Raw genomic sequence first — 72089 nt, forward strand, 5'->3', positions numbered from 1 at the left:
GATCTATATTGATTCAAACATTGGGTGTTTCATGAAATTAAGACCTTGCATCTTAAGAAGAGAACTTCCTTAGCTAAAATGGAAAGGATTGAAGGGGTTGTGGAGGAAGAGGGTCAAGCGAGAACAAAGGAACAGGGCAAAGGAAGTGTTTCTGAAAGAAATGAGTGTGCCTTGTGCAAAGAAGATGAAAAAAGAATGATGTTGGATTTCCTTCAGAAAAATGGTGAGGCTATAGAGCTTTTTAAGTACAAATATGATGAAAAGTTTGGGGAGATCAGCCTTAAAATGCAGTAAATTATGACTACCCTCAAGAAGATCATGGAGAATAGTGTGGCTATGTTGAAAGTGTCTGCTACTAATATGTTGAATATGGTGGCTAGATTGGAGAAAATGCACAATGACAGGAGCTTCATGAATTTGGAGATGGATGCTAAGGTCTCTAGCTCCAAGGATATCCCTCGCACCAAGGCTGTGGAGGTACCTATGCCTCAAGATCTTCTCGACCTCAAGGAAGCTACAAAGACCATGTTAACATTGGAGAAAGAGGCTATTGATAGTCTCTATATTTTCATGTAGCTGGCTAGTTGTTTTTTGTTGCTTCTTTTTGCCAGTATCTTGCTGGTTTTTTGGCTGTCTTTCTGGTTGTTGTGTTTATGTTGTTGTTAATTCTGGTCTAGATACTTTATTGATCTATCTTTGGATTTGATGTACGAGGTTTCGGGTCCCCTCAAAACCTATTTTTGCTTAATCAAAAACATTGAAGATCATTTCATTGAATAAATATTAATGTAAGATAATACAAAACATATTTATCGGGAAGGTAACTCTATAGCTGACAAGTTAGCAAATCTAGGGGCAGATGGTAATTCGTCTGTCTTTAGGAAGGATACTCCATCGGATTAAAGCTTTGGCGCTGGCCATGTCAACATCTCACTTCACTCCTCTCCAAGTCCTCTCCTTGGCCCTCTTGTATATATTCTAGGATTTGTGGCCTTGGTTTCCTTAGTTCAGCATTTTGGTAGTCTAAGTTTCAGATAATATATATAGATATATATACAGATATATATATATATATATGATCACATATATATATATGTATATATTTGTAGATTACCCCTTATGGATTCGTTATATGGTGTACTCATTTAAATACAAATATATACATAAATATATATTCATATATATAGATATATGCATATATATACAATCTTATTAAAAGACATATATATATATACTCATATATATATATATATGTGTATGTATGTGGGTGTAAATAGATACTCATACACTTACACACTCACATATATACATATATAAAAATACAGATATTATATATATATGAGTTTGTGTATACATGTACAAAAACTATCTCATAGATAACCTTATTCAAACCTTCATATATGCTTGTACCATTCTATCCCCACCTGAAAAGGGGTGTTTCGGGAGTGGTGCAAGGTGTTCGGATGTTGTCGGTTATTCATGTTCTGGCACATGCTGGTCTCCCCTCCAATGCATGTTATCTGTGTTTCGAATGCCCTGGGCAGCGTGGGTATAGTCTTCAATGACAGATTTGATGTCTTTTATGACATATTTGAGTCTGCCGTGCTATGTGTATTCAAGCTAAGGTTTTCTAGTTTTTTGTTGTCTGATATTCTTGATTCATTGCATCGATTGATAGCCCTGTGTTATTTTGGGGACAGTTAGAACTGGTTTCTGTAGCATTTATAGTGGTAAAGCAATGGTATTGGACTTTTCTTGGTTTTAGTTTACAGTGGTGTTGCATATATGAATATATATACAAGCTAACAAATATACATATATATATATATATATTCATATATATATATATATATATATATATATATATATATATATATATATGTGTGTGTGTGTGTGTGTGTGTGTGTGTGTGTGTGTGTGTATGTGTGTGGGTGTAAGTAGATATTCATACAATTACAATTGGGGATAGGAATATGCAGGTCTCCCCTCCAATGCATGTTATCTGAGTTTAGAATGCCCTGGGCAACGTGGGTATAGTCTTCAATGGCAGATTGGATGTCTTTTATGACAAATTTGAGTCTGTCGTGCTTTGTGTATTCCAGCTAAGGTTTTCTGGTTTTTTGTTGTCAGATATTCTTGATTCATTGGATCGATTGATAGCCCTGTGTTATATTGGGGACAGTTAGAACTGGTTTCTGTAGCATTTATAGAGGTAAAGCAGTGGTATTGGACTTTTCTTGGTTTTAGTTTACAGTGGTGTTGCATATATATGAATATACATACAACCTAACAAATATACATATATATATATATATATATATATTCATATATATATATATATGTATATGTGTGTGGGTGTAAGCAGATATTCATACAATTACAATTGGGGATAGGAATATGCAGGTCTCCCCTCCAATGCATGTTATCTGTGTATAGAAAGCCCTGGGCAGCGTGGGTATAGTCTTCAATGGCAGATTTGATGTCTTTTATGACAAATTTGAGTCTGCCGTGCTATGTGTATTCAAGCTAAGGATTTCTGGTTTTTTGTTGTCTGATATTCTTGATTCATTGCATCGATTGATAGCCTTGAGTTATATTGGAGACTGTTAGAAATGGTTTCTGCTACATTTATAGTGGTTATGCAGTGGTATTGGACTTTCCTTGGTTTTAGATAACAGTGGTGTTGCATATATATGAATATATATACAATCTAACAAATATACATATATATATATATTCATATTCATATATATATATATATATGTGTGTGTGTGTGTGTGTGTGTGTGTGTGTGTGTATGTGTGTGGGTGTAAGTAGATATTCATAAAATTACATACACACATATATACATATATATAAATACAGAGACTATATATATATGAGTATGTGTATATATGTTCAAAAATTAACTCATAGATATCCTTATTCAAACCTTCACATATTCTTGTATCATCCTCTCATCTCCTGACCCTGTTTGTGGGTAAAGGGGTGTTTCAGGAGTGTTGCAAGGAGATTGGTTGATGCCGGTTATTCATGTTTTGGCACATATAGGTTTCCACTCCATTGCATGATATCTGTGTTTAGTATGCCCTAGGCAGCACGGGTGTAGTCTTCAATATGGCAGATATGATGTCTTCTTATGAGAATTTGTGTCTGCCAGGCTATGTGTATTCATGCTAAGGTTTCTGGCTTTGTTTTCTGTTAATCTTGATTCATTGCATTGGATGTGATTGAATTTAGCCCTGTTTTATATAGGGGACAGATTGCACTGGTTTCTGTTGCAGTTATAGTGGTATAAGCTGTGGTATTGGACTTTTCTCTATTGAGTGGGGTTCATTCGGGTTATTACTATCTTTTGCGAAATAATGGAATGTTTTTTTTAGTGGTTTTGTGGAGGGAAGTTGAGATCAGCCCAGACTTAATCATTGTTTCAGATCTGTAGTAGGTCCTATTGAATTAGCCTCTGTACAGGTCCTTTGCTCTTTTGTTGTTTTACTCCTATATCCAGACATATATTTTACTATGGATATTTGTTTATATTCATGACCCTGGCAGACTCTATGATATTCTCGCATATTGACATTTTAATGTGCATACATAGACATATGAATTCATTTATGCTATGGAGTATCAAATGCTTGCTGAGTTAAAAGTGATTAAGGAACTGTTAGAAATTGATCCTTCCCATTAGTGTAGGCAGAATTGTAGCCTGGATAATCTCTTAAATTGAAGCCTAAAAGGTTAAAATTGGTTTCAAGCTAAGGGATATCCAGGCTACAATCCTCTTACATAAAACAGGAAAGATGTTATTATTCATTGAATGGTTTTTTTTTACAAATTATCATGTTTACTATGCTACTAACAGTTTGGCAATGTAAGTTGCATTAAGGTTTTTGCAGATGAGGGATACAGGTCTTAAAGTTAAAGCTCGGAGTATTAATGGATTCTCCATTTTTGTGAAGATGGGTCCATCCAGAAATTGGTGCAAGCTTTTATGTACAAAAAGAAACTAAAATGTCTTATTAAGACAGTCATCTCCCTCAGATGAGGAATTGTAAAAAATTTTCAGTTGTTTGTTATCTGATCCTTTAAGGGATCTGGGCTAGACCGGAGGTTTTCTTATCTCCATTCTTTCCTACCGGTGCCCACACTGAATGGAGATGTAAAAAATTTACAAAAGAAATAAAATTTGGCTTCGGCCTTTTATTGATCAAAAAAAAAAATAATGTTTAAAAAAATAACACAATGAATATTGGTGAAAAAATAATATAATTAATATTAATACAATGTAATATAAATAAAAAGTGTTATCACTTTCGTCTACAGTAAATATTTAGATTTTCTTTATTTATTTAAATTTTCTTTATTACTATTTAAGTATAATTTATGATTTGTTTGCTAATCACATTCTCAAATAAATATTAAATTACTAAGTCTCTCATTTATTTACTACATTTATATGTACTAGTTTGATTGAGTTCTGATTAGGAGATAGGGTGAAGGATCAATTAGCCTTATAGGCAAAACTTTTGATTTAGGGTTAAGGTTAAATTATGGTTAAAATTCAAAGAGGTTATGAATACAATTCAGTTATAGTTAGGGTTCAAATAAGATTACAATTTAATGTTAAGATTCAATTAAAGTTACCATTACAAAATTATTAATCTCTTCTATTTGTTATAAAATACAAGTGTTAGCCACTACGTGGTACTTGTTTCAATATATAAATAAATTTTTAGTACTTTCATTTATCACCATTTAATGAATAAAGAGAAATTTTAATAAGACTAAAAAAGAGGTAAATCATTTTGACATCTAGTGGAGTAGTAATTTTTTTTATATGTATTTCCCTTTCTTCCTTTCTTCTCCTCTCTTTCTATTTTTAATATATATTCTATTCTTAAATATTTTGTAAAAGATGGTAGAAAGATTTTCTTAAGCCTATGTGTATTAAATTTTTTCTTGTAAATATATTTTATATTTAATTTTATTAATATTTTGATTTAGTCTAAGGGGTTGTGTTCTATTGGTTAAATCATTGAGTTCTCATTTGTAGATATCAAACTTGAAATCCAAAGGGACATCTCATATGGAATTCAAGGTTGTGAGAATTTGTGACTCTTGGTCTTCCATGTTGTTCAAAATGAGCTAAGATTCTAGTGTCATGTAATGGTGGTGGATTCTAATTTGTGGTGGATTCTAATTTGTGACTCTTGGTCAGGTTGATTCTAGCGTCATAAAAATCTATATTTATTTTTTGTTCTATCTTTTAACTTATTTTTTTCAAAAATTATTGTTTAAATTTTATATTATATAACTATATCAAATCTAGTGAATTATAATGAAGTTTTGATAGATAATTTTTTTTCCTCTCAATCCTAAATGTTGTTTCATCAATCATATCCTATTTTCATTAAGCTTCCCATGTCAGATGTCCATGGCATTTGTTTATTTGGTGAGAGAAAATAATGATATAAATATAAGAAAATGTATCCCTTAGCATTTGAGTTATGTTCATAATATTCTTTTTATCCATTGTAGCATGTTGATATTTGTGTATAGTTATGTTCTACTATCCCCAAAATTTACACTTTCATTGTAATATTTGATGTAGCAATAAGGTGCTACTGACAAACACCTTTGTGAGTTTGTTGTGTAAAGATCTTATGCTTTAAATTTTTTTTTTAAAAAAAAGCACTTTTATTGTGATATTTCACATGACAATAAAATAATATTGACAAACACCTTTGGGAGATTCTTGTATAAATATTAAAATATGAATTTCCTTCCCAAAAATATAATAATGAATTCTTAGAGAGTTTTATCCTCCATTTTGAAGAAATGCTTCTCAAAAGTCTTTTTTGGCTACTGCATTTTACTCACAAACCCTAAAATGGACGACCTCAATCGTCATTGAAAATTGTCACATTGAATTTAGTACGCTCTCAAAAGTCTTTTTTGGCTGCCGCATTTTATTCACAAACCCTAAACTGGACGACTGCAATCGTTAGTGAAAATTGTCACATTGAATTTAACTACGGTTGGTGGTGGGTTGTAATCACAATAAGTTGAATTTAGTAGGTACGGCCGCATTGAAATGTAAGCAAAATGTAGTATTCCATGTGTTCATACATGGATTCCAAAATCTGGTTAACCTAAAAACTTTTTTTGAATGATTGAATATTAAGAAATTAGAAAGAGAAATAATTTTAATAGTTTGACACGTTTTCAGTGTGAATTGAAATAATAATACATGGATTCCTAAGTCTAGTAAACCTAAAAAAATTGTTTTGCTTCTTTATAATCTGAATTGGATTTAGTAAGAATGATTTAATATTAAAAAAAATAAGATGAGATAACAAATTTTAATAGTTAGGTGCGTTTCTAAGGCTAATTGAAATAATAATATAAATTTTAGAAAGAAATATTAGATTTTATAAGTTTATATATTTTATTTATTGTTTAATATAATCATTACAAAACTTAATTTCAATTCTACATTTATAATGCTAATGGATAAATAGTATCTATACATGTTATAATGAAATCATTTTTATTGTTAATACATATTTTTTTAAACTATTATAAATAAAAATATCATTAAAATTATTTTTTAAAGACTTTATTTATGATAATGAAAGACTAACCTTTCTTTTATAATTATCAAGAAAATTTATACAATAATAATAATAATTTATTAATCAAATTATGACTTCTTTTTTAAATTTCAATATAAATCACCAAATTGAAAACCAATAAACACTATCTAATCGATAAAATAAATACACATTTAATCTTAACTAATAATTAACTGAAATTTAAAAATGTGTTAAATTTTAAAATATTTAATCAATTTTTGTCCCATTCAAATGTAATAAGTTTTCAAATTGAGCTTATTTCTAAGCTTTCAAAAAAGCTGAAAGGTCACTACATTTATGTCCTCATTAGAAATTGAAGAGACAATACAATATTGAAAAGTTATTACATTTGAATGGGACAAAAATTGATTAAAAATTAAAATATTTCATTTAATTAAATACTCTTACTTATTTCTGATCATATCTTCTCTTGTTGCATCAATATTATGATGAAATCAAACCTCCATAATAGAAAATTGCACACAGAAATGTGGCACAAATTCATAAACATGTTAAAGGTGTGCATAGTTGCAGAATAAACAATGCCTCGTAATACACATTTAATCTTAACTAATAATTAACTGAAATTTAAAAACGTGTTAAATTTTAAAATATTTAATCAATTTTTGTCCCATTCAAATCTAATAAGTTTTCAAATTGAGCTTATTTCTAAGCTTTCAAAAAAGCTGAAAGGTCACTACATTTATGTCCTCATTAGAAATTGAAGAGACAATACAATATTGAAAAGTTATTACATTTGAATGGGACAAAAATTGATTAAAAATTAAAATATTTCATTTAATTAAATACTCTTACTTATTTCTGATCATATGTTCTCTTGTTGTGTCAATATTATGATGAAATCAAACCTCCATAATAGAAATTGCACACAGAAATGTGACACAAATTCATAAACATGTTAAAGGTGTGCATAGTTGCAGAATAAACAATGCCTGGTAATACACATTTAATCTTAACTAATAATTAACTGAAATTTAAAAACGTGTTAAATTTTAAAATATTTAATCAATTTTTGTCCCATTCAAATGTAATAAGTTTTCAAATTTAGCTTATTTCTAAGCTTTCAAGAAAGCTGAAAGGTCACTACATTTATGTCCTCATTAGAAATTGAAGAGACAATACAATATTGAAAAGTTATTACATTTGAATGGGACAAAAATTGATTAAAAATTAAAATATTTCATTTAATTAAATACTCTTACTTATTTCTGATCATATCTTCTCTTGTTGGGTCAATATTATGATGAAATCAAACCTCCATAATAGAAAATTGCACACAGAAATGTGACACAAATTCATAAACATGTTAAAGGTGTGCATAGTTGCAGAATAAACAATGCCTCGTAATTTCTCGCTTGGAATATAAAAAAACATAGAATGGTTAAACTGACCATCAATCTTTGAAGGACGAAAATAACGAGTCTTTTGTTATGGCAGGAGGGGGCAATGCAGATTTTCGTTCCTTAGAACAAACGCCCACCTGGGCTGTGGCCATTGTTTGCTTGGGCTTTGTACTCATTTCTATACTCATCGAAAAAGCTATTCATTTCCTGTCAAGGGTATTCTAGCAATCTATGTATCTTCCATTATAGTTTATCTTGTTTTTGCATATGTTGCATGCAAATTGTTTCATGTTTGGATTGAATTGCAATGTTTTTGTGTGTGTTTTTGGAATGCAGTGGCTCAAGAAACGCCAAAAGAAATCACTGGGAAAAGCACTAGAAAAGATCAAAGAAGGTGAATAATTTGAATGTCATAATCAATTTCAGTCTCAGTTACCTGAAAAAATACTTATATTGGTTCTTCTGATGGGTATGCAGAATTGATGCTGTTGGGATTCATCTCCCTTCTGCTTACTGTTGGGCAGAAGCCAATTTCAGAGATTTGTATATCTGAGGGCTTAGGTGATTCTTTCCTTCCCTGTTCAAAGGAGGAGGTTTCAGCAGAGAGTGTTTCTGACAAGATTGAAAAGTTGGCATTACTTGGGCACCATCGTAAGCTCCTGTTCTTAGCTTCAGAAATACCATTAAGGCGTACCTTGGCAAGAGATGAGACTGAGGATGGTCACTGTGCTAAAAAAGTGAGTATTTACGCTTAGTATTCATAGTATTTCTAAAGGAAATGGATTTTTTTAGTGTCTTTTTCTGTGTTATTTTGATGTAGGGGAAGGTCCCTCTGATATCACAAGATGGACTCCATCAACTGCACATCTTCATTTTTGTGTTGGCTGTTTTTCATGTCTTGTCATGTATTGTAATCATGACGCTCGGATGGGCAAAGGTATGAGTTGCTAAACCTCATTCTGTGAGTTCTATGCAAAAGAAATTTGTTATAACCTGGCATGTGCAGATGAAGAAATGGAAAGCATGGGAGGAAGAGACTAAAACATTGGATTATCAATATTCTACAGGTTAGTTTAAGATTTTCCATTTCCTTTATTTCCTCATGAAGCAATTTAAGTTTTTGATTTCTTCAAAAATTTAATTGTTAAATTGACAATTGATTTGTTGTTTTTGATTATCCTTGGAGTTGGAAACGTAAGTAGACATATAATTGTCATGTTGTAGATCCTTTTCTTTAAAGATTTATTTGTTATCTAATTTCTTGTTTTTATTATCCTTCGAGTATACGTATAATTGTGAGGTTGTATAATTGTGAGGTTGTAGATGTTTCAAGGTTTAGATATACTCGTGAAACTACTTTTGGAAGGAGGCATATGAGCTTTTGGTCCAAAACACCAATCCTCACTTGGATTGTAAGTAAACTTAGCAATTCAAATAGTCATTCTTTATTCCAAGTTTAACCTCGATATAATTTCGATGTACTAAAGCCCCAACTCTTGGCTTTGTAGGTATGTTTTCTTAGACAATTCGTCCTATCTATGTCCAAAGTGGATTACTTAACATTGCGTCATGGATTTATACTTGTAAGCATTCTAAGGCCACACTTTTAAGGTTTTTAATTGTATACTTAACAAGAGGCATGTTTATCGTTGTAGGCTCATTTTGCTCCTCATAGTAATTTTGATTTTCAAAGATATATAAAGAGATCTTTGCGGGATGACTTTAGCGATGTTGTATCAATTAGGTATGTTTCATAATTGTATTTTAATAATGATATCAACATATTTTACATCAATGTCCATCTCTTTCATTCAAAAACTAATTAATTAAATAATTTATATCATTGTGTGCAGTCCACCTCTATGGTTTTTCGCAATCTTATTTCTACTTCTCAAGAGGAATGGTAAATATACTAGGCATTCTATTTATTTGTGTTCATCATTTCTAATAGCATAAGGACATGTCTGACATGTAAATTAATGTGTTGTAGGATGGTTCACATTCTTTTGGCTATCATTCATTCCATTAATTGTAAGTAACACAATACTTCTACTTCATTTAATTGGTTTGATTTAATTAAGTAATTCTAGAAGACATAAAATATAATTTGTTTTGAACTAAGCATGTGATATTCTTATGGTTGTTCTCACCATAATATAAATCTTATTTATAAAATTATGATTGTTCCTTTTTTTTTTTTTTCAATCATTAGATTGCCAATAGTGGGATGTTGTGATGGTTAAGTTGTTGTGTTGTTAAGTTGTTGTGTTGTTGTTCTTGCCATCAAGGTTCAAGCCCTACCAGTTCATAGCTCCGGGTTAAAAAGTAATTAAAAAACAAAAATTTCAATCATTATATTTAACTCATATGGTTTCTTTTTAGAATTAAAAAAATAAAATAATCTTACATATTTGTTAAGTATGACAAACATCAGAGTTGGAATCCAACAAAGAATTAGAAACTAAAATTATAAGGAAAAAGATTAGGGAAAAAAGAGTTTGTCTATTTTGATATTTGATCCAAATTAGAAGTTAGTAGAAGACTAGAGAATGAAGCAAGCGGTTCTTTGGGTTTGTATTAGATCTCAAAATAGTATGACAAGTAACCTAATTAGAGTATTCATGATAAATATGATTCTAGTAACCCTCTCTAACTATTTCTTCCGATAGGTACACTGGTGAACTTGTTTAGGAATCGGTCTTTAATAGAGTGGTTGGAGTTTGATTATGAGATGGTGACCCTTTGTAAACAACTATATCCTTTACTCATGTGGTCATACAAATTTTGAGATTTTTTTTCTAAAAAAAATGCTTACATGTGGTACTTGTAAAATATAGATACATGCTAGAAGGTGAGTAGAATAACCTACCAAATTTGGGCTGGATAAAATTTGGGACTAGAGATTGGAAGATAGCCTTAGTGAAACCCATTGTTAGTAAGTTTTAACCTTAGATTTGACAATGGATTGGGTGTATGGAAACCACAAAGTGGGTGTGATAATAATTTTTACAAATGATGTAAGTTAAAAACCCTAAAAGCTTTACTAGGGTGATAGTGGTGTGTGTATTGCAATAGAAGGGATATGTGGGTAATGACTTCATAAGATATACCAATAGGAGGATGTTGAAGTAGTTGAAAATATAGGTTCCTAGAAAAGGACAAAAAGTTGTAGCAAACAACATTTAAGTAGTGTAGAGATGTGTTCTATCTATATGATAGATATTGCCAAGAAAGTAGAAGCACAAGAATAACTAAAAGAAGACCAATACATATTTTAATAGGAAAATATTTAATTATAAAGTTTTTTGGAAAAGATAGAAATTATGAAAAAAAATCAATTGAAATTAGGATTTTTTTATGTTATTTGTAAGTGATTTGATTTCAAACTAATTGGAGCCACTAGCGTATGAGTGCTAGTATCTATAATCATGAGTGGAAGCACTAGTTTATAGAGAGATACAAAACTATATCTAGAAAGGAAAAATAATTTCGATAGTAGGGAGATTATAGGTTGAATGATAGGAAAAAGATATGAGGGGTTGTGATATTATAAAATGATTCAAATGAGACATAACCATACACAAGGGTGATAGACACCCAAATGACTTGTAATAAAAAGTATGTGCGTGAAGATAGAGGACCAAAATATAGTATTAATGAATTTAAGTTATCATACATGATTATTCAACTTGATTGTATGGCAATGATATCCTAGGCCTATGGATGCAAGCTATAATCTAAAATCTCCATGGCATGTCATTAGTATCATAAATGGGATCGGATATAGTCCTTATAAGAGAGCTAAAAACTTGAACTTCTTATTCATTTTGATACAACAAAATTTGGATTATCATATGGTCTAGGGCTAATGATTATAAAATGATAATTCTTTGTAATAATAATAAATTAAAGACTAGAAAGTAAACATAACAAGACAAAAAAAAAAAAAGATATATAGAGGAATCTAGATATGAAAACTAGAGCTTAATATGCTAAACATGGGTTTTAGGCCCCCTAGTTTTAAGGTAGCTATGACAAACATAAAGGAGTAGAAATGTAGTTAGTACGTCCTATAGGTGTTTCTCTCAAAAATCTAGTCAAGAACAATCGAACAAGGATGCTAGTGTCTGAGTCCAAGTGTTATCAGGATCACAACTTGTGATAGTCTTCTTTGTGCTCGTATAACACTTTCACTGTTGTTAGCATCCCCTCCATTTTCAAACTTAAAATCCTCGCTTTCCTTTATTTATTGGTTATGCCTTTATTGGTGAAACCTTAAAAGTCCTCAAGTTTTATGTTGACCTGATTCTGTGATTCCAAGGAGGAGACATTACCTATTGGGTGGCTAGGCGACAACAAAAAATTTGTGCTACTCAAAATGCCTAACCCTTCCCGATGACTGATAATCTCTTACAGGCCAATGTCAGAGTATCGAAGACTTCAAAATAGAAATTTCATACTCTGCCGACTCCCAAGTCAGGCAATAGTCATACATTACACAACTACCAAGAAACAAATTAAATGAAGATTTGCACGTACCAGCTTTATTGGTTGATTAAATGGATAATGGAATGTAAAGGTTGTGGCATGAGTCATAGAATTTGATATTGTCACCTTTCCAGATGAAATTTAATGCACCACCCTTTGAGCTAACCGAAGTAACACACACTATCATTGATAATGATTTTACTTTGTCAGAATGGTTTTTCCTTACGATAACTAGTTGCCGGTTGTTGAGCCTAGTCTAAATTGGCCAATAGAGAACAAGGGAATATTATTCAAGGGCTGCATGCCCTTGTGTGGAAACAACAAACTGATTTTGCGAAATATAAAAAGGCCATCTCCTTATTCGGTAAAATTGCAAAACAGGTTGAAAATCACGAACAATGGTTGCAAGAAGAAACCCTAGTAATTATTTTTCTGACGATAATAAGGTGGTGCTCAAAGGGAAAGCTACAGTGATACAAATTGATGTCGAATCTATGCACGAGGACATCCTCTTCAATTTAATCATTTTTTCTTGAGAGTGCATACAAAATAAAGAGGAATTTGCTGTGGTTCTCTAGGTGCTGATTGAAGAAGAAACAAAGGGAGTGATGATTGAAAATCAAATTTCAGGAAGGAATCTAGTACCTGTTGAAGAAGTAGAAAATTAGGATTATCTATTGTATGGATTTAGTATTTAAGAAGTTTATGATGAGTTTTTCTTTTCTTATGGTAATTTTTGAAATGTTCATTTTCAAGACTGTTACCTTCCCTAAAACTGTTGGTTTGACACTACAAATAGATGTTAGTTATAAAAAGGGGTTTTATATAATAGTAAAAGGTGGGGAAAATGGGGAAAGGAGCTTATCTTTTGATACAGTCTTGTTGTACAAAGGGATAAGTCTATGAACTCATTTTCTAACAGTGAAGAATAAAATAAGATATTTTTAAATATTTGAAGTTTTTAATATTTTCTTTAAATTGCAGTGAACATTGTTTCTTTGTAGATACCCTTGAATGTTATTAGGCTTTAATGAATTGAATATGTGTTTAATTCTGGAGCTTTAATTCAGATTAAATCATGTTTTGAATAAATAAACTTTGTATTATTTGTATTATTTATCTATATTCACTTCATTTTAAGTCCAATCTTCGCATCTAATTTTATGGTTACGAGTAGGTGTCAGTTTACCTTTTCTTCTTTATGGTGCAAAACATAGCATGTCTTCATTCATTGCATATCTTTTGAAGGTAGTTGCACCTTGTAAAATAAGCAAAGAGCATTTGCAAATACCATTGCATGTGACTCAGCTATTGGTTATATTGTCATTGATATGGGCAAGAGAGTATAAAACTAAAGTGACAAATTTGTTAACCAACAATTGTCAGATCTAAGCTTGCACACATATAAAATGGGGAAGAAGGATTATGATTAAAGCTAAACCACTAGAAAAGGATTATGATGTTCAAAGGCTTACCAAAGTAAAACTTCATGTTAGTGTTTCCACATAAACAATAGTTATGATGATAAAATAGAGTGTATGCCCTAGGGAGGATAGATGCAAAAAATAATGAAATACTGAAATAAAATAATTATACCTTAGGTATGAAACCCTCTCATAGAAATTCACATAAAGGTTGTGATGTGATTCTCTTTATGGAAGTTGTGCAAATTTTAATATGACAACATGATGATATGTATGGAAATGAGATCCTAGGCCCATGAGTGCAAAATAAGATCTTAAATATCCATAGCCTAACATTAGAATAGAGACTCACATGGAAGCCTTATTCTTGGCTATGTGGCAAAATTTAGATTCCAAACTTTGAGAGTGGCTAAAGTGGCAATGGTCTATTACATGCCAATTGTGGCTAGGGAAAAGGGGCTTAGATCCATCATTATTCAAGGCAATTCTCATAACATAATTATGATTCTTAAATGGGTGGCTAAACCAAACTAGAAAAATAACTCTTTCATCACCAAGTATCATGCTCTCCTTCCTACCCTTGGTGACATTAGGTTCTGTCACATATGGTGGGAGGGCAATTGTGTGTTGGATAGGTTGCCTAGGTTAGGTGCATATGTTAATAATTTTGAAATCTAGATTCACTTGCATTGAATCCTGGTTGAGGCTCATGCCATGATTTTAAAGGACTTTTCTATGAAAGATGAATAATCCCAAGGTTACCTTTTTTGTACTTACATTTCTCGCCTTTTCCTTTCCTTTTTGGTTAAGGCGATGATATATAAATTTTGGTTGTACCACCTACCACTGTATCCCTTAGGATGGTCTCTTTCTCAACCTAGTTTTCTTTTCTATGGATATGAGTGACGATTTAAATCAAACCAAACTCAATGAATGCTTAGAATTTAAGAATAATGGGGAGATTTGGAATAAGGTGATTCAAGGCAATCCAGATACTTATGTGGAGGAGATGACTAACCACGACACTAAGCTCTCTATCATATTTGTTTAAGCCTCTGATAATGGTGTGCTTATATTAACAGTGTCACCTTTCTGGTTTCTACAGAGACCATTGTAAAGGTGACTCGGCTGACCCTTGATGGCATTTATTTTCCTAAAAAAACCAAAGGAAATAATGAAGAGGACTTTGATCATTTCTTTGAACCTAGGTAAGCAGTTTCCAGGCTTGAAAGTGGTTATAATAGAAACGAACTACAAGGAATTTGGAAGGAGGTGGCCCTATTGTTCTTGAAATACTTCACCTTGAAGGGAAGGAAAATGAGGCTCCATATGCAGATCTTTCCCATGTTAAATCATATATGCCACAAGGTAAGAATAAATTTTCCCTTCTGGGATATATCCTCTTTATCTTAGTCTATTTCTAAAGCCATTATTAAGGGTAAAACCCCTCTCCATCAAGGCCTAGTTCATAGATTTCCACTTGGCTTTATCCCCCTCTGGTGGGGTCCTTTCTAATGAGATTGGGTTCACCTATGAGTGCAATTTATATGTGGATCTTAGTGTTACTCCCTCTAATTCTAGAGAAGTACCTCTTTTGGGTTCTAAAATTTCCAATAGGAAAAAATCTACTAGAATGGCCAAAGGTAAGGCCATTGCCGCCACCGAAAAGGACCAAGAAGTGGATATTGTTAAAGACTTTGGCTTTAAATATCTTTCCTCAGATGATATAGACTCCTTAGACACGATGAGGTCCGAAAGGTCCCTTGATAAAACTAGTGCTAACCTTAGATCTTCTGCCATAAACCCTCCTTCCTCTACCTTTACCAAACCTCTGACATCTATCTTGGTTCTTACCAAAATTGTGAAGGTCCTACATGAAGACATGAAAAGAAAAGATGGCCTATTGAAATGGCTCTTTTCTCAGATGATTGTGGCCATCAAAAAGATCAATCAGTCGGAGGTGGTGGCTCAGACACATGCTAGGGATAACACTTGGGCTACCAATGATCTTGTGGGCATCATGAGGCAGTGGGATAAGGTGGGTAGAAAGATCAATGATATGGACTCCAAGATCAAGATGGAAGGGACTAAAATTGAGCTAGAAGAGGTTAAGAAAACCCAAGAGGCCCTTAGAAAGAAAATTGAGGAGGTCAACCTTGGTTGTAGGATCAGAGTTGGTAAGCACAATGCCTCCCTACAAGCTATACTAGATGAGATGGAAAGAAAAAGGGTGAAGAAAACAAAATGCATGGAGTCCTTGGCCATGGGCTCTGGCCCCACCATGTCTTTTGTTAAAGACACCCCTGATTTTGTATTGGTCTCCTCTAGCTCTATGTTTGGGTCGAGTAAAAAAGTGTCTTTTTCTGATAAATTGCCAAGATTGGCTAGAAAAGGGTACCCCCAAGTAGTAGACCATCTCTTTGTTTCTATGATGGGTGGTTGTTCTATCTGTTAGTGTACAACTATTGGATCTTTTAATGCTATGAGATTTCCACAATCCATGTTGTATTCTTTTGAATTTTTTTTGGATTCGATTATGTGTGTATTTTTTTCCCATCAATGTTTTGAATCACACTTCATGATTCATCATCAGGATGAAAAATAATTCCAAGGATATTTTTCATCTACTTCGAATTATTTTTCATCCTGATGATGAATCACAGAGTGTGATTCAAAATGTTGATGGAAAAAAAAATACACACATAATCAAATCCAAAAAAATTCAAAATAATTTTGGCTCTTTATTCGCCTTGTTGGGTTTTGCTATGTTTTGGTGGGTTTTTTTTTGTTGTTTGTGCATCCCTCATGTGCTCTTGGTGTCACTCTATGGTTATGTAATAGTACATTCCTATCTCTCTTTTATTAATCAAAACTTTGGAACACAAATAGATTTACCTATAGTCCTAATAGGAGAGTTGATCACATTCATTACGTTCCTTTACTAAATGGCATTGAGATTGTGAAGTGTGTATATATAATTAGGTTTAATGATATGAAAATGATGACTTTCAATAGTAATAGTAAATTACAAAATAAAAAACCAACAAAGTAGGTAATATTTGGAAAGAGGATACAAAAATGACTCTAGATTTGCATATTGAGCCTGAAATGTTGGAATGGTGTGCTAAGAACCCTAGTTTGAGGATCTTTGAACTTATAGAATGAAATAAATTTATAATTAGGGGGTCTAGTAGGTTTTTCTTTCCAATATTTAGCCAAAATTATCTGGACATGGATGATGGGCACAGAAGTCCAAGGGTTTTCTCCTATTCAAAATTTGGGAATGTCTAACATAGTCTACTCTAGACTCATATAGCACTCTTGGATATTGGATTTGAACTTGAACATATATAAATAGAAAATGAACGGTTGTGTTGTATAGGGGCTTTCCTAAGTTAAACCCCGTGTAGGTGTTCCCACCTCCACAACAACTATGACTGATTAAAAAAACTTGTCCTAGGAAGGACAAGACTAAAAAATAATGAAAAATATTAAAATATAATTATTATACCTTAGGTATGAAACCCTTTCATGGAGTTTTATATAAACACGATGATGAAATACTCTAAGTTAGACAAGTCTTGCAAGTTGTGATGTGAAAAAAGGTGATGAGGAGATCAAGTGGAAAGATTTACCCTCCTCAAGAAAGGGGTGAACGTTTCACAAAGGATTATCTTCAACCTCTCACACACATTACATTTAAAAGAAGGGGTTGAATTCACTAGATCAAATCTCAATGGAAAGAGATTGAATGCTAAGTGAATTGAAAATGAATTTGAAAAGTAAAGTAACCTCTCTTTTAGAATGGACAAGTTGAATTAAGAAATTTGAGGCTAAGTCTAAAGATGACAAATAAATAATTATAACTTGAGATAGAAATGTGGGGTGAAGTTGTGCACTTGGAATTAGCAGAAAAATGCCGAGATGAAACTCCCTTTTAAATTTTAGTGAAAGTTGCCAAGACCAGGTTGAAAGTGTATTTGGTCCTTTCAAAAATCCTCACACCAAAAAGGGTTTTTCCGTCTCTAAAAATGAAGTCTAAACCTGCAAATACAACTGCGCACCTGCAACCTACATATAGAAAAGAGGAAATGTTCTTGGGATTCAGGGTTTGCCTTTAGGTCAAACCCCATTTTGGAATTAACCAAATGATGAAAAATACTTGCAAGTAAATGAAAGGAAATGTTTGAAGGAGAATTAACCTAAAGAGAGGATGCAATTGAAATGTAGATAGAATTGTTTGAAAGGATATATGAAGTTGAATGCTTTTAATGTTGATAGGGATCTCGTCTTCAATGGTTGAATCCTTGACTTGAATGCAACACCTAGCCTTGAGAGGAGACTTGAGATGCTCAATGGATGCTTGAATGCTTGATTTCACCTATTGAACGCATTGAAGTTTTGTATATATTTGTACGAATAAGAGGGAAAATGTGTCTTATATACTTGTCAATTAGGGTTTGTAACTGATTTTTCATCTTAGGCCGACATAGGGAAACTTTTCCCGCTTCACAATTGACAAGTCAAATGCAAGCATTAAGTGAAGGGGGTCCCAAAATAGGGCAAGGACAAGGGCTCCATGCCCTTGTCCTAGGAAATGCATGTTTCAGGTGGTATGAGCATGTATCGGGTCTCCAATAAAACTTAGGGATCCGTTTGGCAATGTGAAGAGAAAAATGCAGTCGAAAATGCAAGGTCACAATTTTATGATGCTACATTTAGCCCCCACCTTTAGCAAGAGTATAAGCGTATGCCAATACGACCGATAAAGTACAAGGAAACAAGATTGAAAGACTTTTACCATGTCAAGGAGGCAAGATACACCAATTCCCTAGTGGAATAAGGAACTTACAACTTCAATTGACAAAGTAAAAGGGAAGATCAAGAGGGAGGAACCATGACTACCAGTAGCAAGGTTCACCTAACTATGAGTCATGAAAATAAAGGATACCAAGAATTATAAAGTAAAGCCAAGTTCACTAAGTAACTGTGAAGCGATCGCACACACCTTATCGGGAGCGATTTATTTAAGGTAGGATATACAAAAGAGAGAGAAAGAGAGGGAGCATGTTATCGCAAGGATTTAGCGCCCAATCGAGGAATAAACCCAAGGATAATGAACACAAAAAGCAAAGAACAAGGTAGTTTTTCTTTCCTCTAGGTCAGTATGCTTGTATGATAACTCATGTATATCATGTATATATATACATATAATAGTCCTGATTCCCCAAAGAAAGGAAACTACCTTGGAAGAAATGGAACACAGTTGTCTTTTGAGTCAACATGAAAGAGACCAAAAGAGACCTCAATCCTTTGCATCATCCTCAAGTAGACATTACTAGGGAACATAGAAGAGTAGGGATGTAGATAGAAGAATGGTCACAAAAGAAAAGAAAAGAGAGAGAGGTAGAGAATCTACGGTGCTAATGTATCTAGTCCAGCATGACATCCACCTCTTGATCTTGCTGATTATTATTTCGGGAAGGCTGGAAACACCCCAGAGGAGCAACATCGAGCACAAAAGATGGAGCTATCACAAGATCCAGAAAAGGACTATTCTCATGTGCTAAGTAACTTTGTTTGATTCTAGGAGATAGGATTAAGGCTTTTGAAAATTCTGTAGATAAATATTTGTCAACATCAATGTATTCATATTCACCATCAGAAGAATTAGGAGTTGTATTGCCATCATGAATAATATTTTCACCTATTTCTTCATAAAGATTTATAGAAAGAGGAGCTCGAACATGAATAGAAGTAAAACCATCACATGTTTTTTGCAAATTATGATTTGTATATTTAGGTTCAACATCTTGCTTAGGAGAAAATGGAATCATGTCAATTGTTGGTGTTTTTGGAGATTGAATATTTTGAGGAACAACTTCACGAGCTCGAGAATGACATTTTCATTAGCGTTCTCTTGCAAAATGATTTCGTTGAGTCTTAGTAGAAGGTTGAGAAGAAGGAAGAATATTTGTTGAAGGAGGAATATTTGTGGGAGAAGGAATATTCTCATCTTTGGTAGTTGGAGGTTTAGGTTGAGGTCTTTTAGGTTGAACAAGAGGAGAGGTGGGTCTCTTCTCTCTATAAGAGCAAGGAGGTGTAACTGCACCATACAAAGGAGGAATGTTTGGTGTAGGAAGGAGACCAAGTCCATCATAAGGAGGTACAGGTCTAACCTTAGGAGGAACATTATTGTTCTTCTTAGGAGAAGGCATAGTTTCAACTTTCATCCATAGGAATAGGTTACGAATCTTCCATAGGAGGAAGATTAGTTCTATCCATAAAGGGACAAACTTCATCCTCAAGAATGTCGGGAATATCAAATTTTGGAGTGCGAGGTTGGCTCAAGGATAGGATCATATCTTTCTTCCATTTTTATAAGATTGAAAGAGAGCATCTCTTCTCGATAGAAGAGATTAAAATTGTTGAGGCCAAAAGTAATCAATAGGAATGTCTGGGCTTCTTACGGTTGATCGAAATAAGCTATGGTTAATAGTTATGATTTCTCCATTGTGGGGAAATTTCAAACACTTATGTATTGGAGAAGCAATAGTCTTCATGGAAGATAGCCAAGGATAGCCTTACTTCACATAAAATTATTCAGATGAAGGAATAATAACAAAGTTGACATCCATATATTTAGTGTGAACCTCAATAGGGAGTGTGATAGAACCAATGGTAGGACAAGAAAATTCATCAAATAACTTAACGACCACATTTGTATCATCATAGATTGGTTTATGCAAATGTAAAGTATAAAGATATTCCCCAGTAATGATATTAACCATGCAAGAGGGATAAATAAGCACACCACGATAAGTTTGTCTTGAATCTTCACAAATATGTATAAAGGGCCATCGGGTGCTACCTAATGGTCTCACTAGGGTCAAATGTGATACATTAATCCTTACGTATTTCTTGCTTCTCTGCCATATTAACCAAATCTAGAGTCATGGTAATAAGATCAGAGGGAGAGAAAGAGGTATGTTCAGTCTCAATCACATTAGAGGTATGCGAGGGTAAATGATCAGTGAAATTCTAAAGATTTTGATTAGGAGGAGCTAATGATTTCTTTCCCTTATCATAAACACTTGCCACATATATAGTACTATTATCAATCAGGTCTTGAATCTTTTTTTTTAATGCAAAATTTTTCTCAGTATCATGACCAGGTTGACAATGAAATTGATAAAAAGAATTATTATCAAAGTAACGTGAGGCTACCTTAGAAGAGTCAACTAGTTTTATTGGAGGAATTTTGATAACATTTCTTTGTAATAACTAAGACATAATGGTATCTAAAGATTCATTCAAAGGAGTAAATTGTTTTTCTCTTTTGAAAAATTTAGAAATAGGAGGCACACCTATTGTAGCATTCACATTGTTGTTATTGATGGTGTCATTGAATCTAATAAATCCTTTTCTTGGATTGAACTTCGCAAAAGGTTGTTGAGCACTATCACCCTTATCACTTGGAGCTATAGGAGTGGATTTCTCCAATTGACTTATAGTCATTTTGATGTTGTAGCATCCCTAGTCAATGAGTAATCTTGCATCAACCAAAACATTTCCCTTTCTCATTTAGTTCTTTATGCAGTTTCAGTATTCTTACCAATATGTACCGACAGTTGCTTGTTCTTCATGAAAGATCTTGTTTGCAGTTTCCTACGGTTTCATGTGGTTGATTCCATATTTCTCATTCACTTGGGTTCTTCTCCGGTCAGTCATCGCTTCCAGTTGGCTATTTTTGGGTTCTCAAGATAGTTCATTTGCTTACTGGTTGGTTTTCCTTCATTACTGACGCGATTCTTGACATGTGGACCCATCTTGGGTCTTGTCCGATGTTACTTGGCATGTGGCCGACCTTCCTACTTATTTGCATCACTTGGTTTTTATTTTCTAGAAAGATTTCTGAAATCTTAGGGCTGACCTAATTACACATTTCATTTTCCTGCATTGGTAAATTTAATCTTTTGAGGTTGACCCGGATAGGTTCGAGTGCGTATAAATATGATTTTATGTAATTATTTGTAAGGGAATATGAAGTAGCACTAAGAGTAAGGATTGAGATTCACATGTTGTGATCCGATTGATTCTTAGAGTCTCGGTTGGATTGTATCTCTCTTGAGCCTTGCATGTAACCGGTTAACTATTAAATGTTCTTTGATGATAATTTGATGATTGCCAGAAGTTCTATGAGTTGAATATGATCTGATATGAATTTGTTGTGTTTTCTTACTGCTTTTGTTGTGTCTCTCTTGCTGCATAAGTCAGTTGACTCTTTTTCAGGGTTCTTATTGGTTATGGCTGCATCAATTGGTATTAGAGCTGGTTATGGACCAGCTGGTGGAAGAACCATTTGTGAACATTGAGGCATTCCTTTAGGTGGATAGATCGTCGATTAGAGTCAGGCTACGTGTGTGTTCAATAGATCGCCGAGGGGAGGCAATTGAAACTGGTAGTAAGATCTCTGAGTTGAGGCAGTTTTCCAGAGTGGAAGGAGAGATGCCGACGAGGATAACAAACCCCCAGAGGGTAGAGAAGAATATGGAAGACTTGAAGAATGAAGTGAGGAATGAAATCCAGAATGGTCTGGCTAGTTTGTGAAGAAACCCTGACTTTGAGGATGAGTATGAGGAAGTTGGTGAAGAGCTTGAGGAAGCTGAAGGACCAAAAGATGAGAGAGAGGAAATATTCCTAAGAGCAGTAGTGCAAGCAAGTAAAGTTCATAAAGTTGAGGTTTCTAACTTTTTTGAAAAGTTGAACCTAGAGTATTTGAGCGATTGGATCAAAGAGTTGGAGGACTACTATGAGTTTGAGGATGTCAAGGACTCATAGAGAGTCTAGTTGGCATAGACCAAGTTGAAAGGGCATGCTGCCTTGTGGTGGAAAGAGTTGTAGAAAGATAAATTGGAGAATGGTGAATTGAAGATCACTCGATGGAGACAAATGGTTGCAAGGTTGAAGGCCAAGTTCATACTAGGAGACTATGAATTGGAGTTGTTCAAGAAGTTGCAGAACCTGAAATAGAGAACAATGACTGTGAAGGAATATACTGAGGAATTCTACAAGGAGGTAATCAGATCTAGACATAGAGAGATCGACAAAGAAAAGGTGGTGAGGTACATCAATGGACTTGATTTTAACATTCAAGATGAAATGAACATGTTGAAGGTTTCAATAGCTGAAGAAGCTTACCAGTGTGCTTTGGAGGCTGAGGAGAAGGTGAGAAGAAGACAATCAAATAAGGGAAAGGAGAAATTCAAGATGAATGATAGTATGAAGATACTAGTTGAAGAAGAGGAGTCAAAACTTAAGTGGAGTAAAGAACCGGAACAAAAGACACCAAGGGTAGCAGTAGTACCAGTGGAGAATTCCCTGGCAAATGCTTCAAATGTGGAAAAAATGGAAATAGGTTCTATGAATGTAAGCAAGGAATGGGAAGAAGTTGTGTGGCGAGTGAAGAACCAGATGGTACTAGATCTGATTGTGCACCGAAACAAGGAGAATCCCTTATGTTCAGAAGAAAGTGTATCAGATCTACTCAAAGGAGGAGTCTTTTCTAGACTGTATGCAAATCAGGTGGTAAGTGTTACAAGGTCATTGCAGATAGTGGAAGTATTGATAATTTAGTATCTAAGGAGATGGTTGAGAAGATTGGGTTAAACAGGCTTGAGCATCCTTGTCCTTATGAGGTAAATTGGTTACAAGATGATTAGAAGGTAGAGATAAAGGAGCAATGTTGGGTGAGTTTTAATATTGGGCCTTTCAGAGATGAAGTTTTATGTGATATTGTGTCAATAAATGTTTGTGAATCTTGTTGGGAAAACCTTAGCAATATGATAAAGGAGCTATTTATGACTCTAGAAGAAACCTAGTTACTATTGAAAAGGATGGACAGAAGTTCACATTGATTTCTTTGAAGGAGAAAGAGGAGGTGAAGAATATGAGTCTTGAGAAAAGTTGCAAGAAACCAGTAGTAGAGGTTATACCGGAAGGTTTGGCAGAGCTGGTTACAGAGTTTATATTGGAGGATTTGAAGAAAGATCTGATAGAAGCAGTTGCAGAGATTATACTGGGAGGTGACATGAGTTGGCAGAAGGATCTGACAGATGAGTCTAATAGACAGATGCAATCGATTGACAAAGGGCTAATGGTAATAAACCGGATGAAGTCTTGTGGTAGAAGAAATCCCGAGTTGTAGAAGAAAGAAGGTAGTACACAGGGAGAATGTCCAAATCTAAAGAGAAGAAAGAAAACCAAAGGGGGTCAAAGGTTAGAGAAGTTGGTTGAAGCACCAAGAGAGAAAGAGCAAAGATTGGGAGATAAAGAAGATATTTGGATTAAAAATGAGCATGAGATCTTCATCCCAAATCCTTTTAGATGTTCATGAGTTGCCTCTCATGGAACATATTTTTCTACCTGGGTTGTCTGATGCAGGAGCATGCTCGGTTGATGAGCAATCTTGTATCAACCAAAAACATTTCCCTTTCTTCTTTAGTTCTTTGTGCAGTTTCAGTATTCTTACCAATATGTACCGGTAGTTGCTTGTTCTTCGTGGAAGATCTTTTTTACAGTTTCTTGGTGGTTTCATGTGGTTGATTCTACATTTCTTGTTCACTTGGGTTCTTCTTCAGTCAGTCATCACTTCCAGTTGGCTTTTTTAGGGTTCCCAGAATAGTTCTTGTACTTACCGGTTGGTTTTCCTTCATTACTGACATGATTCTTGGCATGTAGATTCATCTTGGGTCTTATCCGATGTTCCTTGGTGTGTGGCTGACCTTCTTGCTGATCTGCATCTCTTGGTTGTTATTTTCCGGAAAGATTTCTTAAATCTTAGGGCTGACCTAAATACACATTTCGTTTTCCTGCATTGGTGAATGTAATCTTTTGAGGCAAACCCAGATAGGTTCCAATGGGTATAAATATGATGTTATGTAATCATTTGTATGGGCAGAGGAATTATAACTAAGAATAAGGATTGAGATTCGCATGTTGTGATCCAGTTGATTCTTAGAGTCCCAATTGGATTGTATCTGGCTTGAGGCCTGCATGTAACTGATTAACTACTAGATGTTCTTTGATGATAATCTGATGATTGCCGAATAATTGCCAAAAGTTATATTACTTGAATATGATATGTTTATATGAATTTTTTCTTTTTTCTTACTGCTTTCATTGTGTCTCTCTTGTTTCATAAGCTAGCCAACTCTTTTAAGGGTTCTTACTAGTTATGGTTGCATCATAGTTAATAATTATGAAGTGTTGTTCACAACTACAGAAAGGAAGTAACTCAGAAAGGATAATTTTATCTCTAATATTTTTTTGTAAATTAGAAATGAAAATTCTTTGAATATCATTATCAGGAACTGGAAAAGAAACTTGAGAACACAAATTCTTATATCTACCAATGAAATAAGTCACTTTTTCTTTAATACATTGTTTACAATTTATTAAATCAACCAAAGTAACTTTAGGACCTATGTTATTTTGAAATTGTTGAATAAAATCATTTGCTAACTATTGGAAAGAAGTAATCGAATAGGAAGGAAAAGAGCAATACCATTGTAAAGCCTTCTCTCTTAATGTTCTAGTAAACAATTTGGCAAGCAATCTTTGATCATAAGCAAAGTCAGTACAGAAAGTTTGGAATGTCTTGACATGTGTTAAAGGATCACCTTTTCTATTATAAAGTTTCAATTGAGGGTCTTCAACTATTTAGGAGGCACAACTCTAACAATATCAAGAAAAAGTGGGCTCACAACATCAAATCTGGGCACACTAAACCTGGATTGACTCATATAAGTGATTTGTTGTTGCAATGATGACACAATTTTTGCAAGATTATTAATGGTTGCTTCGGTTGAGGAATTCATGTTAGAAATGTTTGATTCAGAAGGTGGTGTGATGTTGTTGCAAGAAGGCATTGATTGAGAATAAGGTGGAGAAACACTATGGTAAGCAAGCATTGGTGATGATTGAGTAGGAAATGGGACACTAAAAGGAGGGATAGAATGATTAGATGAATTGCCTCCTTGTGTCACATTGATTGATTGAGAAACAATAGGAATACTTATTGAAGGCATAGATAAAAATGGAGTGTTTATTTAGGAAGAGGGGTTGCCCCCATGACTAATGTTTGTAGGTATAATATTTTGAGTTGATGTAGCCATGATGTTTGAAGTGAAAGTAGGGATGCCCATCATTGAAGTGGTCAAAGGAATATAATGATTGATTTGTGTAGAAGGTTGTGAATAACCTAAGGTCTCATCACAACTCTTTATAGGCATGATATTAGAATTGACAATATGGGCAATGCCACACAGTAATCAATTCCATTCTTATCACTTTGAATCATGCACTTTAGACCTTCAATTAATGGAAGAGCTTCACTATTAGGGTATTGTTTGGACATCCATTGCTGAAAGTTGTCAAATTGATTGTGCAATTTTGAAAGTTGATCTATGGAAACTCAAGTCAAAGCTTCCTCTTCATCATAAGAATCATCAATCGGGTAGATAGGAATGTTGTTAGGATAGGAAGAATTAGTATTATCCTCATTAAACAAGTCACCCAAATTAGGCTCCATCTCTTCGGGAATTAAACCTTGGGAAGCCTTAATTATAATGCTTTGTCCAATGGGGATAATATAAGTAGGACTAATAGAGGTAAAAATCATGCACTAGATGCAAATTTTGAATTTTGAATTTGAATTTTGAACTTTGATAACAAAATTTTTAAAATTGAATAATGCAAAAGTCAAGGAAATGATGATTTACAATTTGAACTTTGTGGAAAGAAGAAAAATGACACAATTTTTAAGAAAAAATATGAGAAAGAGAAATTGAAATTTTTAAAATTAGAGGCAACAGGATACCACTTAATTTTAAAATTAAAATTGACAAAATTAGGATTTTAAAATCAGGGCAGATTATAATTAACAACTTAATTTTTTAAATGTTTCTTTGAAAGTTGTGATGTTGAAATTGGGAAGTATTTTTTATTTTAAAGGGATCAAAATTGGACAAAATCAGCCAATTTTCTAGATTTAAGCAATCAAATACAGTCATAACAATCTCTCAAAATTTTGGGAAAAAAGTCGAGGACCAAGTTGAAGTGCACCTAGTCAGCCCAACTTTTTCAGAAATTTTCAAGGATGAAAGTTACGATGATTTTAGAGCTAACCCCAAAAAATTAGTTGATTTTACAAAGTTTAGATACGCGAATTTGAGGTTTGAATGTGAAAATAGGACCCTATTAGGGTTTTGAAAAAGACAAGAAATTGAATTGCAAATTTGAAAAAGGTCAAACCTACTGGATAGGGCCACCTTGAATAATGTTTAGAAAACTAAAATTGGTTGAAATTGATTGAAATTTACACAAAATCCAAGTAAATTTGAAAATTAGGGTTTTAAGACCTAACCACTAAATTTTTTTAAATTTTGAATTTTGGAAAAAGGAAGAAAAATGAAAATTTGAATTTTAGGCAAGAAAAAAAATCTGAAAATAGTCCTAAATCTGAAAATTAAATGTGAATCCAATTTTTTGCAGAAGTTCAAGTTGATTTTTCAAAATTAGTGTTATGACAATTAACCACTTAATTTTGTAAATTTGATTTGCAAATTGAACAAAACAATGAAGAAATTGAATTTGTCAAACAATGCAATTTTCAGATCTAAAACAATAGATAGCAACTTTTGCAAAATATAAGTTCAATTTTAATTTTAACGACTAGGCTTTGATTGAATTAACCATTAAGTTTTGCAAGAAAATTAAACTTGTAAATGAAAAATATGCAATAATTTTGAATGTAGAGCATGTAAGACGTTGGGTTCACCAAAATGTGATATGGAAAAAGGTGATGAGGAGATCAAGTGGAAAGCTTTACCCTCCTCAAGAAAGGAGTGAAAGTTTCACAAAGGATTCTCTTCAATCTCTCACACACATTACATTTAAAAGAGGGGATTGAACTCACTAGATCCAATCTCAATGGAAAGAGATTGAATGCTAAGTGAATTGACAATAAATTTGAAAAGTTAAGTAACCCCACTTTTAGAATGGACAAGTTGAATTAACCAAATTGAGGCTAAGTATAAAGATGACAAAGAAATTATTATAGCTTGAGATTGAAATGCGGGATGAAGCTGTGCACCTGGAATTAGCAGTAAAATGCTGAGATGAAGCTCCCCTGTAAATTTGAGTGAAAGTTGCCAGGACTAAGTTGAAAGTGTACTTAGTCATTCGAAAAATTTGCATGCTGAAAAGGGATTTTGCATCTCTGAAAATGAAGTCTAAACCTGCAAATACAGCTATGCACCTGCAACCTACATACATAAAAGAGAGGAAATTTTGTTGGGATTGGGGGTTTGCCTTTAGGTCAAACCTCATTTTGGAATTAACCAAATGATGAAAAATACTTACAAGTAAAGGAAAGGAAATGTTTGAACTAGAATTAACCTCAAGAGAGGATGCAATTGAATTGTAGATAGAGTTGTTTGAAAGGATATATGAAGTTGAATTCTTTGTATGTTGATAGCGATCTCCTCTTTAATGGTTGAATCCTTGACTTAAATGCAACACCTAGCCTTGAGAGGAGACTTGAGATTCTCAATGGATGCTTGAATGCTTGAATGCTTGAATGCTTTATTTTGCCTATTGAACTTATTGAACTCATGTATATATGTGTATGAATAGGAGGGGGAAAATATGTCTTATATACTTGCCAATTAGGGTTGGTAACTGATTTTTCGTCTTAGGCCAACATATGGAAACTTTTCCCACTTCACAATTGACAAGTCCAATGCAAGGTTTAAGGAAAGGAGGGCCCAAAATAGGGCAAGGACAAGGGCACCATGCCCCTATCCTAGGGGGGACAGGGGTGTTACGCCCATGTCCTACCCTAATCTAGGATAGAAAGCAAGAACATGCAGTGCGCGATGCAAGGAAATGCATGTTTCAGGTGGTATGAGCATGTCTCAGGTATCCAATTAGGCTTAGGGATTTGTTCACTAATGTGAAGACCCAAATGCGGTCGAAAATTTCAAGGTTGCAATTTTATGATGCTACACAAATGTTAATGCAATAACATGATAAACAAGAATGGAAAACATGAAATCATACTGGAATTTAAAGTGTTGTGGTCTACTGCTCAATGTGTTAATACTCAGATTTGAAATGTTTGAATTATCTTAGAATCAATTAGCCCTATGAATGATAGAAGTTATTTATATATCTTCACTAGGCATTTTAGAGTTCAAGCTAACACAAAATGGTCTTGAGTACCAAAATCAAGACTAGATTTGAAAATGTGATGGCTGACACTTGCACTAGATACAATTTTAGGAGATTTTGGTAGTGCTATGGAGCTGGGCACCTTGGTCTCACCAAAATATGGCCTCCAAAAGGGAGTCACAAGTGTTGATGTGTGTAATGTTAGGTCTAGCCTTAATTTAACTATTTTATGAAGTTCCGATTGATTAAAGTGGGATAGGTCTAAATATTTTACATAACCGCTAAAAAGGAACTACTCGGGGCACATGAGGGGTGCATGCCTAGCCAAAAACTAAAACCAACACACACAAAAAATTGACAGACAACGAGACTAGAACTACTACATAGAAAAATATTAGAAAAAGAAAACAACCAACCACCCACCATAGACACAAAGGAACGGCCTAATGACTAGGGGCATTATCATCTTGCCAATCATGGCATAACATTTTAAGTGTAGAATAGGGTCCAAATAAGCTTAATATGATCTAGGAAAAAGAAAACTAAAATACGTGTGCCAAATAGAATGTGAAATTGTAAATGGATTTAATTTACTACACTACACATGATAACAAAACATGAAATCATACTTGAATGTTGAATGCTGTAATCTACGGTTGATTACTCAAATCTGTAGTGCTTGCTCAATAATAATGCCACTTATAAATTTTTTTTGGAAGTAATGGAGAGGATGAGGAGCGACACGGGTAGATGTGATACGCATTATAGGCATTTTTGAAATCCCAGCAGCCATTTTTAGACTGCCAAGGTTTTCCAAATAGCGTTGAGAGATAGAAATAGACACCATATATCTATGTCACCACAGTCCATTGGACAACACACGATCATTCTTGGGCCCACTTCTTTCTGCAAGGTGTGGTTGGAATTTGGCAACATTTTCAAATACCATTGTTATTACACCAACCTTCCCTTTTGGTGGCCAATATTGTTATTACACCAATCTTCCCTTTTGGTGGCCAATTAAACTGTTGCTTTCATGGTAACATTGGTCGGCTTCATTGAAATGACAGTTCAAAAATCAAACTATTTTTTTGAATTCCAACGCATGTAACAAAAAGTTTTCAAATTACCAGTCTGTGAAACTAAATGGGCACAAGGGTTTGACAAAGAAGAGCACCTTTCTTCATCAATATTTCACTCATGGGTTCAACTAAGTTGCACAATCCTCAGAGCACCATCTAGGGTATACTTGAAAAGCCCAATAGTGGGGGTTCCCATAACCGGATCCCTCTCAGTCACCTGTCACTTTTCCCAACAATATCCCGCTACTCAAATATTTTCTAAATAACATTAGTATACACAAAGGTGCTACCTCTACTCAATCTAAAAAAATTTGCACATATAATGGTAAAAAAGGTGTTTATCGTTCTGAATGCAGTTGAGGTAATCTTCAAAGCCGCTTTTAGGGTTCTGAAGAGTCCTAAATGTAAGAGATCTCGAAATCTAACTGTTCGGCCAAATGCTGGAAGGTCGACATTTGCAAAAACATATGTTACATTTGTAGAACGTTTTCTCAAGCCCCAGAATGAGGATCTTTGCCAAAATACTTTAATCTATAAGTTTTAGATATTCACTTTATCTATTCAACTTTTACAATATTGGGTTTCTGATCATTGTCATGGAGTGAGTGATTTATTTTTCATAGGCCAAGGGCAGGGATTTTTTGTCACTATCTTTTTATCCAAAGGGGAAAGATATTTGGTTTTTAGGATCAAGTATTCGGTAATCGATGGGGTAAGGTTATTCATTCAACCTTGGGTTCCAAACTTTATCCCCTCAAAGAATCACATAAAATTTGTCACATAAAATTTGTCCCCTTCTGGATACAATTACATTCTCTTCTTTTGGAATATTGAGAACATCACATTGTAGAAAGTCTAGGAAATTAGATGAGAATCTTCATGAAGCATGATTATTTTTTTCCACAATTTTGATTTACTAGTTAGGTTTTATGTATTATTGAATGTTGCTAAAGACATTCTAAAATCCTTCTAAATTAAATCCAAATTTGGTTTGTATTGAAAAATATTTTTTTTAGAAATTTGGGAGAATGTTTGTCATCACTGTTTTTTGTAGGCAACTCGAGGGAAGATTATGAATAGAGGGAAAAATGCCCACCTTAAGCTTGTGAAGGTGTAAAAACCACAATGAATCTCATCAAAGGCTCTTTTATTATTCTTGGAAGCAAATCACTCCTCATCTCTTAGGGGAGATATGGCATTGTGTAAGATGTTAAACTCCTTTGTCGTAGATTTTCAATTAGTGGGTTTTAAAAAACAAAGTCATCCCACAAAAAGTATTAAATTTCTTATTACTCAATAGCAAGGAGATACTATAATCTCCTACTCAAAAGGCCCAAAGAGCTCAACAATTGGGAAGAAAAACTCTTTTACTTTCAACACAAGTTGTCACATATTGAAAGTGATAGGATCATCTAGAGGATTCCATTACGAGCACCAGAAGTTTTTATCATATTCCAATTTAACCTAGACAACCTTAGAATTATAGCAAAGATTCTAAACTGAAAATAAGGAGTGTGTGGATGGCATCAAATCTAATTTCTTCACAAATATGATCATGTGGTCTCTATCTACATTGATATACAAATTGCTATCAGCATTTCCTTTTGTGAAACATTGATGATGGAGGTACATATCCAGCCTAGAATAACATGATCTAGGTGCCTGCTTTAGACCATATAGTGCTTTCTTCAATTTGCAAACAAAGTTCTCATCTTCATGCAGCTGAAAATCTTCAAGTTTCTCCATGTATACCTCTTCTTCAATATTGTCATTCAAGAATGCAGATTTTATATCCATTTGATATACTTTGTATTCTTTATATGCTGAGAATGCCAAAAAAATCCTTATAGCTTTAAGTCTTGCAACTGGTACAAATCTCTCTTCAAAATCTATGCCCTCTACCTGAGCATATCCCTTGTATACTAGGCTTGCCTTATTCCTTATTACCTTACCTTCTTCATTCATCTTGCTCCTATAGACTCATTTAGTTCCAATGACATTCTTGTCAACTAGCCTAGGAACTAATTCCCATGTTTTGTTATTTTCTATCTATTGCAACTCTTCTTCCATTTCCTTCATCAGCTCTTCACTCTTGCTGGTCTCATCATATGTCTTGGGTTCCATTTTGGTCATAAGGCATAAATTTACTTGCTTAGTGTTCCTTTCTCTCCTTCTAGTTTGAACATCCTCATTTTTGTTGCGTATGATCTGCTCTTTAGGGTGATTCTTTTGTACATATCTATTTGGTGCTTTTCTAGTCACTTCTTCTTCATGTTTAGTCTTAGATTAATCTTCACCTTCAACATATAGTTCTTCAGTCTGGGTAATTGAGTTTTGTCTTCCTTTATGCATATCTTCATCTAATTTCACATTTACACTCTTAATTAACTTAGTATTTTGTTGAAACACTTGTAGGCCTTGTTGTGAGTAGAGTACCCTAAAAATATACCTTCATCACTTCTAGAATCAAAACTTCCTATTTTCTCTTCATCTCTTTTGATGAAGCACTTGCTACCAAACACCTTGAAATACTTGACTGATGGTTTCCTTTCATACCATAACTCATAAGGTGTCATTCTGTTGTTCACCCTTAATTAAACTCTATTTAATGCACGTATACAATTGTACGGATTGCTTCCTTTGGTTTTCATTAGGTAAATTAGCTTCATTCAATATTGTCCTTGCCATCTCCTTGACTATCCTATTTTTCCTTTCCACAACACCATTTTATTGTGGTGTCCTAGGGGCTGAATATTGTCTTCTGATTCCATGTCTCTAATAGTAGTCTTCAAATTCATTTGATGTTAACTCACCTCCATGATCTAATCTCATAAATTTTAGCTTGTATCCACTTTCCTTCTCAACCATCTTCCTAAAGATTTTGAATCTTCCATAGGCTTGAGAATTGTCTTGCAGGATGGTGACCCATGTCATCCTAGAGAAATAATCTATAAGTAGCATAAATTATCTTTCTCCATTTAGGTCTCTTGTTCTTGTAGGCCCACATAAGTTAGTATGAATAAGTTCTATTGGTCTTGTAGTTGAGTATTCTTTAGTCTTGAAACTTACTTTAGTTATCTTTCCTCTTTGACACTCATCACAAAAGGTGCTTGCAAGTTTTGATAATCTATGGCATGTGCCTAGCATACCATTTTTTCCTTACCTTAACAAGGTTATCAAAATTGATGTGACCTAGTCTTCTATGCCATAGCCAACTCTCATCAAGTTGTCCTATCATACATTGAAACTCAAAGCATTCCTTAAGATTATATACATTGCCATCTGTCTTTTTTCCTTTAGCAACAAGTTGTCTATTTCTTTCTTTTCTAATTTAACATCCTTTTGAATCAAATGTAAACTTATATTCTTTGTCACACATTTGAATCACAATGAGTAGATTGTGTTTCATACATTTTACATAATATACATCATGAGCTTTTAGTTTTCCATCAATGTTTAGTGACCCTTTGCCCTTGATTTTGATTGATGAGTTATCTCCAAACCTCACAGAACCACCATTCCAATATTCCAATTTGATGAATTTCTTCTTATCACCAGTCATATGGTTGGAACACCCAAAGTCAACTACCCACAAGTTTTCCTTTCAGCATGTGGGCCACTTTGAACAATCAAACTCGACTCAACCTTGTCCTTTTCTTTTTCTAACCAAACTTGATTTGATTTCTCCTTCTTTTCTGCCATCCCATTCTGTTGTAGTTTTTCATTAGGTTCAGATGTTGACACTGTCTTATTTTTCTTAGCTATCCTAAGCTTATAGTGTTTTGCAATGCCCAAGTTTTGACAATGATAGCATTTTACAGTTACATTAAATGATGAATTTGAAAATCTTTTGTGGGATTGCGATACATTTCTCCTGCATTCATAACTTCTATGACCATACCCAATACAATGATAATAAATAACATTCATATCTCTCAGAGTAGCAAATTGATTTCTTCTTTCAAAACTAGGTGGAGACCTATGCATAAGCCTAAATTATACAATTACATGACGACAAGTATTGCATTTATAATAGTAGCCATGGAACTAAGGTACATACTAATCATTAGTGAAGTTATTTCTCATTTATCTCGTTGGAGCAACATAGTTTGGTCTTCTTGAGCTCACCCTTCATGTATCCTTGATCTTTGTGAAGCCTCCATTATCAACATTGGATTTTCTTTTAGGATCAACATATTGGTTAATTGATTGATTCTTTGTAGCAGAAACATATGTCTTATTCTTATTGGGTTTGCTGACTGTGAAGGTTTGTTTGACTTCACTTTCACTTGAAGAGGTGAAGAGTATCTCCTTGTCTGATGAATATTTACTGTTACAACATTGTCTAGCCTCAAATCCAACACCTTTTGTGTCTTTGGAGTGGTTTTTCTTTCTCAACATTTTATCCTAACAATTAGTTCTGGCCTCGTACTTTATTCTCACCTTGAGTTCATCTTTGCACTTTTTCAAGTTCCTTTTTGAGATTCACAATTTATTCCTCCATCTTTCAATATTCTTTCTCTTAGTTTTCTAAATTTGATTTAGTCACTTCATACATTCTTTTAGCTTCATCCAACTGAGTGGTTAAGGCAGCAAGTTTTCTATTTGACTTCTAAATATTCTTGTTTAGTAAGTAATGCTCCCTTATGATAGACTTCTTGTATTTCTTGACCTCTTTTCTTACTTTGCTGAGTTCTTCAAGACCACAAACCAATTCTCCTTCAAGGTCAACCCCAACATTTGCATCTTCTTCCTCGCTGTCATCTATATTTTAAGATTGATCACCACTATGTTTCTCATTAAGGATCTCTTGAGCCATGAAGATACTAGTTTATTTTTCATCGTCACTGTATTCCTCAACTGACTCACTTCCATCATCAAAGACATCACTATCCATTGACTAAAAAACCTTCTTCTCTTGAAAATTTCTTCTTCTTGATTTGTAAAACCTTTTACCCTTATCCTTGACAACTTCTGCATAATTGTCTTCCTTCTTCTTCTATGAACACTTAGCCACAAAATGTCCTATTTTACAACAATCAAATCATTTCAAAGGTAGCTTTCCTCTATACTTTCTTGATCTTTCTTGAGTTTTCTAACAAAGTTAGCTTCAGCAGCATCATAAACATTTTCATCTTCATTGGTAGCTTGTTCTTTCCTTTTTCTGTGGTATTGAAAGAAACTTCTCTCTTTCAAGGTTTAGCACTTATTGTTCTCATCTTATAGGTAGACAAAGAGCCAAATAATTCATCCATAGAGAAAGTCTTTAAGTCTTTAGCTTCCTCAATAGCTAAGACTTTTGTATCATAGTTTGAGGTTAATGATCTCAGAACCTTCTTGATAGTAACTTTATCTTTGACTTCTTCTCCAAGTCCTCTTATAGCACTCATAGTCTCATCCACTCTTTGCCGATAATCAACTATCTTCTCTTCTTCTTTAATTTTTATATTTTCAAATTGAGTTCTTAGATTTTGCAGTTTTCCTTCTTTCACTTTGGTATTTCCTTCATATACACTCTACAACTTGTCCCAAGTTTCTTTTGCTGATGTGCAATGCATGACTTCGACAAACTTTCTTTCTGACGTACCACTTAAGATTGCATTCTTAGCTTTAGCATTATTCCCATATTCCCTTTTAGTATTAGGGTCAGTAGGAGGAACTTGAGGAACAATGTAACCATTTTTTACTAACATCCAGACATCAAATCCTAAAGAGGACAAGTAAGTTTCCAATCTTCTACTCCAAAAGGCATAGTTGGTGCCATCAAACATAGGGGATTTAGAGGAGAAATCATTTCTAGCCATTGTGTTCACAAGACATGATCTACCCAAGCTAGAGAAAGCTTTTACTACAAGGGAACCAAGGCCTATGATACCAATTGAAGAACACAAGTGGACACTGAGAGCGAGAGTGAATCAGTGTTTTTGAAAACTTTAAGTTATGTGTATAGATTTAAAGGATGTAATACAAATATAAACACACACACACAAGACAACATCACGTAACACAAAATGTACGAGGAAAATCCAATGTGGGAAAAACTTGGTGATAATAGCTACTAGAGTCTATTGCTCCAATCCAGCCTCACAATAAATAACAATATACAATGTTTAGAGCACAAACCCTTGAAACTTTAGGACACCAATCCAAGGAACACCAACCCCTGATTTTATGAGCACCTACCCCTACTCTGAGCACCCACTTAGAGATTTAAAGAGATTGTTCAAGTTTACAATGCAATAATAAAGCCTTGTTACAAATGAGTTTTATAATACTTACAAGATTCTCATATCTTGAGAATGAATTTATTTTCTTGTGGAAGTTTTTCCTCTATTTCTCATCCTTTCTCTATCTGGTTATCTTCTTCTTTGTGCTTCAACATTACTCTCCAGGATTTTCTATTCTTGCTGTATTTTTTCTTTGTACGAGCACACTCTCTCTCTCTCAACAACTACACTCTCTATACTTCACCGCACTACTTCAAAACAATCAACTCATGGAGATATCTTTATTTCCACCTATATGTTTGTCTATACAACTACACTTGCCAAAATGTTGAATCACATTTACAACTACTATTGGATTAGATCAACACTATACACATCAAATTTTTCTTCTTCTGCAATCTTGAATATTTTATTAAATTTGGTTGTCTTGGAGGTCCATAACTCAAGCAATTTTCTTCTCTATCCTAAATAAGATCTCAGATTAGCTTCCTGAATTAAATGCATCCTATCTATCTTCAGATCATTCTCTGTACTTGGATTACTAAGTTTAGTAGTCTTCCTTTTCCCAAAACAATCTTCAATCCCTCCTTAAGCTGCACAACCTGCCCGCAACTTGGTCGCCATTAACGCATCTTTCATCCTTTTTGAAAATTTTGATAAGTACCACACTCAAATCCACACCCACCGACTTAAGCATATTTGATTTGTTTTTTGTTCATCAGGGAGCCTCATGTCTTCATATTCTTTGTCCATATCAGATGGTCAAGGTCCGTCGACCACCATGTACATCATTTTTCCTATCGGCATACAGGCATCTTTTTATTTAGTGTCCAAGTCACTTGGTCAATCCTAGTCAATCATCCACATGAACCTCTAGGTCTATCACCTTGCAGACATGGGTACAAAGTCGATCACAATCTCCAATTCTATTCACAAAATACCCTTTCATCTTTCTGACAAGTGTCCTCTGATTTGCTCCATTAGTGCCCCATTGTTGGGTCAAACTTGGTCAATACCCATGTGGACTATTGGGCTGCTCAGTTCCATTGAACTCCATGCACAAAATATGTATGTTCCACCCATGTGGGATAAGCTTATGTTATTCTTAAGAATCCTTTGCTTTTTCCTATTAGCCCGCATCATGCATGGTTAGCTTCTTAACCTACGTGGGATAAGCCTTTGTCCTTTATCTTATTGCTTTCTTATCCCGCAACCCTTTCCTTATCACCACACGGATGCGTGAGACAAGGAAACCTTTATTTTTCCTTTATACTCTTATTCCATAGAAATTTTCTTACTTTTGTGAACCCTCACAGGATAAGGATTTTCTTAGTATCCTTCTCTTTTTGTTGTCCCACAGGACCACCACATAACCATCTGTCTCATGTAGGATAATATTTTCTTCATGGCATGCTCTCACTTGTTAGACCGTACAACATTTAGTGTGCCTATTAACCCACACAAGATAAGGTTTTCCTCTTCTTTTTTTTCTTTTCCTTATCCCATGAGTCTCTTCTCATCCCTACTTGGTCACACGAGATAACAAAACCCTTTCATGCCTACTTCGCTTTTCCTTATCCTATAGGATTATTCACATCCCATATTGTTCACATGAGATAAGCGGGCCCTTCACTTCCTTTTATTTATTTTTATCCTGCGGTCCCACTAACATCATCCTCATCTCGTGCGAGATAAGCATCTTCAATAAATCTCGTGAAACTAATCTCTCTTCAAGTTTGCACGATGATGGGTAACGAGGTGTCTTATTTTCCCTTTTTAATTGTTATCTTGTATGATATTTTGTGAGAATCTTAGCATGTGCAAGATAAGGGAATCTACAATCTTCCCTTTAGTTTCTTATCTTGCATGACTTTTGTTAGTCACATTTGACACTACGAGATAAGAGGGAGCATTTATCCACTTTGACCTCCTTTGACTATCTTGTCTCAGACCACTATCATTAATCACTTTTGACAACATGAGATAAGAGGGACAACTTTGTTCAACAAGTCATATTTTGACAATGTGGAATAAGATATAACACTGTTCTCTTCACTTAAGTGTTCTTCCGCAGGGTATTTAACACTCATCCAACATATTGCGGGGTAAGAAGAAACATCATGTGCACTTCACAAGTGTTTTCCCGTGAGGTGAACACTCTCTCTTAGGAACACCATGGGTTAAGAGGATAGGCCAATTGATTCGTCATCTATGTTATCCCACAGGGTCTCTTCCTTGCATTCAAGCACACCACAAAACCCTCAGATGCACGTGAGCCAAACAGCTTCTGCCACGTGGTAATCATGACATACCAACCACAACATGTGACTTCATGAGAATTTTCGACATGACCGACATGTGACGATGATGAATCTAGTCAAAACCATGATGATGAATCTGGTTGAAACCCCTTCAGCATAACACGATGTGCGACTGCTTCCCACATCACTGCAACCTTCCTTGACATCCTTATGCATGATTGTTGCCTACATCATTGCACCTCCATTGACATCCTTTTGACATCAATGACAATAATGCCAGCAAGTAATTCTAGCTAGATATTTTAATGCAAGTCTCTTTGGATGATGGAAAAGGTAGAATATTTCCTCCTCATAAAGAAATTAAATATTTTTCCTCTATCATTCAAAAAATATCCTTTTAGATTTGGTTCCAACTAATGGAAAATCCACATTGTAAAAAAAGGAAAGACTTTAATTAAATAGTAGAAAGACTAGACATATTTTTAATGAGTTCGTATTGGCTATTGGATTCAATTATCATTTTTTCTCATAAATTCAAGAATTATCTTGTTTAGATCACTTTCCCATATCTTTTCCTATAAGCATAAACCAATAGGCTCATTCTAGAAATCATTCTTTCAAATTTGAGACTTTTTGGTTTAGGGACTCTCATTTCTTATCCCTTTTACAAGAATGGTGGATGAATACTCCTTTTGTCCTTGGTTTGAGAATGCATCAACTTTACAAAAAAATGCATTTTGTCAAAAGTCAAATAATGTTTTGGAATGTTCACCATTTTAGAAACATCTTTTACTAGAAATGTATCTTGCAAGAATAGTGTGAGAAAATAAATAGTCATATTATAGCACAAGTTATGGATTTTTCTTTATATGAAATTTAAAAGGTAGTCCACTTGGAATATTAAGAAGTCCTAATTGTAGAAGAGATTTATTGGAGGAAAGCATCATGGAAACTATGGTTAAAGGAAGGTGACAACAATAATAAATTCTTCCATGCCTCAAAAGGTTAATGTAGGGAAATATCAAATGCATATTTTCAGTACTCCTACTTGCTTGAAGGAAAAGATTGTTTAGAATTTGGGCTTTCAAATATTAGAATTACCCAACCAATATATAGGTATTCATTTTTTCTCAAGAGAAAATAGAACTTCATATTGATAGATTGCATTATCAGTCATCAATAATGAAATTTCTTCATGGAAAAGTAGGTGGCTCTCTTTAGCTGGTTGCTTACAGCTAATTAAATTAGTCCTCTCTGCAATATCCAATTATTATATGGTAATGTTGAAAGCTCCAAATTTCTTTCTTCATGAGAAAAAAATAATCTATTTTTTTGTGGTAGTGCAATATAGACAATAAGAAAAATATTTCATTGGTTGCATTCAATAACTTGTGTCAAAACAAACGACAAGAGGAAGTAGTAATACACAATTTGGAAGAAAGAAACCTTTCACTAGGAGCTAAAATGGTGTGTCACATGTATACTAAACGAAATTCTAGATGGTGTGAGATAATACAAGTCAAGTATTTGGATTCCATGGAGGAAATGTCAAGTCAAGCATTTGGATTCCATGGAGGAAATGAGAAATTTTACAATCACTAACGCTCCTCAAGGTTTATTTATGTAGGACTTCATGATAAAATTTAGGGAGAACGTAATCCTATTTTTGACTTGGCAAATAAACAAAGGTGGTGATGCTATTTTTTGGGAAGATTATTGGAATGACCATCCACAGTTATTTTGTTTCAAATTTTGTCACAAGAAAGACACATTCTAATAGAATTATGGGGAGCGAAAGCTAGTGACTATTTCCATTCAATTGAGGAACCTTCAAATCTTATTAGATGGAAATTTATCCATAGTTTTTCATTTCTACCTGATCTATAATTGTTTCTACAAAGTATTTTTAAAATAGGGATAGTATTTTTTTCTAACAAGCCAAACAAAATTATATGGATTTCATCTAAAATAGCAGACTATACAATTAAAATTGGTTACACGTCAATAATGAAATAGGGGGCTTTAGAGGGAAATTAGAGAGCTTTTGATTTCTATTGCAATGATATGAATCTTCCTAAGGTGGGTTATTTTTCATGGTTGGCATTGAAGATATAATTCTTACAAGTTTAAGGATAGAGAAAATAGGAATTTCCGATTCCTTATAATGTGTCCTTTGTGGTGTTACACAAGGATATTTTAATCAATTTCTTTTAAATTGTGAGTACAATCATGTTGGCAGGAAATAAAAAAAAATTACATTGGTTGTCTCCCCTTCAAAATACTCTATGTGGTGTATTCTCAAGTTGGCTCATTTTTTACAAGCCAACTCTATTTTCAAGCATTTAAAACATATGTTGGGAGAAAAACATGAGGATTATTATCTAGGGAAAAGAAAAGTTAGACCGAGTAATCTAGCAAATCAAAAAAGCAATCTTAGAGGTAATATTTTCTTTTGTGAGGAAAACTAAATAGGTGAATGATCACATTCTAGTTAGCGGGATACTACTATGCTCAAACAATGGCCATATATAAAGTTACCTTTTCAAGGAAGTATTTTTCAAAGCCCAAAGAAAAAATTGGATCTATCAAAAATTGCTTGGATTCCTCCTCCCATGAGTAATCTGAAGCTAAAATTTGATAGCGTAGTTAAGGTAAATCCATAGAAAGTAGGTGGAGGATGTGTTATCTAGGATCACAATGGGAGTATTTTAGCAACATAGTCTCTAAATTTTCAATCAGCCTCTAATAACATCTTTGGAGAACTTGCACTTTATAAAGGTTTAATTATTTATTTATCTATAAATATAAACAATAATTAGATTGAGAGTGACTTTAAAAATTCTAAATACATGCAGAAAGAGAGAAAGCCAAAATTGGAGGATTATTCACATCCTTCAAAATGTTTGGGAAATGTTAGATAAATGTGATTGATATGAGTTGAAACACTGCTACAGGGAAGGGAATAGATTGGAAGATTGGATAGAAAATCATATTTGTAACTAATAGGGGGAAAGAGAGAATTAATTTCGTTCAAGTATGAAGGACATTCAAACTTCTAGCCAAATAATTCAAAATAAAACCATAGGTTATAAAGTATATCTTTGGTTTTAATAGACAAATATTGAGGATCATTTGATTTTCATTTCCAATCTTCATTTAAGTTTGGAGATCATATTAAAAATCTCATGAAATTATGATGGGCATTAAAACTGCTATCGAAATAATTTAGAATGAAACTCATAGGCTATAGAGTATATCTTTGATTTTAATGGATAAATTTTGAGGACTTGATTTGCATTTCCCATCTTTATTTCAGTTTGGAGATCATATTAGTTGGAAGGGACTAGAATAACAAGAAGTTATTGTACATAATATATGTCATCAATGTAGATGGGAATCGATAGGATGACTTGGCATCTTTGTTGATTATTCTTTATTTGAGAACTATTTATAACATGCGTCAATCATTGTGAGTTGGATGTGGAAACTTTCATGAAGGAAAATGGATTTATTCAATAGTATGGGCAATAAAGTTGTAACATACTCATGATGACTCCTATCATTAAAATGGATCAACACATTCCCAACCTACCTCAATTATCTTTGATGATGATGGTTTGGCGAGTTGCTTTTGGTTTTACTAACTTCTAATATTTTGTGTAGGTTATGATATATCATCATTAATTAAAGTACTGGAGGTCATACTGGAAAACATCTTCCCTAAAAAGGAGGGGATCATAAGGCCTACCATAGATCAACAAGAGAATTTCAAATATACAAGAAAATATTAAACACCTAATGACATCAAGAGGAGAGGCTTTTACAAATGGAATATCTCCATACAATGATAGAATCTATGAATTAGATGACAAAAGATTTGAAACCTAAAATTGAGGAATTTCATAGAGAAGATGACTACTATCATATCCTAATATACTGATGATCAAATTTCAATGGACTATAATCTATAAATATCTGAGAAAGGTAGAGCAAGAAGTAGAACCTCTACTTAATAGGCGCATTGGGGAAACCATGAAACTTAGAAAGGACTTGGAATGCCAAAATGAATGCAATGGAGGAATGTTGAAAAGAATTAAAAGAGTGAGAAGCTCAAATTAATTTGGAGAATAAGAAAATAGAGGAGAAAAGAAAAAGGTTTACAGTTGGAAAGAGAATTTGAAAAGGGCCAAAGAAACTACACCACCATATTTTCTTTATACATGTCATTTTAGGTCTATAGTTGCACAAACAAAAATGTAGAGGGCTAATAAAATTTAGAGTACAAAAGAGGAAAACATATTAAGTGACAAACAAAAAAAGGACTTATACATCCACCTCCATCATCATTCAAATAACTCGCCATATAGACAAAGAACAAAATTTGAGATCAAGTTTCTATGAAGCAAGTAAAAGATTTGAGTGATTCAAATCATTTTAAGAAGACTACGGATTACATGTATCCTTTTGTATATGTTGATCAATATATATTGTTCTCTAATGTTATGATACTATTCATACGTTCTTTGCTACTTATGGTGCACTTAAATTTCTATTCTTATCTTAGGGTTTTTGTTATTCTTTTTGTAAATTGCTCAAAATTTAATAGCTAGTAAGCTCTAGTTGCATTGCATTGAGCTTGGTTTGAAATAAATATCATTACAACCCACCAGTATGGACTTATAGTTGTAGCTTTGGTTATAATCTATTGAGATAGGTTGCATATATTAATATAAGGCTCTCCATATATTAGGTCTTGTGATCGAAGATTATGACAAAATAGATGATGACAAACAGGTTCAACTTTTACAGACATGAAAATAGGAGAACCAAGTAGCTCCCACCACCTTGTTCCTGGGAATTTAGCCTGATCTTCTAATAGTGAATTTTTTATGTCACGCTAATCTAAAAAATATCTTGCTTCTCTGCCCTAAATTTTTAGGACTAGGGTGTCCTACCCTCCTATTCCTGATAATAAATGGAGTTGTTATCTTGCTTTCATAATTTAATTTTAAATTTAATTCAAGATCTCCATAATGTTCCTTTTTGTGCATATGATGATAGTTCATATTTCTCTTTCATCCATAGCTATGATTTTCTCTCTCCCCAGGATCCTCTTACCCTTGAAGACACTTTAGTGCAAGAAAAGATTATTAACGCTTATTTTAAAACTTCCTCTCCTAGGAATGAACTTTTGATGAATGATGTTTATCTTTCTCCTAAGATGTCCCACTCTCATAAGGATATCCTAGAGGAAGAGGATGATATCATAAATACCTTCCTTAATGTCTCTTTAACTTCCATACATGGTATTCCTCCTAGAGATGAAACATTAATGAGTTCTTGTACCCCTCCTAGAATACCTTTTATTCATGAGGAAAAAGTCAAAACTCCTATCAATGATCTCTCTAATGGAAGAAGCATTGAAGACAAACATGACACATTATTCTTTTCATAAAGGTAATTTAGTGCAAGGGAGTCAAGTTAAACATGTTGGTATATCAATCTCTCTATATCCTTCTTATTCTCCTAGAGATTATATTGATCATCAACATATTTATAGGCAATATGATGTTATATACTTTATTCACAACCTATCTCCTAACATAAAATTTAGCAAAGATGAGGCCTTAGATGATGAAAATCCTCCTTCCCAATCTTCCAAAGGGTAGATAAATAATGATGATGAAATAGGAGAATTTCCCTACAAAGGATATCACTTCTTCATATAATTATCCCTTTGACCCTTCAACTTTTCCTTACACAACAAAGTTTGAATAAATACATAATGAAATACCTTCTCCTTTAAAATTGAGAACATCCTATGAAGTTGGATATGATATGATTTCAAAACAAGGCTATAGAGGACATGGACTTGGAAAGCATGACAAGGAATTAAGATTCCTATAGAATCTCTCACACAATTTAATAAAGAAGGTCTGGGATATCCTAATTCTCAAACATCTACAGAGGATGCTCGTAAAGTTTGAATTATTAAAGACTATTTTACAAGTCATGGAAACTATCGTCCATCCAAACATACTTTATCAAATAATCCTCCTTCTTCTTTACTAGTTCTCTTGCCTCAAGAAAACAATCCTTCTCCTTCCACTAGAATACCTTGTCCTATATCTCAAGAGACAAGACCTATCCATATTGACAATTAAAAAAAATAGTTGTACAAGAATATTTTAGAGATTGAGGTATGATAAGCATGATATTTTTCCTTTCATAAAATATAATAATAAGAACAAAGAGGGTGATGAGCATTGTCTTTTTTATCATTATTATTCCTAGTCTCTTGGAAATTGTAAAGCTTTTAAATAATTTTATAAATACCAATATGATCAAAACTCTCATAGTTCTTACAACTAATTTTTTATTTTTTCTTAGTAAAGAGGTAGTACCATAGCACTCCATTAACCTTATTATATTGCTCCTTACCCTATGACGTTATTAGTTTAACTTTAATGGGGGATCTTTGTCATATTTAGTGATGCATATTCAATTCCAATCATACTTGGACAACAACATAATTATTCCTTGTCTCTATTCTTGGGGAGAAAGGATAATATATTTAATTCTCTCTTTTTTAAAGATTGCATTTTCCGTTGAGTTATATTTTTCGTAACTTGAAATAATTTCTCATATTGAATTACCCTTCATTTGAATACATGTGTGGTCCTTGGTTAGGACCTATTATTTTATTGAAATGGTACATATTTTATGTATAATCTCTCTTTAGAAGGAGTTTAATTATTCTCTTAGCTTGTTTGCTTGGGGTTATTTATTTTATCTTTCATCTCCTATGCTTTCTAAGGATCCACTTTTCTTATGATGAGTGGTGTGTTCTTATGATACAATGTCATTCCTTGTGTGAATTTGTTTGTTTTCTTAAGGATCCTCTCTTATGAAAGAGGTGTGTATCCTTGAGTACAACCTCTTCTTCACTTGAAAATGTATGTCTGTAATAAATGAACCCCTCACTTAGGGTCAAAAGTGTGTTATCCTTCATCAAGAATCCCTTTACACTTGTTGTAAGATATCTCTTTAACAACTATATTTTCATTGCTTATAAGAGTCATGCTCCTTTAGCTTGGATTTATGTACATTGTTTCCTAAAGGATATATCCTTGGTGATGAAGGTGTGTATCATTGTTTCTATCTTTCTTAAGCTATCGACATACCATTATGTTGACATCTTAAGGGGGCCATACACCACGCCCTCCTTGTACCATATTTTTTATTCAAAATTATAGATTTTTTAGAATAATGCCTTGATTGGCTATCCTTTTATATGTTTTATATGGGTTGTTGCATGATCGAAACCAGACGTAACTCTTAGATGAGATGCCTAATTCTCGAGACCAGATCTAGTCCTTTTGTATATCTTATGTGAGGTGTACATTCTTGAAACTAGATCTATCTCTTAGATGAGATGTTTTCATTCTTGAAACCGAACATATTGTTTTTCAACAATATTTCTTATACAAGTTGTTTCATTCCTGAAACTAGACCTAACGTCTTAGATGAGATGTTTAACTCCTAAAAATAGATGATGGCATATGCAGCAAGGTGAGTTGAGTAGCATAATGCTACTTGCTAAACCTTTAAGCTCTTCCTTTTTCAACTTGTTTAAGGTAGGTTGAATACCAAGACAAAAGTTTCTATACTATTCAACCCTCCTTGTGTGGCATTTTTGAGATGAGTATAACTACCATAACACAAATTTCTAGACTATTATGACTCTCCTTCTATACATGAATCACACAACATAACACAATTTGTTGTCCTGTGAGTATTCATGTTCCCATGGATCACCTAGAATAACACAACTTACTAGCTTATGAATTCCATGATCTCTCTTTCTTTTTTTCTCATGGATCACCTAGCATAACACAACTTGCTAGTCTATGACATCCATGTTCTCTCCTTTCTTCTCCCCATATTTTCATAGCTTTTCTACTTGTTGGAGCATGGTTCATCACTCGATGCATTCTCTTTTCATGTGACCACTTGTATTCCTGTAATGGTATTCCAAGAATGAGATTAGTGGTTGAGACATTTGGACTATCTAATTCTCTTTAGCTAGTTGACTTGGAGATTTTAGTACTATCCCCCTTTATTGTGTGTCTTTTGTCATTGTTTACCTTTGTTTGTCTTTTTTGTCTTTTTCTTCTTTTGTGTGTCCTTGCATATGATTGTGTAAGTTAATATCCTAAGATTGGGGGCTTGCTTCTTAAAAATTATTGATGTCCTAAGAAATCTTTGTGATCTTGCTTCTAGTTGCTCTTCTATCTCTTCATCATCTTTATACTTTACCATGAGTATTTTTAGACGATCATACTCTTGTTAAAGTGGGGGATAAAAGTAGCATCATAAATGGTAACCTTGTACTATGCTCCTACTTTAGCATATCCTATCTTCATTACCCCTATGCTTGTTTTGGCTCCTTTTTACTCCAAATCTGATGTCACTTGATTGTATAGCCAAGTGGGCCTCATTCCAAGGCCATGCCTCCTTATTTGCTGGTCTATTTGTCCTATTTTTGGAAGACAAGGGTATTGGGGTGACCCTATCTAGATTAAGATTCCACCACCACCTTGGTCCTCCTTAAACAAGACCCATTTCAAATATGGGTAGGCATTTCCCCTCACCAATAGATTTTGGTCCCCATGGCTCTACTTGATCATTGGAGGTTGGCCTAATTGGTAATTTAAATAGGAAACCCTATATAAGGACATTTTATGAATTCATTTTGACACCCACACTCTATCACTCTCATATCCCACCATTCATGCATTTGTCAAGCATTCGTCATCAAGAATTCTCAAGCACTAAAGGTAGAATTTTATCCCACCATTTCCTTCAAGCATCAGGGAGAAAAGTCACATCAATCTTCATGCAAGAATGTATGTTTTATTAGGTCATTCATGTGTTTGTCATGTTATTGCATTCAACATTTATGATCACATCTAAAGATCATTGTGTCATCAATCTTCTATCAACAATTGTAGATCTAAGGTATATTTTTCAACATTCACTTCAATATTTAAATTTCTTATTTCAATTGAATTGAAGGTTAATTCCTAAACTAGGGTTTGACCCAAGAAAAAACCCCTATAGACAACCCTTTTCTCTCTTTATATGTGTAGGAAATTGATTCAGGTATTGCGATCAAAGATTCTAATATAATAGGTGATGGCAAATAGGTTTTGATTTTATTGATGCAAAAAAATAATGATTGGGTATCTCCCACTGCCCTAGTCCCAAGAATTCAGCCCAGTCTTCTAATAATGAATTTGATGTATCTTCCTAATGCAAAAAAACATCATGCTTGTCTACCCAGAAGTTGCAGGACCAGGATGCACTAACCTCCTAGTCCTTGCAATTTGGCCTAAATTTTAAGCTATTAGTTTTCATCCACTTTATTTTCTTAGATCTCTATTTGTGGCTCTGTGTGAAGTTAAGAACATTCTATTATTATTGTTTTAGTATAATTATTTATTGTTTTTCCCTATAGATTATAAAATTTTAAATTTCAACTCAACTCAAGGAGGAACACTAGTATGATCTACTTTCAATATCTTGGAGAGTTATATCAATCATAGCCACCTTTCCTCCTTAATATTGGTGTGGATCTTATGGCCTTATTGATCCACTAAGTGGTAAAGCCCTACAATTTCACCACCAAATAATGCTAAATTGAAAATATTACACCTTTAGATTGGTGATGCAATGCTCTACAGATAAGCCTCTAGGTGTTGATGTAATAAATTGATAAATCATAACAAAATCCATCATGAAAAAATACTTGAAGATAACTTGTTGTAGCTTAATCATGCTTGTACTTATATTTTCTCATGAATGAAGGAATTAGGACTTGAAATAAAACTTGTGAATTATGAAAGATGATAAAATGAATTCAAGATGATGCCTTTATTAAGGTTTCTCAAGGCATTTTCACATTTAGGTTGAATTTCAATGGTTAATATCAAAATATAAAGATCAAATTAAATGTGCCAAGAATCAACACTTTGTCACATTTGAATTTAGACCCCTTTTGGAGGGACTATAGCACTATGTTCCATATTCCATCTAAAAAATGAACAAGTAAGGGTGATTCAAGAGTGCATAGGCCTAGGATATTGGATCAGGTTACCGCACAAGAATATGCCAACATTTTGGATGAGATAAGGAAACAAATAGGCTAAAAATGATCCAGAAGGAGAAACACTAAAGAAAGTGCCCAAAAAGGAGTGAAAAATTATAAAGGGTGATAATTTATGACACTACAATGTGTGATCTTGTTTATATAGAAAATTTTGAGGCATATGAATAACTGAGATGGTGACAAGTGTATTATAAGATTACCTATTTACAAGATAATTCTAGAAATATTCCTAATTCACCAAGTAAAATTAATATGTGACCATGTGTGAAAATGTCCTAACTAGGAACTAATTAGATAATTTGTGTTGTTTATACTACAAAGAGCGAAACTTGATAGGAAATACCCTTGTTCACACCAAGCTCTCTTAAGTGCGACTTAGCAAGAATGGTGAAAAAATAAAAATGATAGAAGGATGGGTCCTAGATACTAGACCATGTTAGGTACACATGTAAAAATGTAATCTTTCAGATATGGAGAAAATAAAGAAAGCTAATGGTACATAATTTTTTAAAGATACCAAGAATACAAAAAAATATTCTTAAAATATGTGAAGGAAAAAAAACCGATGTGAGGGAAAAATTCCCACATAATAGAGAAGAAGATAAAATATGGAGCCCCCTGACTATAGGATATATTGCAATGTGATGTTAAAAATTTGACATAAAAGATGGTCCACAATTGTTATATACCATTCTTCTGATTAGAAAGAAACAATACAAAAGTTGTATAATTAATTTCTTCCTATTCCTCAAATGAAGCCAATGGGAGAAATATTAATATGTACATATTATTTGAAAACTAATTGAGTGTCCCCATGTGGATGTTGAAAGTTTCCCCTTCCAAATCAAGCATTCTAGGCCACATTGATAAAAATGACAATGCAAAATCTAGTGGATATGTATGTAGAAAAAGATATAAATACTTAAGTATATCATCTACAAATAAATATGCCACCCTCAAATGGGTCTCAGAAGGTATACATACTCATGTCAAACTCTGATAATGATCATGTGGCAAATGAAAAAGTATGTTTGAAGGTTTTTTCACAACAACAAAAGAATAATCATCTCCATCAAAGATATGATTAAAATCATAAATTGTGTCTTCTAACCTAAAATATGAGACTCTACAAGAAAACTTACAATGCATATGAAGTAGTCATCTCAAGTAGCCATATCAAGGAGATAATGTACATCTTGGTACACTAAATCATAAGTAGTCTTGAATGTAGAAGCACAAGAATCATCAAAAGCAATAGTACATGGAGAATATGAGATCTTAATACTTACCATTGGATTATTATTTTCATCCCCAAATGGTTTTGTGTTGAAACTAGATTCTTTAATGTGAGCATCTAATGTTGGAATGCATGAAGGATTTAAAGGATAAGTAGAATATTTTATGGCCAAGTAGAATATTTTATGGCCCTTTTGTATTCAATATTTTTTTATAATAAATTAGCACTTCTAATATTTTTTCATCATATGGAATAGTATCAGAATCATCTAGGAGAATTAACATATCCAATTAAGATCAACTATGAGTTGAAAATCATTTAGATCTACATACATACTCAAAAAATTTATCTAAGATGAAATGGGAGAATTAAAATATGAGAAAATATTCCTTGTGTTGGTCTTAGTATTAAGATAGATGTTTTTAAGAATATAAATAGTATTAAAATATGAATTTCATTCTCTCAATTATTTGGTGATTGAGGAACCACTTCATAAAAGTAAACAAAGAGGTTAAGAAATTTGAAATGCTTCATCATACCATGTTGCCATGCATTCTAGTTTTTATTTCTTAATTCAATTATATAGCTTAATATATTGTGATAGCCATGATAGATTCCTCTACTTTTATCACATAGTAGACTAGTCAAGAGAGTCAATCCAACAAAAGTACAAGATTAACCCACAAATTCACTCAATCAAGAGACCTCTCAATAATATATAAGGTTGATATGTTCTAGTCAGTGTAATTAAAAGTGTCACTTGCCAAAAATAGTGAAGTGGATTTGGGTCTATTATATGCAAATGTTAAATCTGGCCACATAATCAAAATACAATTTTTAGATAGATTGGGATCAATTTGATCACACTATTATAAAATACAAGAAAAAATATGTGCTTTTAAGGAAATGTACCAAACAAAACTCTTAGGAGCAAGAATGCAACTAGTTCAATGATGTTAATGGTAACCTTAGATTTGCACTAACAAGATCCAAATTATAGTTTGGAAATATTCACATAAAGAACAAACCCCGAGATTTGATATTTTTATCAAGTGTTTTTAATTCTCTAGGTCATCATTCAATGCAAGAGAAGAGCGTAATCAAATTTTAAAAATCCAATAATATTTGTAGACTTGCAATAAATTTTTCACAAATCACTCTCAAATTTGAGAAGGGGATTTACATAGCTAAAGCTTTGATACTATGTTAAAGTCACTAAAGGAATCAACTTCACTTGATCACCTAGAAAACCATAATATCCTTTTAAAATAGAGAATTTAGCAAGAGCATAAATTGGTAATAATGGATTTAAAATATATTTTATGTAATGTAATCAATGATGTGCATATTTAGTCTATGAAATGTATGAATGAGACCTTGTTTAAATAGATAATATTGAGAGATGTGACTCAATAGAATGATGACAAGTTTCTTAATCTCATAGCATGTGACAAATAGGGATAAGATCACATGACTACAAGATATTTCTTGAAATATTTCTAACTCTTGATTAAACTTAACATGTTAACATGTGCAAAAAGGTCCTAATGAAGAGCTCGTTAGATAATGTACATTGTTCATTCTATAAAGGGGGAAACTAGATAGGAAATACCCCTATTCACACCAACATATTTTATGAGACTTTTTTGCAAGTTTTAGATAAAAATAGGCATAAGTTGATTAGTTTTAGTAGTGAAAATAGATTCGTTATCTCTTGTTGATAAATATTTCAAAAAAATTCAGCTAATTATGATATATGGGATAAAATCTATGCCCTTAGAAGAAACAATAAATTATTCTAAAATAGAAAAAGTGAGGTCTGTTTAGATCTAGGATCCACCAAATGAAATCACTTGGTAAAAACATATCTATTGTGAGAAGTTTCTTCTATATTTAGAGCATTGATACTAGGCAAGAGTTTACCCATTTGACTCTCATAACTTGTTATGTCTTGTAGAATAATGATATGAATTTCGCAAGAGATTTATAGAAAACCAACATGTAATGATATTATTGATATAATATATACAAACAATTAGAGATTGGATATAAGGAAGGGGTGAGGTGAGAAGGTAGGTGTGGATTCTAACCACCTTGTATGTGCATAGGACATGTGTGCCTAATTTGTCATTAGCAAGAGTTAGCTATTAAAAAAAAATGGTGAACATGTGTGTCATCCACATAAGGTGGAAAACAATCCAAAAGTTCAATTGAGCTAGTGCGAATATATCTTACCTAAAAATGGTAAAAACCACTAAATGTGAAATTGCCTTGTTTCTACTAGCAATTTTTAGCCTCAACTATAATAATAAATATAGTGCATATAAATCCTAGACTATAGATATGATAATGGTATAAGAAAAAAAGTTGTAATGTTCTCACCGAAAATTTATGAATACTTTTATATTTGATAATTATAAATTTGCAATATAAAGTGTAATAACATTGAAAGCACAAAAACTAACCAGTTAATCTTGCACTAAAAGAATAAATTAAATGAAACTTAATAAAATGCCACTAAAATTGATTATTTTTTTTGAAATAGAAAAGACATAACTAGATGTGAAATCTAATTTACAATAGCAACAAACAATATAACTCCAAACCCCAAAATTCATGCAAAACCCACACTAACTATTACAGCATTGCCAATGTCATTGTAAAAGCTACAAACTAATATTATTTGATTTTCAAATGAAATATACATAACGATGGTTTTTTATAAGCTTAATAATAGTTTTACAAACCCTTGCACAACACACACAACACACACAAAACACCAAACTATAAAGAAAATTTCATAATTATGCTAAGAAACTCATTACACACTATAACCCACAATGCCAAAACACTTATGCTCGACAGATTCTTCTAATAGTGGGAACAAAGTTGCAAGTTATAATAACGAAAATGGCGTTGGACATCCAAGATACAAATCCTGTTGTGCGAGGAGCTCCAGTGGTGAATCCCAATGATCAACTCTTTTGGTTCAAACGACCCCGCCTAATTCTCCATCTCATTCATTTTTCCCTATTTCAGGTTACAATTTTTTTTGCTGAAAACCTTCTTTCAAGTTTCATCTTTCTATGTTTCAGAAATTGTAATCGTAGAGAGCTTGTTTTGCAGAGCGCTTTTCAACTTGCTTTTTTCTTCTGGGCATGGGTAAGGAAGAAACATCTACGTTCAAAAACTATCATTTCTATTTTTACATAAGTTCAATTCTTGGCTTGATAGAATTTTCTCTGCCCTAACAAATTCATAATCATATAATGGATGCAGTACGAGTATGGCCTGGAATCCTGCTTCCACAAACAGATCGCCAATATTGTAGTTAGAGTAAGCTTGGGGTAAGTTTATTTGACCTGCTAAATCTTTTGAATGCATGAGGTTTTTACAGTTCATAATAATTTAGTTTGATGATTTTTATATTTGATTGCGTGAGATTATTTTTCATCAACGTTTCAGATCAAGCTTCATGATCTATCGTCAAGATGAAAACTAAAAAAAAAAACAGATACATTAAATATTCATCAGATCAAGCTTCATGACCTATCATCAGGATACATTAAATTGAGATATTTTTAACCTGAAATTTGTTTTTATATGATTAGGGTTACAGTTCAAATACTGTGCAGCTATGTAACTCTCCCTCTCTACGCTCTTGTTACACAGGTATGTATTGATAGCTGAACACATTTCATTTCTTGTTTCTAAAGTAGCATTGTAAGAATGAAATATGGGTTTTGTTATTGCAGATGGGTACAGACATGAAAACAACCATATTTGGTGAAAGAATAGCCACGTCCTTGAAGAAGTGGCACCAGAGAGCTACGAGGAACCTTAGGGAAAGGCAAGAAAATGTATCAAGTGGACCAACAAATTCACCTGAAGGATCTTCTCCAGTTCATCTTTTCCACAATTACAAAAGTGTAAGAGACCCAGAAAGCTTAGAGCAAATGGAACAATTTGAACATAAGCTTAGACCTTCATCTTCTTACGATCTTCGCCTGAATGCCAATAATGATTCCAAGGAAGAAATACAGGGAGACACACAAGACGTTGAGACAGATGCTTCTGATTTCAGCTTTCACTTATCCAAGTAATAATGATTGTTGCGAGAAAAGAGCAACAAAATGATGGCAACTTTCAAAGTTTTGCTATATATGTCAAAAGACCTAAACAACGAGGGTTCTCTTAAGTCAAGTAAAACTATGTACGTAGAAGCAGCATGAGTCAACAAATAAGAAAACTAATGAGGTAGGTTTTATTATTTAGCCTCATAATAAGGTAAAAACACCAAAGTCAATAACTGAGAAAACTTCTTTAGAGATAGCTTATGTGCTGTACAAAAATGTATTTAAAAAAATGTTAATAGTTACTATTTGTAATTGATCAAGTGTTATAAGAATAGAGAGAAGGAAGGGTGATACATTATTATAGTTATTATTAAATGATATTGATATATTAATATTTATAGATTTATTGATGTGGTATTATGTGAAATGATTGATTGTTCAATATCTAGAAGTGTAGTACAAAACTAATAAATTTTAAATAAGAATGTTTATAAGTTATTTGATGGCATATATAGATATATTTGACTAGTAGCAAGCATATTAGCTTGATAACTAAATTAATACAAAATAAGCATATAGAAATATGAAATAGATTCAAAAATTAAATTAATTATTTCTTATTTTACATTTTTTTAGTTTACATCCATTATGCCTATGGAAATATATGACAAACAAGATTTTGGTTGCAATTTTCGCATATAATAAAGGACCTTGATATTACAATTTAAGGAATTGTCATTTTATTTGAATAATAGTATGGGCAAGACATTAATTTTTTCAATAAAATAAAAAAATACTATTTCATTTCTTGATAAGAACAACCTATATTTATACATGTGAAAAGTGATGAGTAGTTACATTTTATATTTGAATTGTGTTATATTACAATAGATAATGATGTGCATGTAATTTTTAACAAAAATTTAGAAATCTAACTTGTACATGTTTTCTCCATAGTCAATATGTACATAGAATAATTGAAATGTACATATATATTAATGTAATTTTTTATAATGTATTGTTTATGTTACAAAATAAACACATTAGATATACTAACACAACTATAGAACTTTATGATCAACTACCTTAATATATGTAAACCAATATTAATTTTTTTTAATTTGAATATGATTAATATAATTGACTAAATTATGAATATATACAATAATTTTTTAACTAAACAATTTAAAAAATGTAATCTGAATCTTAATGTAGATGACATTAATGGGTAATATGCTTATTATACATCAATATGTTTTAGATAACACCATTTGATTTAACTTCAATAATATTTAGTTTCATTATTCAAATAAAAAATGTGTATATTCATCTCAAACGAATGAATTTCAATAGAAATTAAAGAATCCGACAATACAAAAAATAATATAGTGAAAAATGCATTCTAATATATTTTCCATTTAATTTTGTGAATATTTAATTTAATGTCTTGATACTTGTACATGAATATAAACTACATAATATTATACAAAATTGATCTAATTATCAAACTTCTAATCGATGCTTATTAAAGAATAATGATATGTTAATTTTCACATAGTACTTTTATTTGCATATACTCCCAATACATTAGATTAATGTGTTTCTTATCCATATATTAGTCCTTAGATTAACTTTTTCCTTCATGATTTATTCTTCTTGTTTGAACTGAAGTCAAGCAAACCACTGCAATTTCCACTAATAGCATGAACTCAATTTGTTGAAATTCAATTAATCAACTAGTCCCTTTTTTCTTTTCTTCCTTTGTTATCCTATGTACATGCTTCTATATCATCATCTCATTAAATAATCTTGACTCATTCTAGGAGGCATAGTCAAGCAAACCACTACAATTTCCACTAATAGAATGAACTCAATTTGTTGAAATTCAATTAATCAATTAATCCCTTTTTTCTATTCTTCCTTTGTTATCCTATGTACATGCTTCTATATCATCATCCCATTAAATAAAATATCTTGACTCATTCTAGGAGGCATTAGAAAGGAAAATTAATATTTTTCCTTACACAAATATATCCAATTTTACGCCTTTAATTTTTTCTCTATATTTTATCCCTTACTAATAATCAATTTCTCATTTTCAATGGGTAATCTCTTAATTATCATGATAATTTATTAAAGTTTTGTTTGGACTTTCTTATTTATGTTATAATTTTAAGAGTACCATGAGTTTGTAATTAGACTAGAGCTATTAAAATTAAATGTTTAATACTTGGTGTCGATTATATTTTAGATCCCAAGTTTCTTATTAAATTCAATTTACCAAGAGACAAAGGTCCAATAAAAAATATTTTTAAATCCTTATATTATCACTCTAAGAAAATATGATCATAATATAATTTATGTCCTAGTCAATCAATCGGGCCTAGAATTTAATACCATCATATATGTCAAACACACCAACCCCTACCATTTTGGATCAAGTTGTAATCTAAAGTCTAGGAAAGTACTATCATAACTCCACATTACATGTCTTGTCACAATGAAAATAATAAACGCACCGCTAATTTTTTTCATTTCATACATCTTGACATTTTTATGGCCCTTCCTAGTGTATAGTTTTTCTTAAAATATCCCTGTTTTTAGCATATATATTTGGTACCTATTTTAATGAAAAAAATTTAGATCCTTGTTTATTGTACCCTTCATATATGTAACTGAATATTTCATCTCAACCACTATCACACCTATCTCTAAATGAAAAGTATTCAAAGAATTTTTATTTGAGATTATGAAAACAAATACTTTAGTAATACTTTTATAATATAAAAAACAATATTGACCATAACTATTTAATGCCAATACATGATTTTTTTTTTCTTATAAATATAAATAATATAGTTATGAATGTTTTTTATAATAAATTCAGTCAAATATTTTATTAATGGTGGTCCCTTCTCAATCTCCATTTTCTGTTAGGATCACTAGCACCACTTTTTTCTAAACGTAACATTCTTCCTCACGATCATCCTCATCTTTTGACATACCATCATTTTGGTAACAAATTTGAACATTTATATGAGAAGGTAGAATTGGGCAACCCTTTAATGTTGCCTACATACTTCGGCAACAAGAAACTGACAATGAGATTCAATATTTTCCATTCATAAAGTGTGAGCATGGTATGAGAAAGCCTTATTTTATCCAAAGTCCCACACAACTTCATCTCTTTGGCCACTTCCTTTATAGCAATGTCCATTAACTTAATTCCAGCAGCTTCAAAGAAATTAGTAAGCATGGGTGGTTTGTTAGTGTAATGAGAAACTGTGGCATAGAATGCCACCGAACTGTAACAATTGGAGCTGAGCCCATTTGAGTATTTCGAATCATATTCCACTGATAGATCGCATGCCTAAAGAGTTCCATATGTAACGCCAATATTTACCCACTCCACTGTTGAATAGAATTCAAATTCTCTAGCACCAAGAAGCCTAATAAAATTATCATTCTAGAGGATATGGTGAGAAGTAAATGAGTAGATTTTTCTACGTTTATGTTCCCACATTTTACATGCAGGTTTGCTAGTAGTCGCCATTATATATCCTGATAAAGCTCCCCTTTCATATAAGTTGTCCATATTCCATTCTGTATATGAACTTGAAATCTTCAAGGTTGACTCCCTTGTTTATGTTGTGAACTTTCACTCAGTCATTGCATGACCAGGCCTTGTAAGGTGAGTCATCCCACCAAATGTTGCCATACTGAACAGTCATTTTGAACATATTTATTCTTATGGCGGCTCTCAATCATGCATTCCAGGGTAATGCATATCTTTCCAATGCTTTCTGCAACACTATACGAGCATATTCAAGATGCCCATAGTTTACAATTGTTAGCATATTGTGAGACCTTATCTCTATCAAAAAGTTCACATTCCAATAATCTCCTGTTCTTAGTCTACATTTCCACGCTGTTTTGTGAAAGGAAGGGGTTTTGAAACCCCTTTCTGTTCCGAAGCTAGTTTTACAACCTTGTTAAAGTGCTCAAAAAATACTTATCTAAAACATTCACTAGTGTTTTTATTTTTGGAGGTTGCTTAAGTTTATTTAGGCGTCATTAGTTAGTTACATAAATATTATGTCTTAATGTTTATCTTTCATAAATATTTGTAGTTGAGTCGATAGTGGTTGGTTTCTACCTATCTTATGTACTCTCTCATCTTATTATGTCTTAATGTTTATCTTGCATAAATATTTGTAGTTGAGTCGATACTGGTTGCATAAATATTTGTAGTTGAGTCAATAGTGTTTGGTTTCTACCTATCTTATGTACTCTCTCATCTTATTGAGACACATGACTTCATCGTGTGTTCTCACATCTCATAACTTTTGCTTAACAGGCTATTGCACATTTTTAGTTCATCTCATTTCAATATATTATTTTCACTCTCTGATGAAATATTATTTTTCCTCTTTCTGTGAAAATTATTTGTAAGTTATGATCTTGACTTGAGAGCTCGCTTTAACATAGTATGAGAGCCTATCTTCCTAAGTTCTGAGGCATTCACCAGTCGTTGCTGAGATCCTGGCTACGCTCAGCTGTATAATTGCTTCTACAGATTCGCAGAGGATGATTTTTGGTGTTTAGAATTTTTTTGAAGAAAATTTTATACTTTGCCTTATTATAAAGTCTTTGTGGCAATATCTTTTATCTTTGGTTCGAGGTTATATTCAGGTGACTATGGTTGGCTTGATGTTTCATTTGCAGCCATACTGCCTAATGCTGCATTCATATTATGGTTCACCTGCGATTCTTGCTTTGATCAGGCCGATATCTATTGTCTGGGACCTCACCGACCTTTGCTGCATACTTTAAAGATTTCAGAGGTTTGATTTTATTATTGGTAGCCATCATTTAATTTCAGTGGCTCATTATTGTTGTGAAGTCATGCATTTGTATCGACCCTCACTAACAGCTTCGTCATCCAAATTGGATCGATTTTGTAACGACAACGCAAAAGGATTCATATTTTCACAATTTTTTTTAATTTTACAATATAATCAATACATGTGAATATGATATCATGAAACATATATTCAATGCAGTAATCAATTAAATTGTCATAATTCATAATTTCAATTACATCATAAATGACAATAGAGTTATAGAACTAGCAATATCTGATAGCAAACCACATGAGCTCTATGAGATAATGTAGACGTCTCCTCCATATCTTATTCTGATTGCTTGAGGTGCAATGTGATCCCACCATAGTGGATTAGTCCCAATCCACCTCTCTAAATAGATTTTGAGACCCATGGTGAGAGAGAGACATTGATTTGGTCCATCTCCTAATGACCAAACTCCTAAGTTGTTGATTGTCTCAAGGTTCAGATACTTAAAACATGTTATTCCACATTATGATATTACTTGAGTTGTTATCTATCTATTCCCATCATAAATTCTCCTTTCTTTGCAATCCATCGGATAACTAAGCAACAAGGGCATCCATAGCCGATATGTAGCTGGCCTCTAGGCCCACATGTTCTTGGCGGAATCCATCCAATTATCCTAGATCCAAGTGTGTAGCCCTCGTTTGCATGCAACTAGCAGTAGCCATCTACTAACTAGGGGTACAACTCACACTCTACCTACACAATACGCTCCTTGACTACTATCAATCTCGAGCAGATAAGATTATCTAGAGCGGGTCATAGGATTTATCCCTCAAATAGAGATGACTAGTCTACATCTTAGAGAAATACTATGTTGGCAACATCAAGGAAGGAAAAATGAGAAGGGCAGGGGAAGGGGGGGGGGGTTGATTTAGTTTTCACCAGATTACACAATTTAAGCACAATCTTAGATCTGATCAACTGCAGTAAGAACAAAGATAAACACAATAACACCAATATTTTGATGTGGAAAATCTAGTTAAGGGAAAAACCATGGTGGGAACATACCCACAATAAGATGATACCCTGCAGTACTATGTGTAAATATTACAATGAGGAATGCACATGCATTTAGGCACAATGACTAGAGCTCATTGCTCATATTACAATGACCCAGAAGGCTACAACACTCATGTAAGGTTCACTACCTTACAATAAAATTTGAACTATAATCCGACAAAGATGAACTGCAAGAATAGCATCTTCTAATGCCTGATGATAGTTCTAGTTAAGCTCATTTATTTTTTTTGCAACAATCTCTGCTAAATACACCACATCGAAAGATAAATTTTCTTATTCACACATACACCACTATCTGATAATGCTGACTCAAGGCCCATACCTCACCGAACCACAAATATAACACCTTTTTATACAAGGTCAGCCAAACCCTTAACACCTAATTATAAAATTGTATCACACGATACATAAATCGACCACCAGAGCAATACAATGCCATAGACAACATAGCATGGACCTAAATCAACTCCTCGAATGTGCATCATCATCAGAAATCTCGCCAAGATCAAATGCAACACGTTACACCACCAAAATAATTGCATAACATGAAGAATATCACCGGACCCAAAATATCTTCAATAACTTGCACAAGGATCAATGTGCATCACCAAAATAACTACAAAATGATTAGAAAACACCAAAAAACACGTTAGAAGCATCCACAATAGCTACACCAACACCACTTATTCAAATCTTCATCTATCAACACACTAACACTCAAGAACACTTAATATCAACAACTCAAACAAGAAAGATAGCTTGAGGAGCATCAAATAATGAACTATCTAAAATGAAGATACACACAAACATCTTAAACACTCTTCACAATCCATAACCAAAGATCAGATCATATTGGAGCACAATGGATCAAACACCAGAACACTGCAACACTAAACACTGAAAACCAATCTCCATACCAGAATCCTCAACTCAATCAAATCATCACATAGCATCATGGAATTGATAAAGAATAAAATATCTCTAGTTGATTCAATATCCTAAATAGATAAACAAACTAGATCAACTCACTAGAAACACCGAATCACAAAAACAAAAATCTACAACACCAAAACACATGAATATGTTGACATCAAAGACAACAACATATCCTAGCAGAAGTAATATCCAACAATCTCTACCTTTGGCATTGATGACAACATATGAATGTGAAAACAATCAATACAAAGGAATAAATTACCATCAGCAAACACCCCCTGAAATCCTACACACAAAGCTCCAAAGATAAAGTGGTTTCTCACATGCTTCTCTTCCCCTTTGACAACAATGTCAAAGACAAAATGCAAATCATGCTTCTCTCCCTCTAAGAAGGAAAATGTCTCCCCATTAAGATAAACTCACAACTGAACATTCGAGCACACACTAACTAGTTTGGCTAAGTACCAACACCAACTCATCAACACAAATAAGAAGATAGGACTGTGAAGTCCACTAGATTGATGCATCTCAATGCACCTAGTTCTTATCAGGAGGGATAGAGACCCCTAACTTGTCTCTCAAATAGACAAATGTATCTGTAGGAAAAGGCTTAGTAAAACTATCTGCAATCTGATCTTTTTTAGATACATACTCTTGTTTTACTTCCTCATCACTGACCTTCTCCCTCAAGAAGTGATATTTAATTGTTATATGCTTTGTTTTGGAATGAAGTATCAAATTCTTCAAACTATTAATAGCACTTGAATTGTTACAATAAATAACTGTAGGCTCATCATACACAACTCTAATATCTTTCAACATTTGTTTCATCCAAACTACTTGAGTACAGTTGCTAGCAGCAATAATGTATTCAGTTTCAATAGTAGATAGAGATATTGCATCCTATTTCTTACTTGCCCATGAAACCAATTTCTTCCGCAAAAATAAAGCTCCACTGGTAGTGCTTTTCAGGTCATCAGTATCACCTACGCAATCAACATCAATATAGGCACATAACATCTAATCATCATTCTTCAGATGCCATAAACCATAATGAACAGTCTGCTTCAAGTATCTAAAAATATTCTTCACTGCTGGTAACATGAGTCTCTTTAGGATCACCCTAAAATATAACACAAAGACAATCAACATGCATGATATCCTATCTAGTCTGAGTTAGGTACAACAGTCCACCAATAATAGATCCATACAAAGTCATATTAACTTTTGGAGATTCATCATGCTTAGACAACTTGCATCCAGTCGCCATAGGAGTTCCAATAGGTTTAGAATCAGGTAACCCAAACATTTTCAATAATTCCTTCACACACTTAGATTAAGAAATGAAAATACCTTTACTGATGTGAGTAATCTGTAATCATAAGAAGAATTTCATCTCACCTATCATAGACATCTCAAACTCCTTTTGCATATCATCAACAAATTTCATACTGAATTTATCATCTCCTCAAAAAATGATATCATCAACAAAGACTTCAAGAATCAAAATGTTATCGTTATCAACCTTAAAGTATAAGTTACTGTTATTAGTACCTTTACAAAATCCTAACTTCATCAAGTACTTAATCAATCTAGCATACCAGGTTCTAGAGGATTGCTTTAGTCCATACAATCCTTTCTTCAATTTACATGCCATGTCTCCTTCATCTAATAATGAAAATGCATCTACTTACTCAATGTAAACTTCTTCTTTGAAATCTCCATTCAAAAAGGATGACTTGACATCCATCTGATAAGCCTTGAAATTCTTGTAAACAATATATGCAAGCAACAATCTAATAGCTTCAATTCTAGCTATAGGGGAAAAAGTTTTTCTCATAATCAATACCTTCCATCTGAGAGCATCCTTTACACAATAATATTACTTCATTTCTTACCACTTCACTAGCCTCATTCAGTTTATTCTGGAATACCCATTTGGTACCAATCACATTCTTGTCCTTAGGTCTCAAAACAAAGCTCCCATGTGCTATTCTTCTCAATTTGTTTTAGCTCTTCTCCATAGCTTTTATCTAGTTCTTATCTTTACATGCTTGAGCAATATCTTTAGGTTCGATCTTGGAAATCAACCATATCTCTTTAGTAGCAAGTCTTTGTTAGACAACTCAGATAACTGGTGGACAACTGAGAGGGGGAGGGTGAATCAGTTGTCAACATATTATAGAAATTTAAGCATTAAAACCTTATTACCGGAATACATAAACCAAATATCGTAATAGTAGATATAGAAGTTAAGCACAAATATAAGCCACATAACATTTACCAACCATGCACAAAAGATAACACCAATATTTGTACATGGGAAACTAGGTAAAGGGAAAAACCATAGTGGGAAGCCTATCCACAGTCAAAAAATACTTTTGCAGTAAGTATGTGATTATAAAAAAAAAGGGGCCTACACATGCAAGAAGGCCAACAACCTAGAGCGTACTTCTCAACATAAAAGGAGCCTCATTGGCTACAAAATAAATCCATACCATAATCCGAAAAGAAGAGTGAACTGCAAGAATATCATCTCCTATGAATGAGTACAGTTCTGATTAAGCTCAATATAGGAGGTCTTAAACCTCTTTCACCAACCCAATTCGATCACCTATGATCAACCAAAACCTCTACATATAATTACAACCTTATTCGTACATAGATATTCCCATAACCTATAACCCGTGATATAAAAAGAGATCTTACATCATATTTATACCAACTTGGGACCTAAACAATTAGGTCGGCCACCTAAAAGATAATAAAACAAAGACATAACATAAAACTGCAATCCAATAATAACCCAAGTTGGCCTAAGCCTGAAACAATATAATCAAATCAATAAAAACTAATCGATAACACATCGGGATCATCCACCAAAAGGTTACATAAATCGGTCCATAACCTAGCAGAATAAGACCGGACCAAAAATAGGTTGCCATAAACAAAATCAAACACCATCGATCAACAGGAACATGAATATGATAACCAACAACATCTCAATAACCATCTAGAAGCCAAACCAAGACCACTTATCAATTGCATCAAAATATCTTCAACAAAGCTCTGCCGGTAAAACCCTTACCGATGAACAAGAGGCTTACTAGAGGAAATGATAGCCTCAAAGTCATCAAATCCCAAACCAACTGATCGTGATACACATCTGAATAGAATGAATGATAGATCCAAACCAATTCCATAAACCAAATAATATCGGAGCATACCAGATCAATATCATAATCCAACAGCTCTACCGCAACCTACAGGAAACCGATAAACAACCAAAATAGTTAGCGTTGACATACATGAAAAACATCAATGGAACACATAATTAATTCCTCCAATTCGCCAACAATCTCCCCCTTTGGCATTGATGGCAACACTAGATGTGAAAAACATTCTAGTGCCAAGAAATAGCAAACTAATCTCCCCCTTTGGCATTGATGGCAACACTAGATGTGAAAAACATTCAAGTGCCAAGAAATGCCAAACTAGTCGCCCCCCCAAGGAAGATAGACAACAATCTCCCCAAACTGATATAACAATGAAGTTCTGAACCAATAGACCATACTCTCCCTGTGAAAGATATCTTGGTTAAGCTCTGATCTCTCTCCTTTGACTGATATTTTTTTTAAGCTCTATTTTTCACAAATATCTCTCCCCCTTTAACATCAATGCCAAAAATCTGACATAAACATCAAAGAAAAATCATTAATCCACTAAACCACACAATTGACTACTCCCCTTGAGTAGTAGCAGCAACACATCAATCTAGAATGAATAGAAGCTCTAATAGATGCAAGTTGGACTGATGCCAATCAGCATCACTCAAGTCTCTACTTGATGGGCAGAGACCCCCAATCTATCTCTGAAGTACTCAAATGATTACTTAGGCAAAGGTATAGTGAAGATATCTGCAATTTTCTCTTTAATGTTCACATAAACCATTCTAACTTCCTTTTCTTCCACCTTCTCCTTCAAAAAGTTATACTTGATAGATATGTGTCTTTTCTTAGAATGAAATACCGGATTCTTTGATATGTCAATAGCAGTAGAGTTATCACAGTGAATAACTATCGGTTCATTAAAATCTACCCTTATATCCTTCAACATTTGTTTCATCCATAGAACTTGTGTATAGTTAGTATCTGAGCAACAAAATACCCAGCTTTAGCAGTAGATAAAGAAGTACATGATTTTTTCTTGTTGATCCATGAAACAAGTGTCTTTCCAACAAAGAAAGCTCCACTGGATGTACTCTTCCGATCATCAACATCTCCAACCTAATCTACCTCTTGTTGGTTAACAAATTTGTCAATGTGAACTCTCCTTCAAAATTGACCGTGTTCACCCGAAGACAAGTGACAATCATTCCAATAGTTGGAGAGATTGCAATCAAACCGCAATCTTCCTCTGTGTTTGAAAGGGGTAGCTCCCTCGTATGATAGGGGTATTTGTGATTTTTGTGTAATTTTGACCTAAAGGTACAAAAAAGAAGGAAATCAAAAAAATAAAGAAAGTAGATAACAAAAATCTCAATCGCAGACACATGAATACACGTTGAGATTCCACAATTGATAACCATTACAAGGGGGTTTAAGCATAAGATGGGTTTGAAACATGCAATGATGATGAATGATTCACAACAAATCTCAACATACAAAGAGATAGGCTATACTAGCATAGACAAGTCAATTACATAGATTATTAAACTAAAAACCAATAGATTCCACTGATACACAAAGGGATTACTAATTTAACATACAAGAAATTAGTAATAATAAACCATGAATACATTCAACACATACAAACTCAGTGTATTCTTGATTATTCTTTTGAAAATATACAGCTTCAAAAGCTTTGTGCGCAAAATGTGAAAACCAAAAGTTCTCCAACATCTCCCCTCTATATGACTCCTCATTTATAAATGAAATAGCCTTGTATTTATAGGCTTGAGAGAATAACTACCTTGATAACCAACTCATAACCACTTTGAATAACCACCTTAGGTAACTACTTTGTGTAACTACTTAGGAGAATCACTTAAAATAACTACCTAACTTAATCACTTGGGATAACTACCTAAGTCAATGCTTAATATAACTACCTTTTTGAAGATAAGTTAGGATTTACCTAACTTTTACAAAAGTAAGCCAAAAAGATAACTTCAATTACAATAAGTGACATAAGTCACTTTTTTTGAAAGGCAATTTGAAACCCATTACATTCAAGATAGAACTCGATGTTGATTTTGTCAAGGTGGCCTGCATGTCTTCATCTGTATCTTTTATCTTTGTAACCATTTCATCATCACCTCTCTTGTTACACTACAAAATGTAGCTACAAGTTGGAAAATGTTAGACAACATGACTTTACACTCATTATCTACACATTTGTATAAAATCTTTTGGATCTCCTTTCATCAAATTTTGTAGGAATCCTTTCATGTTTTGATAGATATTAATACTTCACTTTAGAATGGGCTCCAAGGATGCTAACATAGGTTGTAGGATGAGCTTTACGTTTAAAAAAATTTCTTTCATGAATGTTTTTAAAGCTTTTTCAACATCATCGGTTCCTATTCATGTAAAATCTGCATGCACCAATAGAGCACATCCACACATACACCACATCCAATTGCATCTTAATTTGAGCATCTCCTACAATCATCTATAATCATCTTTTTTCATTACTTGACAAAATACTCTTCTCTCTCAAAGAATTTTGACAAATCACTCAAGTAACATGTGACACATCAACCTGAGGTCTCCTTTATCAATATCATGTGCCTGAAGTTTCTAAAAATTTCCACTGAATCCATTTCTTACAAATCATTTAATCATGGCATTTGATAGGATGACAACTCATTGGGGCATTCTATCAAAGAATTCGAGTGTATTAGCTATGCTCCACATTTTACATGCATCTTTCCTCAATCGGGCCATGCGCTACCTGTCCTTCCAAACTTATATACATGTCAAACCGAATATTTATAATTTCAATATCTGATAGAAATCTTCATTCCACTATTTTTTTATGCATGGCCATAGTCTTTTCAAGAGCTCCCATTTTGCACAGACAGTGAGAATGTTGGAAAGTTTGTTGGATTTGGAGATGTACTTGCAAATTACATTATCTTCAAAGTATTTTTAAAGTCTTTACAACAAATCCATTTTGTAGCTGTGGAACAACAAATCCCTTGCCGAATCTATTATGTGTTCATACTCCAATCACTTCAATTTGATCATTGAGATGATGTCTCTTTGAAATATTTTGTATAACAAATGAGGTACATTAGCTATCATTCCACATTTTGCATACGCATCTATGAATGATATGCTACACCTTTACACCTCGATGTTATAGGCCAAACTCTGATGTCAAAGATGTGGCTTAGGTTTTATTTGTATTCCTACTATGAGCTTGTTAGTTAGATTTGCGGAGAAGTTCTTGAGATCGTTCTGTCATATGTATTTGATGCAAATTCTTGAAATTGTGGCAGGGTTTGTTATAATAACTAACCTTTCTTTGGGATGATATTGCCTACTTCTTCAATTGAAGTAACTTGTTGATGAATTTTCTTTGGAAAATTTGCATTAAAGTTAGCTATCTTTCCAATTGGATTTCCTGATTCCAATTACCACCCACAAGTACGTCAACATTTTTTTTTATTTGGCTAACAAGGCTAGAGGACCAATATACTAGATTTAATAATCATTTGTATTCATCCATCGATGTCTTAGACAACTTGATCAACTTGTCGATGTATGAGTTCAAATGACTAACTCTTCCATGAGCGAGAATACATCAGTGATTTTTTGTAGTTTACAAAGTTAGCAAATTTGTCGACAGTGATTTTGACAGCCGATGACAATTATAAATGACACTAAAAAATCCTCCTTCAGTGAGTCTCACAAGTTGCTGAACTTGTGAGACTCACCTCCTTTTTATTTGATGACTTCAACATTTTTGGCTACTTTGGAAAACATACCAAGTTTCTCATCAAGCTTTTTATATTGAAATCTTCATGAAATTTCCACATTAGTGATTATTTCCTTTCATCTGCGAGATGGTATTGGTCTTTTTGTCTTCTTACGCAATTCACTGATTTATATGAAAGTGCCACTAGCTGGGAATGACTTTTTCTTTAACACTTAGAGATAAGTGAATAAATTGAGAACACAACATATTTCCTTGAAACTTTGTCACACTATTAATAATACTATGAGCCTAAGACTGAGAAGAGACAAGAGTTGATTTTTTTAAAGTTTAAAAATAGGGCTAACAGCTGGCTCTGACTGGAAATAAGGACTGTAAGGGATGCAAAAAGAACCCAAAATCTTGTTTAGAGATTAATGCATTATCCAATGGGAAAAAGAGTGACACAAAGAGGGGACAACAAAAGGGACTAACTGGAGAAACCAGACACAAACCAAAAATGAAACGAACACAACAAAAATTCTAACTAAATATGTACATTATAGGTAAGGGCTACCTCAAATTTCTCTAATATGGTCATACAAAGCAATTTATAGGCTGAGAGAAATAGGTGCTTCTACGGAAAAGTGACATGAATCCATGTGACACCTATAAGTTGGATAGGTGGAGTAAATCAACAGATATAAGATGAGAAATATCTTTGACCAATGAACCAAACAACCATCTCTCATCATAAATCTTTGGGCTCTCTTGAATCAAATTGCTACCATCCTAAACATTATTGGCAACTTTTGGAATATTCTCAAGCATACCAATATCCTCTATCTTAATATCCCTCTGATAGTCCACAAATAAAGGGTTGAAGTAAATAACTTGGCCACAAAGGGAATCATTGTCATAACCTTTCAAGCACCAACCTAAGATACAATCATCATGAGAGTTAACTTTCATGAACTATTTCATTAGATCATCCATTACCTCATTCCTTGCTTTACTTTTGGCACAAATCCCAAAGATATTATCTAATATAGGAGATTCTTCTTGATCTAGAGATTCAAAAAGAGGATTGCTTTGAACCTTGAATGCTCCATAAGGCATAGGTTTCACTTCCACCAAGGTTGATACACCTACATAGCTTTCACTTTCATCTTGCTTAACAATATCTGTATAGTTTTCTATATTCTCTTGATTCACTGGTTCTTCTATATGAAACTCTTCATGAAATCTGAAATTTTTGAAATCGGATTGTATGTATGATAAAGAGTGGATTCTTGGTGATTTATATTATTTCAGTTGGGGCTGATATGGAAGTTCATCAATATCTTCAAAAGTAAAGGCCTCCAATTCTGAAGGAAAAGAAGATATTTATAAAGTTTCACTTGCAGTTGCCTCTCCATTAGTCATGGTAATGAAAGGTTTCTCAAAAGTTACTGAAACTTTGACATCATCAATGTTACTGTCATCTCCATTGATTGGTGATGGAATAATAGGAATGTCTTCTCCACAAATGAAATCATCATCTGAAGCATTGAGAAACCAACTGGGAATAAATAATTCTTGAGATTCATCTTTATGCATCTCTTCTTCACAATTCTACACTCATGTCTAGAAAGCATTTGATACCTTTTCTTCAAGCTTCTTTTTTTAATATTGATGAAAGACTTCTTATTTTTTGTGGTAATATTCATAATTCTCATGGCATAGATAGATTAAATCTTCTTTTTCTTCTTCACACACTTTCTCTTGATCTTTCTTTTGACATGTATCCTTGTGAACCGATATGGCTTCATCTTCCTCAACATATGCATAATATGATGGATCTTTTTCAAAACTTGGATCACAAGACATCTCATTAGGAATGTGCACATCTTCAAGAAAATAATTTTCTCCCTCCTCTTTTTGTTCAATCATTTGTAATTTTTGAAGCAAAGAAGGATGCATTTTGTCAGGATCAAGTTTCTTTCCACCATAGAAAGTTTTCAAGAAGTTGACTTGTTCAGGATCATCAAGACTTTGATTATGTTGAGAAACTGGTATACGAGAAAGATCACTTTTCTCTTTGCTTGTTGTTGATTTGGGTAAATCATCCCAAACAAGAAAACCAATCTCCTTTCCATACTTTTCTTCAATGCTTTGCAACACCTGATGTAAGGTAGGGTGAATCTTATCAGGAGTAAACCACATGCCACCATAAAAGTTCTTCAAGAATTTAACTTGTATGGGCTCATTAAGAACTTTCTTCTTTTGATATGAGCAGTCTTCATCATCACTTTCACTTTCACTTTCTAACTTTTCTTTCTACCAAACCATTGTTCTAAATTTTATCTTTCAAATAGAGTTGCCAACCCTCATTCTAAAGAAGGTACCTTGAAATTTTTGAGGAACAAAACACACTGGTATTTCTCTCCCCGACAAAGTCACCAAAACTTTGTTGGTAAACATATTTGTCATTGTGAATTCTCCTTCAAAATTCACCCTGTTCGCCCAAAGAGAAGTGATAATCATTTAAAGAGTAGGTGAGATTGCAATCAAAATGCAATCTTACTCTATGTTTGAGAGGGGTATCTCCCTTGTATGATAGGGTTATTTGTGATTTTCATGTACTTTTGACCTCAAAGTACAAAAAGGAAAGAAAACACAAAATGAAAGAAAATAGATAACAGAAACCCCAATGGAAAACACACGAATACACATTGAGATTTCACAATTCAAAATTATTACAAGGGGGGTTTAAGCATAATATGGGTATAAAAAATTTAATGATGATGAAAGAATCACAACAACTCTCAACATACCAAGAGTAGGCTATACTAGCACAAACAAGTAAAGATACCAAGAAATGACCTGTTTCATCAAGTCAATTACATAGATTATTAAACTGAAAACCAATAGATTGCACCGATACACAAAGGGATTACTAATTTAACATATGATAAATTATTAATAATAAATCATGAATGCATTCAACACTAATGAACTTAATGCATTCTTGATTATTCTTTTGAAAATATAAAAGTCCAAAAGCTTTGTGCACAAAATGTGAAAACCAAAAGTTCTCCAGCATCTCCCCTTTATATGAGTCCTCCTTTCTAAATAAAATAGCCTTGTATTTATAGGCTTGAGATAATAACTACCTTGATAACCAACTCATAACCACTTTGAATAACCACCTTAGGTAACTACTTTGTGTAACTACTTAGGAGAATCACTTAAAATAACTACCTAACTTAATCACTTCGGATAAATAGCTAAGCCAATTCTCAAAATAACTACCTTTTTTAAGATAAGTTAGGATTTACCTAACTTTAACAAAAGTAAGCCAAAAAGATAACTTTAATTACAATAAGTGACATAAGTCACTTTTTTTGAAAGGCAATTTGAAACCCATTAAATTCAAGAAAGAACTCGTTGTTGATTTTGTTGAGGTTCCCTCCATGTCTTCATCTACATCTTTTATCTTTGTAACAATGTCATCATCACTTCTCTGCTTACACTACAGAGTGTAGCTACAAGATGGAAAATGTTAGATAACATAAATTTACACTCATTATCTACACATTTCTATGAAATCTTTTGGATCTCCTTTCAGCAAAATTTGTAGGCATCCTTTCATGTTTTGATAGATATCAATACTTTATTTTAGCAAGGGCTCCAAGGATGCTGACATAGGTTGTAGAAAATTCTTTCATGAAGGCTTTTAAAGCTTTTTCAACATCATCAGTTCATATTCATGTAAAATTTGCATGCATCAAGAGAGCACATCCACACATACACCGCATCCAATTGCATCTTAATTCGAGCATCTCCTACAATCATCTATGATCATCTTGTTTTATTCTCTGACAAAATACTCTTCTCTCTCAAGGCATTCTGACAAATCACTCACGTTCCATGTGATACATTGACCTGCGGTGTCCTTTATCAATTTCATGTGTCTGAAGTTTCTAAAACTTTCCACTGAATCCATTTCTTACAAATCTTTCAATCATGGTATTTGATAGGATGACAACTGATTGGGCAAATCTATGAAAGAATTCAAGTGTATTAGCTATGCTCCATATTTTGCATGTATCTTG

The 72089-nt window shown here is 33.3% G+C and overlaps 1 protein-coding gene across 1 annotated transcript; it reads left to right on the plus strand.

Annotated features, from left to right (window-relative positions):
* The first annotated feature begins 8089 nt into the window (after positions 1–8089).
* LOC131079936 (MLO-like protein 6) lies at positions 8090–53477 on the plus strand. The gene is made up of 13 exons (XM_058017979.2): positions 8090–8218; positions 8339–8396; positions 8480–8739; positions 8823–8939; positions 9009–9069; positions 9326–9414; positions 9511–9585; positions 9658–9746; positions 9856–9905; positions 9993–10033; positions 52992–53165; positions 53253–53288; positions 53406–53477. Exons 1-13 carry the CDS (start codon positions 8090–8092, stop codon positions 53475–53477), a joined length of 1251 nt encoding a protein of 416 aa, XP_057873962.2.
* The last annotated feature ends 18612 nt before the right edge of the window (positions 53478–72089 follow it).

This window comes from Cryptomeria japonica, chromosome 10 (genome assembly GCF_030272615.1).
Source record: "Cryptomeria japonica chromosome 10, Sugi_1.0, whole genome shotgun sequence".
In the NCBI taxonomy this organism is placed as follows: domain Eukaryota; kingdom Viridiplantae; phylum Streptophyta; class Pinopsida; order Cupressales; family Cupressaceae; genus Cryptomeria; species Cryptomeria japonica.

Coding starts and splice junctions, on each gene's coding strand:
- LOC131079936 (XM_058017979.2), top strand. CDS start 8,090: ATGGCAGGAGGGGGCAATGCAGATTTTCGTTCCTTAGAACAAACGCCC. Junction 9,906..9,992: donor TCTACTTCTCAAGAGGAATG/GTAAATATACTA, acceptor AATGTGTTGTAG/GATGGTTCACATTCTTTTGG. Junction 10,034..52,991: donor TATCATTCATTCCATTAATT/GTAAGTAACACA, acceptor TATGCTCGACAG/ATTCTTCTAATAGTGGGAAC.